The 56,503-nt window shown below is 42.4% G+C and overlaps 1 protein-coding gene and 3 pseudogenes across 2 annotated transcripts; 3 read left to right on the top strand and 1 right to left on the bottom strand.

Annotated features, from left to right (window-relative positions):
- The first annotated feature begins 6,256 nt into the window (after nt 1-6,256).
- LOC138429956 (TAF5-like RNA polymerase II p300/CBP-associated factor-associated factor 65 kDa subunit 5L pseudogene) lies at nt 6,257-8,099 on the top strand (annotated as a pseudogene).
- A 13,104-nt stretch (nt 8,100-21,203) lies between these two features.
- On the top strand, nt 21,204-23,127 carry LOC138437199 (phosphatidylinositol-glycan biosynthesis class W protein-like; annotated as a pseudogene).
- A 5,410-nt stretch (nt 23,128-28,537) lies between these two features.
- Nucleotides 28,538-29,401, top strand: LOC138437147 (deoxycytidylate deaminase pseudogene; annotated as a pseudogene).
- A 15,983-nt stretch (nt 29,402-45,384) lies between these two features.
- On the bottom strand, nt 45,385-50,171 carry CD1D (CD1d molecule). 2 transcript variants are annotated; one of them, XM_069577161.1, is made up of 6 exons: nt 50,108-50,147; nt 49,484-49,750; nt 48,912-49,190; nt 47,918-48,196; nt 47,058-47,157; nt 45,385-46,961 (listed from the first exon to the last, which is right to left on the bottom strand). In XM_069577161.1, the coding sequence occupies exons 2-6, from the start codon at nt 49,668-49,670 to the stop codon at nt 46,940-46,942; spliced, it is 867 nt and encodes a 288-aa protein (XP_069433262.1). In that variant the 5' UTR covers nt 49,671-49,750; nt 50,108-50,147; the 3' UTR covers nt 45,385-46,939. The 2 variants fall into 2 exon arrangements, with proteins under 2 accessions (XP_069433262.1, XP_069433272.1); XM_069577171.1 differs by having other exon boundaries at nt 49,484-50,171.
- Between the last annotated feature and the right edge of the window lie 6,332 nt (nt 50,172-56,503).

Below are 56,503 nucleotides of genomic sequence, written 5' to 3'. Positions count from 1 at the left end.
GCTGTCAAGCCTCAGCCTGCCTGGGGATCTGCACCCTGACCCAGGGACGCCTGGCTCTCAGGTTGAAACAGTTCTGGGTAGGATAAGCTTCAGAAAGACTCACCCCTAAGGAAGTCCACCCATGGAAACAAGGAAGCCTACTGTGGGACTGTGCCCAGTCTCAGCAATAACTCAGGAGCCCAATGAGAACCCCACTGCCTTTCTAGAAAGGCTAAAAGAGGCACTCCAAAAGTTTACCAATCTGGACTTAGACTCTTATGAGGGACAGGTGATTTTAAAGGACAAATTCCTGTCCCAGTGTGCATCAGATATCAGAATTAAGTTACAACAACTACAACAGCAGGACCCTGCTGCCTCTTTAGATGAGATGGTCCAGACAGCCACAAATACCTTTTATAACAGAGAACAGGGGAAGGAGGCCAAGGCCCAGGAGAAGGAGAGAAAGAAAGAGACAAGGCATGCCCAGATGCTGGCCGCCCTCCAGAGTAGCCCTATGGCAAACCCTGAGTCCTTGAAAGACAAGGCATGAGACAAATTCCTAATCTGTAGACAGGCGGGGCATTGGGCCAAAGAGTGTCCAAACCACGACAAGTCTCCTAGAACGGCTTGCCACAAATGCCATCAACTGGGACATTGGGCGACACTCTGCCCTCGGAACCCAAGAGCCTCAAGGTCAAGTGCCAAGCCTACCCTCATGATGGTTCAAGAGGACTGAAGCGGCCCGCTCCAGCCAGCCCGCCTGTCACAGATAACCATCATGGGGCTGGAGCCAAGGGTGCAACTGGATGTGGCAAGTAGGTCTGAAAATTTCTTGGTTGACACGGGGGCTACCTACTCTGTCTTGATCTCCTACTCTGGATGCTTCTCCTCCCAAACCTGTACCATTTTGGGTGCTACAGGAAAAGCAACTACTAAAAGATTCACCTGAGCACTTCTTTGTTGCTGGGATGGACAAATATTTTCCCACCAGATTCTGGTGGTCCCTGAGTGTCCTACTCCCATATTGGGAAGAGATATACTCACTAAACTGGGGACTACCCTTGTGATGGGAAGTTTTTCAGGCCCTAGAGCTCTACAGCTCCTGGTTACTACTGAGCAACCCACGCCTTCAATAGAGAGGGACCAAAAACCATGGGAAGACAAAATTAACCCCCAGGTGTGGGACCAGGGGATTCCTGGATGAGCCTACCAAGCCGAGCTGGTCATCATTGTCCTCCAAGATCCCACTCGGTTTCCTAACTGGAAACAATACCCTCTCAAAAGAGAGGCTCGGGAGGGACTATAGCCTTTAATAAATAAATTCCTTGCTTGTGGGCTATTGGTCCCCACCAGTTCACCATGTAACATCCCAATCCTTTCAGTAAAGAAAAAAGACAGAACCTGGCGAATGGTTCAAGATCTCCAGATCATAAATGAAGCTGTAGTCCCCCTCCATCCCACAATACCCAATCCCTATGTAATCTTGTGAGAAATCCCACCCAGTGCCAAGTGGTTTACAGTCTTGGATCTCAAAGATGCATTTTTTTTTTTTTTTGCATACCCCTGGCTAAAGAATCCCAATATCTTTTTGCCTTTGAGTGGGAGGCCCCAGGAGAAAAACGCCAACAGATGACTTGGACAGTATTACCTCAGGGGTTCAGAGATAGCCCCCACCTGTTTGGACAGGCCCTTAGCCGGGATCTCCTAGATCTGGACCTGGGACCTATTGAAAAAATATTACAATACGTAGATGACCTACTAATCTGCTCTCCAGATAAGAAAAGTGCCCAACAACATGCAATTCAGGTTCTAAACTTTTTGGCAGAAAGGGGATATAAAGTCTCCCGTGCTAAGGCACAGATGGTCGAGACAAAGGTCACTTACCTGGGAGTTCAGATTACACATGGGCCCAGGAGGCTGTCCTCTGATCGTGTACAAGGAATCCTCCAGTTGCCCTCCCCCACGACTCGAAAACAATTGTAAGCTTTCCTGGGACTAACTGGATATTGTAGAATCTGGATACCCAACTTTGGTCAAATTGCCCAGCCCTTAGATGAAAGCTTAAAGGGACGAGATGATTCAATCCCACTGATGTGGGGAACTCCTCAAAAGAAGGCAGAGGCTACACTAAAACAGGCCTTAACTCAGGCACCTGCCTTGAGGTTGCCAGACCCAGAAAAAGCATTCCAACTTTGTGTCCATGAAAGAGAGGGAATAGCTTTGGGAGTGTTAACTCAAAGATTGGGATCTGAGCCCCAGCCTGTAGCTTACTTATCCAAAAAGCTCAATCCAACTACCCGAGGCTGGCCTCCCTGCCTTTGAAGTCTAAAAGCTATTGCAATCATGATAGAAGATGCTTTAAAACTCTCCTTTGGAGGCAAACTAACTATTTTTACCAGCCACCAAGTAAAACAACTCCTAAATGGGAGAGGCCATTTATGGATGTCTGATCAAAGAATCCTGATATCAAGTAATGCTAATGGAAAATCCAGGCCTCACTATATCCCCTTGTGAGGTTCTTAACCCAGCCACCCTCTTGCCTATCCCCGAGGGCTCTCTCCCCTTTCACTCTTGTCTAGAAACCTTGGACCACTGGACAAAACCCCGAGAGGGATGGTCAGAAGATCCTCTGACCAATCCTGGGGAAATCTGGTACACTGATGGAAGCAACTTTGTCTTGGATGGAAAAAGAAGAGTTGGGTATGCAGTAGTCTCCAATTTTGAGACCATAGAGGCTAAGCCTCTGTCACCAGCAGTCAAGGTACCAGGACATGACTCCTGGATTCACTACTCATGAGTCAAGCTGTGGAAGAAAACAGAAGAGGACACTCAATACACCTGTGAGCCCCTGGGAGATCTCAGATACCTATTCAGGACTACCAATGAGTGCCATTCTAATGAACACCCCCAAAATCTGGTTTCTGGGGATAAGATTTCTCAGGATAGCTCTACACAGCCAACATAGCTTGACAGAGATTGTACTCCAAAACAGACAGGAGATAGATCTTCTGATCCCTGAACAAGGAGGGACTTGAGCCATCCTGGTGATATGAATTTAAAATTGACTAATGCCCCTACTAGTCCTTGTTATGCTACATTGATGTTGCTTATGATTATTCCATGTACTGTCAATTGTCTAACCTGTTTTGTCTCTGCCCAGGTCAACAAGCTACAACATGCAGTGCCAGTTCAACAAAGGTATAAAACTAGAGCTGACCATGAAAAATATCACACCCTTAGATGGACACCGCAATAAGGACTCTGAGGCTTGAGACTAGCAAGAGGGGGAGGCCCAATATCCCTCGCCGCCCCAGTTCAGCAGGAAGTAGCCAGAAAGACCTCGACACCCCTATTCCCAAAGAATTGGGCCTCCCATCTCTTGAGGGGGGAATGTTAGGTAGGTAGAATAGGGAAAAGGAGTCCAAAACGGCGGTGGCTAAAAGACAAGAAAGGGAAAACCAGCGAAAATCTAATAAAAGAAGGCCCGAGGACCAGAGTGAAGACTTCAGGTAGAACAAACAGCACTCGAGCTGTAACACTGATTTGCCTAAGAGCTATAATACAGTTTGTCCAAGACCTGAGAGCTGTGACGCGCTGAGGGCTTTAATGTCCGTCGCTCCAAATCTTTGTTGTGATGAGACAAAGAACCGAGAAAGATACACTCGCATGACAGACCTAACAGAAGCAGAAGATATTAAGAAGAGGTGGCAAGAATACACAGAAGAACTGTACAAAAATGATCTTTAAGACCCAGATAGTCATGATGATGTGACCACTAATCTAGAACCAGATATCTTGGAATGTAAAGTCAAGTGGGCCTTAGAAAGCATCACTATGAGCAAAGCTAGTGGAGGTGATGGAATTCCAATTGAGCTGTTTCAAATCCTGAAAGATGATGCTGTGAAAGTGCTGCATTCAATATGCTGGCAAATTTGGAAAACTCAGCAGTGGCCACAGGACTGGAAAAGGTCAGTTTTCATTCCAATTCCAAAGAAAGGAAATGCCAAAGAATGCTCAAACTACCGCACAATTGCATTCATCTCACATACTAGTAAAGTAATGCTTATAATTCTCCAAGCCAGGCTTCAGCAATACATGAACCGTGAACTCCCTGACGTTCAAGCTGGTTTTAGAAAAGGCAGAGGAACCAGAGATCAAATTGCCAACATCCGCTGGATCATGGAAAAAGCAAGAGAGCTCCAGAAAAACTATTTCTGCTTTATTGACTATGCCAAAGCCTTTGACTGTGTGGATCACAATAAAATGTTGAAAATTCTGAAAGAGATGGGAATACCAGACCACCTGACCTGCCTCTTGAGAAATCTGTATGCAGGTCAGGAAGTAACAGTTAGAACTGGACATGGAACAACAGACTGGTTCCAAATAGGAAAAGGAGCACATCAAGGCTGTATATTGTCACCCTGCTTATTTAACTTATATGCAGAGTACATCATGAGAAACGCTGGACTGGAAGAAACACAAGCTGGAATCAAGATGGCCGGGAGAAATATCAATAACCTCAGATACGCAGATGACACCACTCTTATGGCAGAAAGTGAAGAGGAGCTAAAAAGCCTCTTGATGAAAGTGAAAGAGGAGACCAAAAAAGTTGGCCTAAAGCTCAACATTCAGAAAATGAAGATCATGGCATCCGGTCCCATCACTTCATGGGAAATAGATGGGGAAACAGTGGAAACAGTGTCAGACTTTATTTTTTGGGGCTCCAAAATCACTGCAGATGGTGACTGCAGCCATGAAATTCAAAGACCCTTACTCCTTGGAAGAAAAGTTATGACCAACCTAGATAGCATATTCAAAAGCAGATACATTACTTTGCCAACTAAGGTCCATCTAGTCAAGGCTATGGTTTTTCCAGTAGTCATGTATGGATGTGAGAGTTGGACTGTGAAAAAGGCTGAGCGCCAAAGAATTGATGCTTTTGAACAGTGGTGTTGGAGAAGACTCTTGAGAGTCCCTTGGACTGCAAGGAGATCCAACCAGTCCATTCTGAAGATCAGGCCTGGGATTTCTTTGGAAGGAATGATGCTGAAGCTGAAACTCCAGTACTTTGGCCACCTCATGAGAAGAGTTGACTCATTGGAAAAAAACTCTGCTGCTGGGAGGGATTGAGGGCAGGAGGAGAAGGGGACGACAGGGGATGAGATGGCTGGATGGCATCACTGACTCGATGGACGTGAGTCTGAGTGAACTCCGGGAGATGGTGATGAACAGGGAGGCCTGGCATGCTGCAATTCATGGGGTCGCAAGTAGTCGGACACGACTGAGCAACTGAACTGATTACTTCTTTAATTTTCATTTTTATCACCTACTATTACTTTGCAAAAAAAAAAAAAAAAGGAGAGAGAGAGAGAAAGAGATCCTATTTTTTAAAGCAAAAGTGAAAGTGAAGTCGCTCAGTCATGACCGACTCTTTGCGACCCCATGGACTGTAGCCTACCAGGCTTCTCTGTTCATGGGATTTTCCAGGCAAGAATACTGGAAAGGGTTGCCATTTCCTTCTCCAAACTTCATATATATATATATATATATATATATATATATATATATATATATATATATATATATATATATATAAAATATTCATTTTGTGACTTTTTTTCTTTAATATTGTATTTTTAAAAATCCAACCTCTATACCAGGGAAACCTCTATATCTGAGCCAACCAGGGAAACCTCTATATCTGAAACCTCTATATCTGAGCCACCAGGGAAACCCCTAGTTCCCTGACCAGGGATTAAACCTGGGCCCCCTGCATTGGGAGCTCATAGTCTTAACCACTGGACCACTAGGGAAGTCCAATGAGTTTCTGTCCTTCTTGACCATAAATTTAGCAGTCAAGGAAGATAGTCCTTTTGAAGGGGAACTTTCAAACTAGCTTGAATTGCCACCTCAAATTAGTTTGAATATTATCCCTGCATTTCCTCCCTTATAAGAATTCATGAGAGGATTTCACTGGTGGTCCCTGGTGGTCCATTGAGAGTCCACATGCCAGTGCAGGGAATGTGGGTTCAGTCCCTAGTCCAAGAAGTGCCCACGTGTCATGGTGCACCTAAGCCCAAGAGCCACAGCCACTGAAGCCCACGTGCCCTAGAGCTGGTGCTCCAGGACGAGAGAGGCCACTGCCATGAGGACCTGTGCGGTCCAGAGAGTGAGCAGCCCGCTCCTCGCAACTAGAGAAAGTTTACACGAGACCGCGGGGAACCAGCACAGCCAGGAATAAGATTAACAGAATTCCTGAGAAACTTTCTAATAGGTCATGAAACGGGTCCGCACGGAGCAGATCCAGATGGTCGTGTCCTGCTACCTCAAACGCCGGCAGTAGGGGGATGCGGACGGCCCGCTGAAGCAAGGCCTGCGGCTGTCGCAGAGCACCGAGGAGATGGCTCCCAGCCTCACAGTCCAATCCGAATCTGGTTGTACCAACATAGTGTCCGCAGCCCCTTGCCAGGCAGAGCCCCAGCAATATGAAGTACAGTTCGGACGGCTGCGGAATTTTCTCACTGATTCTGACTCCCAGCACAGCCATGAAGTGATGCCTCTCCTCTACCCTCTCTTTGTCTACCTCCACCTCAACCTGATCCAGAATAGTCCGAAGAGCACAGTGGAAAGCTTTTACAGCCGCTTCCATGGAATGTTTCTGCAGAACGCCAGCCAGAAGGATGTCATCGAGCAGCTCCAGACCACTCAGACCATCCAGGACATCCTAACTTCCTGCTGCGAGCCTTCCTGGACAACAAGTACGTGGTTCCTCTGCAGGAAGACAGCTACAACTACCTTCTCCGCTACCTCCAGAGTGACAACAACGCCGCGCTGTGCAGGATCCTCACCTGGCACATCCATCTGGATGTGCAGCCCTCCAAGAGGACGGACTACCAGCTCTACGCCAGTGGTGGCTCCTCCCGCGGCGAGGGTGGTGGCCTGGAGCCCGCCGACATGCCAGCGCCCATCCTGCAGAATGAGGCTGCGCTGGAGCTCCTGCAGGAGAGCATCAAGCGTGTCAAGGACGGTCCCCCTTCCCTCACCACCATCTACTTCTACACCTTCTACAACACAGAGCAGCTGCTGAACACTGCAGAGGTCTCCCCGGATAGCAAGCTGCTCGCAGCAGGCTTTGACAACTCCTGTATAAAACTGTGGAGTTTGCGTTCTAAGAAGTTAAAGTCCGAACCCCATCACGTAAATGTGTCCCGCATCCACTTGGCTTGTGATTTCCTAGAGGAGGAGGATGACGAGGACGACAACACAGGCACGGAGATGAAGGTCCTGCGGGGACACTGCGGGCCAGTGTACAGCACCAGGTTCCTCGCGGACAGCTCGGGGCTACTCTCCTGCTCTGAGGACATGTCCATCAGGTACTGGGACCTGGGCAGCTTCACCAACACCGTGCTGTACCAGGGCCACGCCTACCCCATGTGGGACCTGGACATCAGCCCGCAGAGCCTGTACTTCGCCAGCGGGTCCCACGACCGCACAGCCTGGCTGTGGTCATTTGATCGGACGTACCCACTGCGAATCTACGCCGGGCACCTGGCAGAGGTGGACTGCGTCAAGTTCCACCCCAATTCAAACTACTTAGCCATGGGCTCAACAGACAAGACAGTGCGGCTGTGGAGCACTCAGCAGGGGAACTCAGTGAGACTCTTCACGAGCCACCGCGGCCCTGTGCTCTCCCTGGCTTTTTCCCCCAACGGCAAGTACCTGGCATCAGCGGGTGAGGACCAGAGGCTGAAGTTGTGGGACTTGGCATCCAGGACCCTCTACAAAGAGCTGAGGGGCCACACGGACAACATCACCAGCTTCACCTTCAGCCCAGACAGCAGTCTGTTTGCATCCATGGACAACTCGGTGCTTGTCTGGGACATCTGAAGAGTGCACTGTAGCACACCCACCGACGGCTTGTCCAGCAAGCCCGTGGGCGTCTACACCAGCGAGATGAGTAATGTGCTGAGTGTGCAGTTCATGGCCTGCAACCTCCTGCTGGTGACTGGAATCACACAGGAAAATGAGGAACATTGATTTGGATCTTTGATATGACAGACTGGGGCGTGCGAAGGGCTCCATATGGCAAGTCTTAGGACAGACGGAATCACTGACTGACTGTGAAAGATTCCCCATGCCCCCCCTTGCCCTGCAGATATCCTGAAACCACCACTCTCCACTTAGCCCTGAAGTGTGGAAGGATAGGGGCAGGAAGGGTGGTGATGGGGAGCAAACATGAAATAGGAATCACGGAGATCCCACTGTGTCCTCCTGTGGCCTCTCCCTATCTCTGGTGTCAAGGTGCCCTTGCCTCGCTGGGGCTGCACTTGACCTGAGGATGTTTGCCAGGCACCCTCCCCGGGAGCATTGCCACAGGGTCACTGGGTGGGAGGGACTCTATACAGGTAGGAAAGTGGGAGTGAGAATTAGGAAAGGGGGCAGGATCATTCTGCAAACGTCTTTGCTTTTCTGTGATTACAGAGAACCAGGATTTTTTATTATTGTTATTATAATTATTATTGAGAAGAGGAAACCTAGCACTGGCAGAGGGGGCCTTCTCTGCTCTCATCTTTCAGGTTTTACTCCTGGCACTGGCTGTGATACTTGGAATTTTGAGGTTCAGGGAATTCAGAGAACTTGGTCGCACAGTGTATTGGGAGAAAGGGAAAATTCCTGGGTGACAGTTGGATCACTCCAGCTGTCATGCTTCTAGAAGTGGGTGGGCAGATTTGACTGAGAAAGTCTTGGGCTCTTACAGCAATGGTGGGAAAGAAAGAGTCTTTCTGTGGCTGCACTTCTGTTAACAATTTTCTTCCCCTAAAGGACGGATTGTGGTAAAGAAATGAAAATAATTAGAAGTGAAAAGTCAAAAGAAAGAATTAAAAAATGTTGAATTTCCCAATGATTCCGAGGTGTGGCTTTTCCAGCATCTTTTCCTCCTGAGATCATCCCTCCCACCTGCTTTGCAATAGCAGTTTAATGAACAGTCTGTGAAACAAATCTTAAGTACGAACACACATCGAAAGCTATGCTCTGAGGATGAAGCGACTTCTAATTTGTGGGAAAAGGATTAAATATTTCTGTTTTCTGAAAAATGTTATTTTGTATTTTGTTTTCTATTAAAATGTGTTTAGTTTCCAAAAAAAAAAAAATCCAACCTCTACTCTAGATTTTTAATCTTTACTTTTTGATGTTTGTTATCAATTTTGTACCTTTAAGAACCCAATCTTCAGTACCCATTTTTACTTGGGAGGGACATTACTGGCTTGACTGCTCTCTCCCCCTTTGGACTCTCCTTTTTCTCCACCAGGTCACCTCTATCTCCTCCCTCCCCCTTCTCTTCTCTACCCAACTCTGTGAATCTCTTTGTGTGTTCCTAACAGTGGAGAACACTTAGGGAACTGATTACTGGCTGGATCTGTCTTTCTCCTATTGATTCCCCCCTTTATCCTCCTGGCCACCTCTGTCTCCTTCCTCACTCTTCTCGTCTCTGTGTAACTCCATGAACATCTCTGAACGGTTCAGACTGTGGAATACACATAAGGAAGTGATTACTGGCTAGCTTGCTCTCTACTATTTTGATCCCACCTCATCTCATCCTGGTCACCTCCATCTCCCTCCTCCCTTTTCTCTTCTCCATGTAACTCTTGAACCTCTCTGGGTGTCCCTCACTGTGGAGAAACTTTTCATCTTTAACCTAGATGTTTTATCAATGGCGCTGTATAGATGGAGAAGTCTTGAGGCTACTGTATAAATAAGACTGAAAATGAGAAGAAGAAGGCTTAAGCCCAAATCCTGAGAAAACCAGAGAACTCCTGACTCCAGGGAACATTAATCGACAGGAGCTCATCAAACGCCTCAATAGCTACACTGAAACTAAGCACCACCCAAGGGCCAACAAGTTCCAGAGCAAGACATACCATGCAAATTCTGCCGCAACACAGGAACACAGCCCTGAGCTTCAATTTACAGGCTGCCCAAAGTCACTCCAAACCCACTGACATCTCATAACTCATTACTGGACTCTTCATTGCACTCCAGAGAGAAGAAATCCAGCTCCACCCACCAGAACACCGACACAAGTTTCCCTAACCAGGAAACCTTGACAAGCCACCTGTACAACCCCATCCACAGTGAGGAAACTCCACAATAAAGAGAACTCCACAAACTGCCAGGATACAGAAAGGACACCCCAAACACAGTAATAACAACAAGATGAAGAGACAGAGGAATACCCAGCAGGTAAAGGAACAGGATAAATGCCCACCAAACCAAACAAAAGAGGAAGATATAGGGAATCTACCTGATAAAGAATTCCAAATAATGATAGTGAAAATGATCCAAAATCTTGAAAACAAAATGGAATCACAGATAAATAGCCTGAAGACAAGGATTGAGAAGATGCAAGAAAGGTTTAACAAGGACCTAGAAGAAATAAAAAAGAGTCAATATATAATGAATAATGCAATAAATGAGATCAAAAACACTCTGGAGGGAACAAATAGTAGAATAACAGAGGCAGAAAATAGGATTAGTGAGGTAGAAGATAGAACGGTAGAAATAAAGGAAGCAGAGAGGAAAAAAGAAAAAACGAATTAAAAGAAATGAGGACACTATCTGGAACAATGTTAATCACCCCAACATTCAAATCATGGGAGTCCCAGAAGAAGAAGACAAAAAGAAAGACCATGAGAAAATATTTGAGGAGATAATAGTTGAACACTACCCTAAATGGGGAAGGAAATAATCACCCAAGTCCAAGAAACCCAGAGAGTCCCAAACAGGACAAACCCAAGGTGAAACACCACAGTTCAGTTTAGTTCAGTCACTCAGTCGTGTCCGACTCTTTGCGACCTCATGAATTGCAGCACGCCAGGCCTCCCTATCCATCACCAGCTCCCAGAGTTCACCCAAACTCATGTCCATCGAGTCAGTGATGCCATCCAGCCATCTCATCCTCTGTCGTCCCCTACTCCTGCCCCCAATCCCTCCCAGCATCAGAGTCTTTTCCAATGAGTCAACTCTTCGCATGAGGTGGCCAAAGTATTGGAGTTTCAGCTTTAGCATCAGTCCTTCCAAAAAACACCCAGGACTTATCTCATTTAGAATGGATCTCCTTGCAGTCCAAGGGACTCTCAAGAGTCTTCTCCAACACCCCAGTTCAAAAGCATCAATTCTTCGGCACTCAGCTTTCTTCACAGTCCAACTCTCACAACCATACATGATCAATGGAAAAACCATAGCCTTGACTAGACGGACCTTTGTTGGCAAAGTAATGTCTCTGCTTTTGAATATGCTGTCTAGGTTGGTCATAACTTCCCTTCCAAGGAGTAAGTGTCTTTTAATTTCATGGCTACAATCACCATCTGCAGTGATTGTGGAGCCCAAAAAGAATATTTCCCATGAAGTGATGGGACCGGATGCCATGATCTTCGTTTTCTGAATGTTGAGCTTTAAGCCAACTTTTTCACTCTCCTCTTTCACTTTCATCAAGAGGCTTTTGAGTTCCTCTTCACTTTCTGCCATAAGGGTGGTGTCATCTGCATATCTGAGGTTATTGATACTTCTCCTGGCAATCTTGATTCCAGCTTGTGCTTCTTCCAGCCCAATGTTTCTCATGATGTACTCTGCATATAAGTTAAATAAGCAGGGTGACAATATACAGCCTTGATGTGCTGCTTTTTCTATTTGGAACCAGTCTGTTGTTCCATGTCCAGTTCTAACTGTTGCTTCCTGACCTGCATACAGGTTTCTCAAGAGGCAGGTCAGGTGGTCTGGTATTCCCATCTCTCTCAGAATTTTCCACAGTTTCTTGTGATCCACACAGTTAAAGGCTTTCGCATAGTCAATAAAGCAGAAATAGACGTTTTTCTGGAACTCTCTTGCTTTTTCCGTGATCCAGAGGATGTTGGCAATTTGATCTCTGGTTCCTCTGCCTTTTCTAAAACCAGCTTGATCATCAGGAAGTTCACAGTTCACGTATTGCTGAAGCCTGGCTTGGAGAATTTTGAGCATTACTTTACTAGTGTGTGAGATGAGTGCAATTGTGTGGCAGTTTAAGCATTCTTTGGCATGGCCTTTCTTTGAGATTGGAATGAAAACTGACCTTTTCCAGTCCTGTGGCCACTGCTGAGTTTTCCAAATTTGCTGGCATATTGAGTGCAGCATTTTCACAACATCATCTTCCACGATTTGAAATAGCTCTACTGGGATTCCATCACCTCCACTAGCTTTGCTCGTAGTGATGCTTTCTAAGGCCCACTTGACTTCACATTCCAGTTGTCTGGCTCTAGATGTGTAATCACGCCATCGTGATTATCTGGGTCGTGAAGATCTTTTTTTGTACAGTTCTTCTGTGTATTCTTGCCACCTCTTCTTAATATCTTCTGCTTCTGTTAGGTCCATACCATTTCTGTCCTTTATCGGGCCCATCTTTGAGTGAAATATTCCCTTGGTATCGCTAATTTTCTTGAAGAAATCTCTAGTCTTTCCCATTCTGTTATTTCCCTCTATTTCTTTGCACTGATCTCTGAGGAAGGCTTTCTTATCTCTCCTTGCTATTCTTTGGAACTCTGCATTGGGCCCAAAACACATATTAATCAAATTAACAAAGATCAAATGCAAAGAACAAATATTAAAAGCAGCAACAACAACAAATAACACACAACGGGATTCCCATAAGGATAACAGCTGATCTTCCAATAGAAACTCTTCACGCCAGGAAGGAATGGTAGGACATACTTAAAGTGATGAAAGAAAATAACATACAGCCCAGGTTACTGTACCCAGCAAGGATCTCATTCAAATATGAAGGAGAAATCAAAAGCTTTACAGACAGGCAAAAGCTGAGAGAATTCAGCACCACCAAACCAGCTCTCCAACAAATGCTAAAGGATCTTCTCTAGACAGGAAATACAAAAAGGGTGTATAAACTCAAACCCAAAACAGTAAGGTAAATGGCAATGGGATCATACTTATCAGTAATCACCTTAAACGTAAATGGGTTGAATGCCCCAACCAAAAGACAAAGACTGGCTGAATGGATACAAAACCAAGACCCCTATATATGTTGTCTACAAGACACCCACCTCAAAACAAGGGACACATACAGACTGAAAGTGAAGGGCTGGGAAAAGATATTCCACGCAAATAGAGAGCAAAAGAAAGCAGGAGTAGCAATACTCATATCAGATAAAATAGACTTTAAAACAGTATAATATATAGCAATAAAAAATAGTATTACTGCTGAATGTCACATCATGAATAAACCTCACAAAAAAATTGTTGAATGATAGAAGGCAGACACAAATAGGTCTTACTGTAAGATTCTAGTAACATGAAGTTCAAAAACAGAATCAAAATTAAACTCTGGACATAGAGATCAGCATATTTGTTATTTTGAAAAGATGTTGACTGCAAGTGGAGCCATGAGGGGCTGAAAATATTCTTTATCAGGGCTAAGGGTTGTGTTTAAGTTCCTTCCAGAAAGCAGATCTAAAATAGGAAAGGTGAGAAAATCAAAGGACACTGCAATGACAAAGGAAGTTTTATAGGTAAGACTTTACTTAGGGACATGATACCAGGTATTAGGAGTGGGTGACTTGGCAAGTACAACAGGAGAGAAAGTCCAAACAATGGTGTATTATCAGAGTGGTCACCACTCTGGAAAACTAGGATCTGATCCCACTGGAAGCCTCTGAGGAATTCCATAGACTGTGGCTCAGTGCTGTAAGCCTGAGGGCTACAAGGGTAGCACATATCCATGACCTGGCTCATGTCCCCGAAGAGCCATGTTCCCCTGTGCACCAAGGAGTTTTCATTCCCCCACACTTGCAGTTTTGAGCATCCAAACATGATAAGCAGCTGCTCACAGATGTCCCAACCACATCATAAGAAAAGCCTTAGTGTAAAAATGCAGAAGATAGATAGTGCAGATGATGTTAGGTTCTCTAACCAGTTGTCATCTTAGCAATGGCTGGGGGAAAAATACTGGGCTGAGAAGATGTGAAGCATAAGAAGTGTCTGACACTATTTGATTTTTCCGAGCAAATAAAAAATATATTCACAAGATCAATCACTTTTTTTCATAGGAAAACTTACAATACACCAGTCTGGTCAGTAACTGTTTATCTCCCAGTGACATCTAGTGGTGAAATATGAACATTCACAAGATTCAGTTTACAGTTTTAAGGGTGTCTAAAAAGAAATTCCTCAGTAAATTCTATGTAGCCTAGTTTCACTCCATTCTGAATCAAAAGCTCAGTACCTGATGTATACAGGCACATGCAGTGACAGCTATTCATCTGTTGAGACCCTTATTTTAACCCACCACTTCAAGAAGAGCAGGCAAACTCACTTTAGTACCGTGTAAGTAATTATCAGTACATTAATGTGGGGAGCTTTATAATAAGACTTGGCTGTAAGTGGAGACTTTTATCTGACTTTGGGCTAATTCCCCCATATTTTTCCCATGGTTGCAATCAGCCTTAAATGTGATCTCTACATTGCATTTGTGATCTAAAAAATCCTAATTTCTCCAGCTTTTGGGAGTCACTCTAGTTAAACCTTCAAATTAAAATATCTATGAGAAAGTATACCAAGTAAATTCCTTTAATCCAATTTAATTCCATTATTCTAAAATCACAGTTAAATAGTTTTCCGATTTTATTTATATATTTATTAGAAGCATATTCATTGGGATCAATTTTTCATATGAAAAAATTACACATGGTAAAAACTATAAAGTCATGTAAAAAATTGTAGTCAAATGTTAAATATTACCTGTAAAAGTATTGCTTTTATCAGATTTTCTTCTTTTGTAGCCATTATTTCTACCGAAGGGATAGTTACTAGAGCCAGATATGAGAAAAAATCATACAGAGTTGGCCAATTTGAGAGGAGCAATGATCTTTATTTGAGGAACAGAGCCAGCCCCAGCTAGGGCCACAAGTCAAATATACTTATAATATTAGTTTTAAGCTTCTCTGTTAATTACAATATCTGCGTTTCTATGAATATGTTTATTTGGTTTATTTTTGTGTCCCATTTTTATCACATATCTCACAATGCTTTGTGATATACTAGACATTGTTTATAAATAGCAGTGGAGATATAATTACACAACTCTGCTTTATATTTATTTCCAGGAATGTGAAATCTCTTTCCAACATATGACTATTGAAGAGGTGATTATTCATATAATCACTATGTGAATCATGTTCATATATCACTATGTAGCAAGTTAATTTTAGCCTAAGGAAGCAATTTTTAATATTGACTTCATCTCTGATTAGCCTTCCTCCCAGTGCCACAGCTGTTCCTGTCCAAGTCTAATCTCTTTGATCTTATCAATACACCAATACTGAACTCACATGTTACAACTACTGAAGCCCTCATGCTCTGGAGTCCTGGAGCCTGGTGGAAGTCAGAGTTCAGTTTCATCATTTTGAATCCATGGTAGACAGCCCTTTTTTCTAGGCACCTAGTATATCCTCTAGTCTCATGTATTCTCTAGACTAGGTCCACAATCACTGTCCTTTACCCAGCAAAACAGGAAGGGTAAACCAGGGAGGACTGTTAGTCCAAGTGAATTATCACTACATTTGACAATCTTCAAGACTGCAGTCTCTCCAACATGTTCCCACTATTGTTAATCTTTCATCTGTCTCGGTCTTGGCAGGCTTTCTTCTCCAATGCTGCCTCCAGAAACTGCCATTTCTTGATAGTCATGTATAAAGAGCTCTTCTCTCTAAAAACCAGTCCACCTGGGGTTTTAATACACCCACCTCTTTTCAATAGTTTCATAAATAAGTACAAGTTCTATAATATCTAATTTTTTGGTGTTACCGTGTGGACAAAGATCTTCTACATCCTCTCATATCCTAGTCAGAAAATTGTTTATTGTATTTAAATTGTAGCCAAATAGTGAAGGAAATTATAGTTTCTTTATCTATAACTTGTCTGGTTCTTTCCATAATTATCTCCTCCTTGGTAAAAGGAAAAGAAAGAAGAAAAGAATGTAGTTCTCTTAAAACTTAGTGTGGAATCAAAAATTTCTTTTTTCTGCCATGAGCCTAAGAGAGCTTATGATAAAAATATAAACCAGATGGGATATATCCTTTGGGTCTATGATTCACAAAAGTTAAAATATGTCTAACTGCTCTCCTTCAAATGGAAAAAAACAAAATGTGTAGAAAATTTAAAAAAAAAAAAAAAAGCAAAAGACCACCAAAATTTTTAAAACAAATATTAACAGGGCTGAAGGGAAAATAGACAGTAATACAATAGTAGTATGGAAAATTAAAGGTCAGGAAGGGCGGTGGTGTGGAGATACCCCTCATCCAAGGTAAGGAGCAGCAGCTGTGCTTTGCTGGAGCAGCCATGAAGAGATACCCCACATCCAAGGTAAGAGAAACCCAAGGAAGACGGTAGGTGTTGCAAGAGGGCATCAGAAGGCAGAGACACTGAAACCATACTCACAGAAAACTAGTCAATCTAATCACACTAGGACCACAGCCTTGTCTAGCTCAATGAACTAAGCCACGCCCCTGGGGCAACCCAAGACGGGCGGGTCATGGTGGAGAGGTCTGACAGAATGTGGCCCACTGGAGAAGGGAATGACAAACCACTTCAGTATTCTTGCCTTGAGAACCCCATGAACAGTATGAAAAGGCAAAATGATAGGATACTGAAAGAGGAACTCCCCAGGTCAGTAGGTGCCCAATATGCTACTGGAGATCAGTGGAGAAATAACTCCAGAAAGAATGAAAGGATGGAGCCAAAGCAAAAACAATACCCAGTTGTGGATGTCACTGGTGATCGAAGCAAGGTCCGATGCTGTAAAGAGCAATATTGCATAGGAACTTGGAATGTCAGGTCCATGAATCAAGGCAAATTGAAGTGGTCAAACAAGAGATGGCAAAAGTGAACGTCGACATTCTAGGAATCAGTGAACGAAAATGGACTGGAATGGGTGAATTTAACTCAGATGACCATTATATCTACTACTGCGGGCAGGAATCTCTTCAGAAGAAATGGAGTAGCCATCATAGTCAACAAAAGAGTCCGAAATCCAGTACTTGGATGCAATCTCGAAAATGATAGAATGATCTCTGTTCGTTTCCAAGGCAAACCATTCAATATTATGGTAATCCAAGTCTATGCCTCAACCAATAATGCTGAAGAAGCTGAAGTTGAACAGTTCTATTAAGACCTATAAGACCTTTCAGAACTAACACCCAAAAAAGATGTTCTTTTCATTATAGGGGACTGGAATGCAAAAGTAGGAAGTTAAGAAACACCTGGAGTAACAGGCAAATTTAGCCTTGGAATGTGGAATGAAGCAGGGCAAAGACTAATAGAGTTTTGCCAAGAAAATGCACTGGTCATAGCAAACACCCTCTTCCAACAACACAAGAGAAGACTCTACACATGGACATGCCCAGATGGTCAACACCGAAACCAGTTTGATTATATTCTCTGCAGCCAAAGATGGAGAAGCTCTATACAGTCAACAAAAACAAGACCAGGAGCTGACTGTGGCTCAGATCATGAACTGCTTATTGCCAAATTCAGACTTAAATTGAAGAAAGTAAGGAAAACTGCTAGACCATTCAGGTACGACCTAAATCAAATCTTTTATGATTATACAGTGGAAGTGAGAAATAGATTGAAGGGCCTAGATCTGATAGATTAGAGTGCCTGATGAACTATGGAATGAGGTTCGTGACATTGTACAGGAGACAGGGATCAAGACCATCCCCATGGAAAAGAAATGCAAAAAAGCAAAATGGCTGTCTGGGGAGGGCTTACAAATAGCTGTGAAAAGAAGAGAAGCAAAAAGCAAAGGAGAAAAGGAAAGATATAAGCATCTGAATGCAGAGTTCCAAAGAATAGCAAGAATAGATAAGAAAGCCTTCTTCAGCAATCAATGCAAAGAAATAAAGGAAAAGAACAGAATGGGAAAGACTAGAGATCTCTTCAAGAAATTTAGAGATACCAAGGGAACATTTCATGCAAAGATGGGCTCGATAAAGGACAGAAATGGTATGGACCTAACAGAAGCAGAAGATATTAAGAAGAGGTGGCAAGAATACACAGAAGAACTGTACAAAAAAGATCTTCACGACCTGGATAATCACAATGGTATAATCACTCATCTAGAGCCAGACAACTGGAATGTGAAGTCAAGTGGGCCTTAGAAAGCATCACTATGAACAAAGCTAGTGGAGGTGATGGAATTCCAGTTGAACATTTTCAAATCCTGAAAGATGATGCTGTGAAAGTGCTGCACTCAATACGCCAGCAAATTTGGAAAACTCAGCAGTGGCCACAGGACTGGAAAAAGTCAGTCTTCATTCCAATCCCAAAGAAAGGAAATGCCAAAGAATGCTCAAACTACTGCACAATTGCACTCATCTCACACGCTATTAAAGTAATGCTCAAAATTCTCCAAGCCAGGCTTCAGCAATACATGAACCGTGAACTCCCTGACGTTCAAGCTGGTTTTAGAAAAGGCAGAGGAACCAGAGATCAAATTGCCAACATCCTCTGGATCACGGAAAAAACAAGAAAGTTCCAGAAAAACGTCTATTTCTGCTTTATTGACTATGCGAAAGCCTTGAACTGTGTGGATCACAAGAAACTGTGGAAAATTCTGAGAGAGATGGGAATACCAGACCACCTGACCTGCCTCTTGAGTAACCTATACGGAGGTCAGGAAGCAACAGTTAGAACTGGACATGGAACAGACTGGTTCCAAATAGGAAAAGGAGTATGTCAACGCTGTATATTGTCACCCTGCTTATTTAACTTATATGCAGAGTACATCATGAGAAACACTGGACTGGAAGAAGCACAAGCTGGAATCAAGATTGCTGGGAGAAATATCAATAACCTCAGATATGCAGATGACACCACCCTTATGGCAGAAAGTGAAGAGGAACTCAAAAGCCTCTTGATGAAAGTGAAAGAGGAGAGTGAAAAAGTTGGCTTAAAGCTCAACATTCAGAAAACGAAGATCATGGCATCTGGTCCCATCACTTCATGGGAAATAGATGGGGAAACAGTGGAGACAGTGTCAGACTTTATTTTGGGGGACTCCAAAATCACTGCAGATAGTGATTGCAGCCATGAAATTAATACACTTACTCCTTGGGAGGAAAGTTATGATCAACCTAGATAGCATGTTCAAAAGCAGAGACATTACTTTACCAACAAAGGTCCGTCTAGTCAAGGCTATGGTTTTTCCAGTAGTCATGTATGGATGTGAGTTGGACTGTGAAGAAAGCTGAGTGCCAAAGAATTGATGCTTTGAACTGCGGTGTTGCAGACTCTTGGGAGTCCCTTGGACTGCAAGGAGATCCAACAAGGCCATCCTATAAGTCCTGGGTGTTCTTTGGAAGGACTGATGCTAAAGCTGAAACTCCAATACTTTGGCCACCTCATGTGAAGAGTTGACTCATTGGAAAAGACTCTGATGCTGGGAGGGATTGGGGGCAGGAGGAGAAGGGGATGACAGAGGATGAGATGGCTGGATGACATCACCAACTCGATAGATGCGAGTCTGAGTGAACTCCGGGAGTTGGTGATGGACAGGGAGGCCTGACATGCTGCGATTCATGGGGTCACAAAGAGTCAGACAATACTGAGCGACTGAACTGAACTGAACTACTGCTGCTAGGTCGCTTCAGTCGTGTCCGACTTTGTGTGACCCCATAGACGGCAGCCAACCAGACTCCTCCATCCATGGGATTTTTCAGTCAAGAGTACTGGAATGGGTTGCCATTGTCTTCTCTGAGATACTAGAAAGTAGCAAATAAATTTCTAGAAACATCCAACCAACCAAGACTGAATCATAAAAAAAAAAAAAAAATACTAAATCTGAACAGACCAATAACAACTGAGACTGAATCAGCAATCAAGAACCTCCACAAAAATAAAAAGAAACCTCTGATAAATTCTACCAAAAATTTATAAAATAATTAACACTAACTTTCTCCAACTCTTCTCAATAATTGAAGAGGGACCACTTCCAAGCTCATCTTATGAAGACAACATTACTCTGACACAAAAGGCAGACAAGGACACTACAAGAAAAGAAAACCACAGGCCAATATCTCTTATGAACATGAATATAAAATTCCTCAACAAAATAAGAACAAACAAAATTCAATACTGTGTTAAAATAGTACTACACAGGGCTTCCCTGGTGACTCAATGGCAAAGAATCTGCCTGCCAGTGCAGGAGACATGGGCTTGATCCCTGGTCCCAGAAGATCCCACATGTAGGCCCGTGCACCACAACTATTGAGCCTGTGTTTTAAGACCAGCAAGCTGCAACTACTGCGCTCATGTGCTGCAACTACTGAAACCCTCACACTCTGGAGCCCATGCCCCACAACAAGAGAAGGCATTGCAATAAAAGGCTGGGGCACCAAAATGAAGAGTGACCCTCACTAGCCACTACTAGAGAAAAGCCCAAACAGCATCAAAGACCCAACACAGCCAAAAATACATAAATAAAATTATTTTTAAAAAAGGAATATTGCATCATGATCAAGTGGGATTTACTCCTGGAACGCAAAGATGGTTCAACATACACAAATCAATAAATGTGATACACAACATTAACAAAATACAAATTGAAAATTGTATGATTATCTTAATAGATTCAGAAAAGGCCTTTGACAAAATTCAGCAACCTTTCATGATAAGGAAAATAACTCTCAATAAATTAGATACAGATGGAATATACCTCAACATAGTAAAGGCAGTATATTACAAATCAACAGCTAAAATCATGCTCAGTGTTGAAAACCTGAAAGCTTTTCCTCTTTGATTAGGTACAAAACAAAGATACACACTCTAGCCATTTTAAGTCAACATAGTACCTGAAGTTTTCTGGCCAGAGCACTTAGATAAGGAAAAATTTTAAGGCATCTAAATTAGAAAAAAAGTAAAACTGTTTCTATTTGCAGATGACAATCTTTTATATAGAAAACCCTAAAAACTCAACCAAAAAACTGAAACTAATAAACAAATTTAGTAAAATTGAAAGGTGCAAAAATCAATATACAAAATATCAGTTGCATTTCCAAATATTAACAATGAACTCCTGGAAAAAGAAATTAAGAAAACAATCCCCTTTACAATAAAATTAAAAAGAATAAAATTCTTGCAAATAAAGTTAACCAAGGAGGTAAAAGGTCAGTATATTCAGGTCCATGAGACACTTGAGCCATGAACTGACACTCTGGATAAGTGGCCAGAACCCACAGCTCCTCCCCTGGGGCAGAGCACACATTCAGCGCAGGGCATCCCTGACTCATCAGGGACATGAGAATCCAGAATTGGGGGCTCTCTGGTGGACAAAATATTTTGAAACCCTGGATAAGAAGAAAAATTCTCAACAGCAGATGAAGGAAACTTTTGTCAGTGACCACAATGGAACAAGCATTCTGGAAATCACTGAGGGCTTGGGCTTGCCTACACTTCTCATCCTGTGCAGAGGGCTTGGGATCATTTTCTCACAGCACTTATCTTTTTCTTCACACACTTGGAGAACATGATTCTTCATTGACTTTGCTTTCTTAATAGTTCCCCTGGTAACAATTTTGACCATTTTCTCTACATTTGTTCTCCTTGAGCATCTTGTAATTATCTTCGGGGCCGGGCTGTTCTATAAAATATGCTGCAAGAAAACTTGATATGTCAGAATGCTTGCCTGGAAAATTCTTGAAAGTCAGTCTGGATTCAGAATACATTCCAGGCATCTCTTGTTTTCATGTAATTGACAGTGCATTTACTGCTGTTGCCATTTTGGCTATAAACTTCCCATGTTTTCCTAGCTGCTGCTAATTAGTCACGTGAGTCATGTCCGACTCTGTGCGACCCCAGAGACGGCAGCCCACCAAGCTCCCCTGTCCCTAGGATTCTCCAGGCAAGAACACTGGAGTGGGTTGCCATTTCCTTCTCCAATGCTTGAAAGTGAAAAGTGAAAGTGAAGTCGCTCAGTCGTGTTCAACTTCTAGCGACCCCATGAACTGCAGCCTACCAGGCTCCTCTGTCCATGGGATTTTCCAGGCAAGAGTACTGGAGTGGGGTGCCATCTCCTTCTCTGTTTTCCTAGAAGACTTCCTAAAACCGGGCTGTATGGGATAGGAGCAATGGATTTTGAAATAGGAGGATTTCTTTTGAGGACTGCAATGATTTCTCCAAAGATTAGAAGAAAATATACAAAGGGTCCAGATTTTATTTTACAAAGTCACTGTACTCTGGCCATTAGTCTTCCTAGGGATGGTATGATTAATTATTATAAGACCTGTAGGATCTCAGAAACATTTAACTGAGTATCGAGTTCAATGGAACATTTCCTTTACCTTAATAGTTGTGAAATTGATAGCATCACAGGTTTTGATTACTTTTCCCCTAAATAAACCCTTGATTGTGGCCATCAGCATTATTGTATTATACCAACTAGCCTTGATTTTACCCATTGAAAAGATTAATTTTGTATGGCACAGGGGTTGGTTTACTAAATACCAACAGTGAAAAAATAACCTCTACCTTGTGGTATATCACAGTACTCATGGCTAGTGTTCAAACAGGGTCATATGAACTTAAAAAAAGAAATCATTTATCAAAGACTGGATAAAAGTAACATATAATCTGCTGACATCTATTGGCCTCTTCATATCACTTAACATAGTTCAGGTAAATGTAGAAGTAGCATCTTAAAGAATGGACAGCTTAGCCTTTTATATTTGGGTAATTGCTTCTTACCTGATCCTCCTTAGTAGTTTAATACTGGGTGATATAATTTTGAGTTTTGCCAAATTTCTAATTAAGGGTACAGTATTACCATGTTCTTGAAAATTTATTCCATCACATGCCGCAAATAAAAAGCATTCAGAATATCTACTCTCTGAAGCTGAAAGAAAACCCACTCTTTGTTTAATCACAGCAATGAACAGAACAAATTAATTTTTTCTTGCTGTCAAATGTAACGAAGACAAAATCAACCTGTTAGTACATACATTACACAGAAGTACATTGTGGGCTTTATTTGTGCTCAACCTCTGTATGTTTATCAACTGTTTAATTATATAGGTACTGCATTTGCAAGACAAGACTATAAAATCTTGGTGATCAATAGGGGTAGGATATGTTTTGAACAATATTATTTTAATGAGGAAGAGAAAACATAAAATGTGAAGAAAATAGGACTTTTGAAACCCAACGTTAACTATAATTTATTATAAAATTTTTTCATTACTACTCTAACAGTAATGATGCTTAATATTTCAAATGTATCTCAACACTACGTAAAACAAACCAACACAGAAGAAACAAAGCATTGTGACTTGTTAGGATATATAAATTCCAATATTTTAAAGAAACTGTTGTGTTTATAGTTGTGACACTAGAAGATTAAAGGAATGAGAAGGAGGAGTTTTACTTTCCATCTTATGTTACCTATTATGAGTCTGTACTTTTACAGTATGAATCACTTTTATAATATTTACATTTTAAAATCTCAATTGTGAAATTGTAAAAAAAATTTTAAGACATTGGTAAAAGGAATTGAAGACAAAAATAAATGGGATGATAATCCATATTCATAGGTTGGAAGAATTAATAATGTTAAAATATCCATGCTACCCAAAATAATCATTCAGTTCAGTTCAGTTCAGTCGCTCAGTCGTGTCCGACTCTTTGCAACCCCATGAATCGCAGCACACCAGGCCTCTCTGTCCATCACCAACTCCCGAGTTCACTCAGACTCACGTCCATCAAGTCTGTGATGCCATCCAGCCATCTCATGCTCAGTCATCCCCTTCTCCTCCTGCCCTCAATCCCTCCCAGCATCAAAGTCTTTTCCAGTGAGTCAACTCTTCACATGAGGTGGCCAAAGTATTGGAGTTTCAGCTTTAGCGTCATTCCTTCCAAAGAAATCCCAGGCCTGATCTCCTTCAGAATGGTCTGGTTGGATCTCCTTGCAGTCCAAGGGACTCTCAAGAGTCTTCTCCAACACCACAGTTCAAAAGCATAAATTCTTCAGCGCTCAGCCTTCTTCACAGTCCAACTCTCACATCCATACATGACCACAGGAAAAACCATAGCCTTGACTAGAAGGACCTTAGTCAGCAAAGTAATGTCTCTGCTTTGGAATATGCTATCTAGGTTGGTCATAACTTTTCTTCCAAGGAGTAAGCGTCTTTTAATTTCATGGCTGCAATCACCATCTGCAGTGATTTTGGAGCCCCCCAAAATAAAGTCTGACACTGTCTCCACTGTTTCTCCATCTATTTCCCATGGAGTGATGGGACCAAATGCCATGATCTTCATTTTCTGAATGTTGAGCTTTAAGCCAACTTTTTCACTCTCCTCTTTCACTTTCATCAAGAGGTTTTTGAGTTCCTCTTCACTTTCTGCCATAAGGGTGGTGTCATCTGCATATCTCAGGTTATTGATATTTCTCCCAGCAATCTTGATTCCAGCTTGTGCTTCTTCCAGTCCAGCATTTCTCATGATGTACTCTGCATATAAGTTAAATAAGCAGGATGACAATATACAGCCTTGACATACTCCTTTTCCTATTTGGAACCAGTCTGTTGTTCCCTGTCCTGTTCTAACTGTTACTTCCTGACCTGCATACAGGTTTCTCAAGAGGCAGGTTAGGTGGTCTGGTATTAGATCTTGTAAAATCGCTATCAAAATTTCATTGGAATTTTCATAGGAATACAACAAACAATCCTAAAATTTATATAAAGCCACAAAACACTTTGAGTAGTTAAAGCAAACTTGAGAAAGAACAAAGCTGGAGTCATCACACTTCCTGATTTCAAATTACATTACAAAGTTTTAGTAATCAAAACAGTGTGGCACTGGCATAAAAATAGACACATGGATCAGTGGAATAGAATAGAAATCCCAGTAGTAATCTCATGCATTTATGGTTAATTAATTTTTTATGAAGGCACCAATAATATACAATGGGGAAAGGATAGTCTCTTCAATAAATGGTGCTGGGATATCTACATGCAAAAGAGTGAAACTAGATTTTTATATTACACTGCCCATAAAAATCAACTCAAAATTGATTAAAGATTTTGATGTAAGACCTAAAACTGTTAAAACCACAGAATAAAACAGGGATAAGCACCTTAACATTGGTATTGGCAATAATTTATTTTAATATATTATTGCTGATAAAAATATCAATAACTTCAGATATGTGGATGATATCACTCTAATGATTGAAAGCAAGGAGGAAATAAAGAATCTCTTGATGAGAGTGAAAGAAGAGAGTGAAAAAACTGGCTAAAAACTCAACATTTGAAAAACAAAGATCATGCCATCTGGTGCCATCACTTCAAGTCAGATAGATTGTAGAAAAAGTGGAAACAGTGACAGATTTTATTTTTTTGGGCTCCAAATCAATGAGGACAGTGACTACAGCCATGAATTTAAAAGACTCTTTCTCCTTGAAAGGAATACTATGGCAAATCTAGACAGTGTATTAAAAAGCAGAGAGATCACTTTGCCAACAAAGGCCCATATTGTCAAAGCTATGGTTTTTCCAGTAGTCATGTATGCATGTGAGAGTTGGACCATTAAAGAAGGCTGAGCACTGAAGAATTGATGTCTTTGAATTGTGGTAGAGAAGACTCTTGAGAGTCACTTGGACACCAAGAAGATCAAACCAGTCAATTATAAAGGAAATTCATCTGGTATATTCATTGGAAGGACTGATGCTGAAGTTAAACCTCCAATACTTTGGCCACCTAATGTGAAGAGCTAACTCACTGAAAAAAAAATCTGATGCTGGGAAAGATTGAAAACAAAAGAAGAGGGCGGCAGAGGATGAGATAGCATCACCAACTCAATGGACATGAGCTGAGCAAACTCTGAGAGATAGTGAAGGACAGGGAAACCTGGTATGCTGCAGCTCATGGGGTTGCAAAGAGTTGGACACAGCCTAGTCACTTAACAACACCAATGGTACCAAAAGCAAAGGCAACAAAAGCAAAAATAACAACTGGGACTACACCAACTAAAAAGCTGCTAAGTAGCAAATGAAGCCATCAAACTAAATGAACATACAGCCTATGGAATGGGAGAAAATATTTACAAAGGATATATTTAATAAGAAGTTATTATCCAAAATATACAAAGAACTCATACAACTCATAAGCAAAAATAATAATCAATTTAAAATAGGCAAAGAACCTGAATATACATTTTTCCAAAGAAAACAGGTATTTTAAAAGTTCCTCAACTTGACTTATCATCAAGAAAATGAAAATCTAAATTTTGTTTAACCACAGGACCTGCGATAACCTTTAACCCATGAAAGAACATGTCCTGATTTGCAGCCCATAGAGTCACATGTAAATTCCTGACATGACTTCTCCAGCAATGCCTGGGATCAGCAGTTCTCTTTGCTTGCTTCCCGGTGCCTTCCTCTTTGTTGTTGTTCAGTCACTCAGTCATGTCCGACTCTTTGCCACCCGGTGGACTACAGCATGCCAGGCTTCCCTATCCTTCACTATCTCCTGGAATTTGCTCAAGCTCCTGTCCATTGAGTCGGTGATGCCATTCAACCATCTCATCCTCTGTCACCTGCTTCTCCTACTGCCTTCAATCTTTCCCAGCATCAGGGTCGTTTCCAGTGAGTCAGCTCTTTGCTTCAGGTGACCAAAATATTTGAGATTCAACTTCAGCATCCAATGAATATTCAAGGTTTATTTCCTTTAAGATTGACTGGTTTGATCTCTGCAATCCAAGAGACTCTCAAGAGTCTTCTCCAACATCACAGTTCGAAAGTATCAATTCTTCGGCATTCAGCCTTTTTTATCACCCAGCTTTCACATCCGTACATGACTACTGGAAAAACCTTCCTCTAGTTTTCCCCTCAATGTGACCCTGGAGGGGCTTTCCAGACTCCCGCTTTTTTGGTTCTAATTGACCAGTCAGCCTTAACCTGGGAACCCCAAAGCATGCCACCCAAAGACCCTAATGAAGGCACGTACCCCACATCTGGCTCTCTGTATGCACCCTACCTTGACCTCCTGATGTGGTCCCTCTGCTGCTGCTGCTGCTGCTGCTGCTGCTGCTGCTGCTGCTGCTGCTGCTGCTGCTGCTGCTGCTAAGTTGCTTCAGTCCTGTCTGACTCTGTGCGACCCCATAGATGGCAGTCCACCAGGCTCCCCCGTCCCTGGGATTCTCCAGGCAAGAACGCTGGAGTGGATTGCCACTTTCTTCTCCGATGCATGAAAGTGGAAAGTGAAAATTGAAAGGGAAGTCACTCAGTCGTGTCCGACTCTTCGACCCCGAGAACTGCAGCCTACCAGGCTCCTCCATCCATGGGATTTTCCAGGCAAGAATACTGGAGTGGGTTGCCATTACCTTCTCTGTGTTCCCTCCAGGCTTGCCAAATACCTCCAGGACCTGTGAGTAGTAAACCTCTATTTCAATTCCTCTCCTGGTCTGTTGTTGAACATCAGCTCACCTTATGCTCCACTTAACAAGGGCAACCTTAAAAAAAAATCATAACAAAATACATATAGTGGAACATATTCAGCCTTTAAAAAGAAAGAAATCCTTCCATTTGTGACAGCATAGGTAAGCACAGAGAGCATTATGCTAAATCAGCCAGACAAAAACAAGACAAGTACTGAATGGTATCATTCATATGTGGAATATTTTTTTTAAGTCAAGTTCATAGTAAAAGTTATTAGCAACAGAGTATAAAATGGTGGTTACCAGTAACTATGGGATGGGGGAATGAGAAGTTGGTAAAAGGGTACAACCTTTGAATTATAAGATAAATAAATTCTAAGGATCTAAGGCAGTGTATGATGACTAGAGTTGATAATACTGTATTGTATAATTGAAATTCACTAAGACAGTAGAACTTGGCTCTCTTACATAAAAAGATCAAAATGTGACGTGATATGCGTGTTAATCAACTCAGTTGTGGGAAGACTTTCACAATATGTATGTACATCAAATCATCATGTTTTGCACTTTAAATATATTATAATTTTGTCAAGCAAAGCTCAATGAACCTGAAAGAAGTTATTTGGGTCTGTATAAAATTCTACATCTAAAAATTAGGAAGTGCATGAGCTCCTCAAGCATACAACAGGACGGGAGGAGGGAGGGGGGTTCAGGATGGGGAACACGTGTATACCTGTGGTGGATTCATGTTGATATATGGCAAAACCAATAGAATATTGTAAAGTAATTAACCTCCAATTAAAATAAATAAATTTATATTAAAAAATCAAATATATAAATGGCTATGTTCTAAGTCATAAAGTTGCAATACTTTTCAATGAACAGGTAGCTTATAAACTCTGTTCACATTCTCTGATCATAGCATCACTAACCTAAAATTAATAACAAAAAAGTAAGTGCTTAAATTTCCATATACTTGGTTTACAAACCTACTTCTGGGGAATTTATTAGTCAAAAGAGAAAATATGCTGAAAATTTCTTAAAAACTTAAGACCAAAGAACAATAAAAATATTGCACATCAAAACTTGTGAGATGTACAGTTTTACTGTCCGGTTTCTGAAGGTAGATTCTATGTAAATTAGATTAATATTTTTGTTTTGTTGCTCAAATCTTTTATATCTATGCTGATTTTTTTGGCTACTGTACTTACTAATAATTGTGAGAGATGTATTGAAAGCTCCCTTGAAAGTCCATCAATTTTTGACTAAAGTGGTATTTCAAGAGAAATCTGTAGACTTTAAAATGTTTGTATTGGAACAAGGAAACACTGAAATTTTGTGAGCTAGATGACCTGTTTAAGACATTGCCAATTGCCTGGGCATGCTTTGGTTGTGGTAACAGGAACTTGCATGTTTGCAGATCCTGGACAGCAGGTTGACTGGGGGTCAGCCATGAGAACCCAGCTTGAGTGAAATTTCCTGAAAAAAAGGAATGACTATATGTAATGGTCTGAATTTTGGATGACAATGGCCTTCTTATTGTCAGCACGGAAAAGCAAAGATCCGAATTCCCAAGTCAGAGCCTGAATCCCAAAGGCAGAAAACAAGATAGTAGGGATTAGATACAATAGCAATGACCTGCTACCTTGGAGAGTAATCTGGGAACCAAATATCTTTACATGTGCCATTATGAGCTCAATGTCATCACAAACAAACATTTGGCTGATATGAAAGGCTATACTGTGTGTTGCCTTGTTCCCGTGTAATGAATGCATAGAATGTCATCCAGGACAATATAAAAGAAGCTATTTCCATGTCTGATAAATACCATGATAGTGATAAGACAACAGCTGTGAGGCTCATATTTAACATGACTAGGTTCACATTCAGGAAATTCACACTGAAGCACAACAAGAGTGTTACTGACTTTTCAATTAACAGCAGATGGAGCCAGTAATTTCTGTGAGCCACATCTCATTAAATCTCTAGTAAACTGGGATTACTATCTGCTAAGAAACTCCTAATGCCTTTCTTCTTGAATTTACACATGACTTTTTAACAGTCAGCACAGCAAAAGTGCACATCTGAAAAATGTAAAGCCTCAAATCTTGCTCTCTCTCCTGTCACATGAAATCTACATCTATTTAAACTATTGATTTAGGGTTTAAAATAAAGGTCTGTCATCTATGGATTGAATGAGGGTAACCCCCTCTTTTGTATCCTTGTTTCCTGGGATGCTGGTGGTTCTGCAGAAGGGCATCAGTTATCTGTCATTCGCTACACATCAGCAATTGCTCTTCTGGAAGGACAATTAAATGATTGTTGTGTTCTTAGTGGGATGAGCAGATACACCTATGTGAACATCTGGCCCAAATGAAGATCATATGTAGTGTCCTTGGGGGAAAAAATAGGGCCCAAATGATAGCAGCATTGAAGAATTTGCTTTAGAGGGTTTAGGAAAACACACCTGCCCACACGAAAACCTAGATTAAAAACACATCTGTCCTGATAAGTGCTATGTCGTGGACGTACATCTTACTAGGCAGCAATTAGAAACAACAAATTAGATATGCATGTAGCAGTAGACGGAGAAGGTAATGGCAACCCACTCCAGTACTCTTGCCTGGAAAATCCCATGAACGGAGGGGCCTGGTAGGCTGCAGTCCATGGGGTCATGAAGAGTCGGACACTTACTGAGTGACTTCACTTTCACTTTTCACTTTCATGCATCGGAGAAGGAAATGGCAACCCACTCCAGTGTTCTTGCCTGGAGAATCCCAGGGATGGCAGAGCTTGGTGGGCTGCTGTCTGTGGGGTCGCACAGAGTCGGACATGACTGAAGTGACTTAGGAGTAGCAGTAGAGACAAATATTAAAACAATGTTTAGGGAAAAAAAAGGTAAGAAAGGTAAGAGATAGATAAATAGAAATGACAGACATATCAAACACCATTTGTGAAATTTTTTATTTTTGTTTATTTATTTTAATTGGAGGCTAATTACATTACAATATTGTAGTAGGTTTTGTGCCATACATTGACATACATGTGTCCCCCATCCTGAGTCCCCCTCCCAGCTCCCTCCCCATCGCATCCCTCAGGGTTGTCCCAGTGCACCGGCTTTGAGTGCCCTGTTTCATGCACTGCACTTGGACTACTGATCTATTTCACATATGGCAATATACATATTTCAATGCTATTCTCGCAAATCATCCCACCCTCGCCATCTCTAAAACACATGCACACAGAACAATTAAGGACATAAATAAAAAGTTACCTATGAAACATTTGAAAATAGTTACCCATGAATGAAACTGGGAATGGAGTTGGCTAATGAGATTAAAGGCAATAAATCAGTTAAACAAAAAAAATTCTTTCCCAGACTAAGCATGCTAATATGCCATCGACTAAGAAATATAACTAACTCGACCATCTGTAACTGAAGTCCAACAGACAAATACAAATCCATAATAAAATATTTGCAAGGTGTCACAGAAACCATGAATGAGAATTGCTATGTATACAGGATCTAGAATTTCTATGCTATGTGTGGTATGCAATAAATATGTGGAACCGTGAAGGAAGTGCAAGCTGAGTGCAGATTCATAGTTTCATACTTCAAAGAGGTATGAACAGAGAAACATTAAAATTAGATTTAAGGACTTTCAACTCAACTAGCTTAATTAAATTTTTAAAAATAGACTTCACTGTAATAACACTAGCAGCTGTGTCCTAAATAAATGGTTTTATTTTTTCAATTATATTCTTCTATAAAGTGTGATTTATCTTTTCAATACTATTCTGAAAATTTTCTAAATCTGCTAATTTGGTTGAGTTTTCTTTCTTGGTAAAAATAAGACAAATATGAATTCTGATTATATCATAAATTTACCATCAGAATAGGTAAGAAAGGTTCACAAGTCCATCTATATCACCACCTAAGACTACCATTCAATCACTTATAGCCCAAATTAATTGTAAACGATGAATAATTTTTACCAAAAACAGATATAATAAGGAATGTTCTTTATTCTCTTCATACTTTGGATCATCTGTGCACTGGAGAGCTACAATTAACAAAAGTTACCTTATTCCAGGGGTCAGCAAATTATAGCCCATGGTCTTATTCCAGCCTGTCACCTCTTTTTGAATGGCCCATAGACTAAGAATGGTTTTATGGCCTCTTGGCCAGCAGTGTCACCCAGATATTCTATTTTATGCTCCTTGGCCAGCCCAAGATGAAAGACAATGGTATCCAGGCCAGGGTAGGGGGACCATGACTTGCCTGCAGAGCACTCCACGGTCTTGAGTCCACAGCTTTCCAACCTTTCTTGGGTTAAATGATACTCCTGGGAGATGACAGCTTGAAAAAGTTGAAGTCACTTGGCAGAATATTGCTGCTCCCCCATTTTTTAAGCGTTCTTATGGAGAATTGAGCATATACAAAAAAGACAGAATGGCATGACCCACCCCTCTCCTCCCTTGGACTTGGCCTGCTCCTCTACATACTCACTCATGTTCTGAACCAAATCCAGGCATCTTATTCTTTTATCTACAGGCATTTTGAAGTGTATCACAATAACACAACCACACCTAAAACAATAATTATCTGCTTCCATTACACATCCAGTGTGTTAAAGAAAATGATCTTTACACTTTTAGATGATTGGGGGGAAAAGAATAATATTTCATGATTCATAAAAGTATACAAAATGCATATTTTAATATTATAAATAAAGTTTTATTAGGACACAGATGAACTCTCATTTCTTTCCTATGGCTGCTTTTGTGCCACAGAAGCAGGACCGAGCTATTACAACTGAGACAATACAGCCCAAAAAGCCTGAAACATTTACTAGCTGGCCCCCTACAGAAAAAAAAAAAAAAAAAAAAAAATTGACAGTCTCTGGCCTATTCTATAATCTCAATCACTCCTAGCCTTGCAAGGAACTCTGCTTATGCTGCAGCCCTTCCTAGAATTACATGACCTTGTTTAGAGTAGGAGCAAACTAATATCCGTGGTCACAAGCCACCTCCAAGATGGAAGCCCTTGCTGATAAGGACCTTCATAGTGATGTCAGCTAAAAGGTTGTGCAGCCACTGGAGGGAACAGCTGTCCAGGACACACTGTACTCATTATTGGAAATGCTTTTTTTTTTTTTTTTTAATTTTTGACTCAAGACAGTCAAGACTCTAGTCCACCCTTCTCACACACATCCTGAGTCCAAAGATGGGCCAGGGCCATTTTGGCTACTAATGGTATTATGTTAACAATCTCTTCAATCTTCACATAATATTACAGCAGTATCTATATTTCTAGAATTTTTGAATACCATATAGAAGTGATGAATCTGTCTGAATATCCATATGGTAGATTCTATAATATCAAAAACTTTTGAGATTCAACAATTTTACACACTTCACTGGCCCAGTCCCCTGTCTTGCTAAACACTAGAAAGCTCTGTTATTCCAGAAAGCACTTTAAAAGACTTCAGAGAGAATTAGTGGTCTCTTGGCTAATCCTGGAAAATGAAGCATGATCTTAGCTGAAGCCCTTGGACGTGAGCTCACGTCATGTCAGCACTGTTCTTAATATTCTGAGACGACGTAAGCTTTGTTGACTGAAAAAAATGCAGAGTGTGAGAGTGCATTGTGAGTTAAGTTTTATTTGTGGCAAAATGAGGCCTATAGCCCAAGAGGCAGCATTTCAGATAGCTTTGACTGCTTCAAAGAGTCAAGGAGTAAGGAAGAATTATTATACACGTGATTTTGGTGAAGGGTGAATGCATGCAATCAAGCACATGTTTTAGCAGAAAGTTGCTGCTAGCCACAAGTAGCAGTATCACCATGAAAGATTTTAGTACTTTTCTAGCTATGAGGAGATGTAAGAATTGGGCTCATGAAATCTTCTCCTGAAAATATCTATCTGAAGGCCTACTATGCCAGTTTTTCCCAGGACACCGAGTGCTTCTTTCCTGATCCCTGAACTCCTTTCAGAGTGTGTTAAAGCTCAGCAGCTTGTGCTATACTTGTAAAGGCAGAGGGAAAGGGCCAATTTGTAGTTGATGCTTTCCACCAATGAGCTATTTTATGCCCTTTCATGCTCTCCATTCTACCATCCCCTTCACTTATTTAGTCTTTTTTTAAATATAAATTTATTTATTTTAATTGGAGGTTAATTAGTCTTTTTTAAAAATATTTATTTATTTGGCTTTCTGGAGGTGAATGGGCTTCTCCAGTTGTGGCACACAGGCTCCAGATTGCAGGCTCAGTAATTGCAGCTTAGTTGCCCATCAGCATGTGAGATCTCAGTTCCCCAACCAGGACCTGAACCCTTATTCTCTGCATCATTGCAAGGCAGATTATTAACCACTGGACCACCAGGGAGGTCACCACTCATTTAGTCTTAAGCATGTGACTTTTAATATTACCATGGGATATAGCTTTTAATAGCAAGAATATTTTTCTTATAGCATCTCCTTCATGTGGCTGCATGATGAAGTCAGTGATGAATGAGATGAATAAGTGTTTTAGGCAATAAGAGATTTCATTACAAGCAATGGAGTGTTACAAAACTGTTGGAAGGTGGAGAGAACAGTCCAGGCTGAGAATTGCAGAAATGACTCCCAGGATGTTTTAACTTGGACCAAGATTTCATTTAATCAAGTATAATAATGTGACAGACACAGAGACAATTGCCTCTGCTGGAAGAAATTATTACTTACAATTCTCAAGAGAAGGGGGCATACCACATCATTCAAGTCCACATCGATAAAATCAAGAGCAGTCATGAGAGAGAAGAAATAAGGGGACAGCATGGGCATAAGACTCTATTGTGATTTCCACAGGAAAGGCAAGGCAGCGCAAAGTAAATAGTTTATAATTGGGTTATTGAATAATTTCAGCGAGTTATGAGTTATAAATGGGCTTCCCTGGTGGCTCAGTGGTAACAAACTCTCTTGCCAATGCAAGAGACACAGGTTCAATCACTGGGTTGTGAAGATCCCCTGCAGAAGGAAAAGGCAACCTCCTCCAGTATTCTTGCCTGGGAAGTCCCATGGACAGAGGATCTTGGCAGGCTATAGTCTGTGGGGGTCACAAAAAAATCAGATATGACTTAGCTACTAACAACAACAAAAACAAAATGAGTTATAAGGGCAGTCTTCAGTTATTTGGTGAGAGTTGGATCATAAAGAAAGGTGAGAGCCAAATAATTGATGCTTTCAAATTATGGTGCTAGAGAAGTCTCTGGAGAGCCCCTTGGAGAGCAAGAAGATCAAACCAGTCAATCCTAAAGGAACTCAACCCTAAATATTCATTGGAAGGATTGAAGCTGAAGCTCCAATATTTTGGTCACCTGTTGCAAAGGGCTGACTGGTTGGAAAAGACCCTGATACTGAGAAAGATTGAAGGCAAAAGGAGAAGGGGGCAGCAGAGGATGAGATGGTCAGATAGCATCGCCGACTCAATGGACATGAATTTAAGCAAAGTCTGGGAGACAGTGAAGGACAGGGAAGCCTGGCACGCTGCATTCCATGGGGTTCCAAAGAGCTGGACACAACTTAGTGACTGAACAACAGCTAGTTGTTTGGTACCTGGTCTTGGGGTGATTAAGGGTAGGGAAATATTGACTTGGTATGTGAGAGTTAGTAATGGAGGTGGTTGGAATATGCGATTTGGATTTGTTGGGTGGCATCACTGACTCAATGGACGTGAGTCTGAGTGAACTCCGGGAGTTGGTGATGCACAGGGAGGCCTGGCGTGCTGTGATTCATGGGGTCGCAGAGTCAGACACAACTGAGCGACTGAACTGAACTGAACTGAATCTGCATATGAAAGGTTTGTTTAAAGGAGAGTTTACTATCTCATGGAATTAGTTATCCCTGGAAGGGGCAGTCTCTCCTTGGCAGGTAAGGACCTCAAGATGCCAAAGCATTATAAAATATAGAAAATTTTTTAAACATGATTAGCACACAGGACACTTTACAACTGAGTCATGGTGGTGATTAAGGGAAGGAGGGATCTTTAATCTACTGAATTCAAATCCAAGTTCCATACAGTGGTTGTAATCCAGGGAAGCTGGAGTGAGAGAGATTCTTCTATCACTGCTAACCACAGCTACTATGAACACAAAGGTTTGGAGAATGGAAACTGGAATACAGAAAAACCTTACTTCTCCACAACTCTATTTGCCAGTGAACAGAAATGAAGTAGGAAAACCTCTTTATTTATTTGACTTCCAAAGGTCACATAAGTGGAACTCTTCTTCCAACAAGATGGAAAAACAAGAACCATATTTATTCTGGCCTGACACGGCTAAAAAAGTGGACAGGGGAGGGAGGTGGAAGGAGGGTATAAGAGGAAGAGGACATATGTATACCTATGGTTGTTTCATGTTGCTGCTGCTGCTAAGTCGCTTCAGTCGTGTCCGACTCTGTGAGACCCCAGAGACAACGGCCCACCAGGCTCCCCCAATCATAATATTGTAAAGTGATAATCATACAATTAAAAACAAAATATAAAAAAGTAGGAAATCTATATGAAACAACGTTTGGACATTGACCATCAAGCAGCACAGGGCAGCGATCTCTGAGAGAGAGGAATAAGCAAGGTGAGTCAATTACTCCCAGTTCATTTCTTGAAGAGAGCTTTTAAGCTGCATCCAGGGAAAGGGTTACATGTAGAGCCTGGCACTCTCCCTGAGTTGAGGATGCAGAGTTAGGAATTCAGAAAGGCCAAGGGCTCCCCTTGTGCTTCAGCTGGTGACGAAACTGCCTGCAATGCAGGAGACCTGGGTTTGATCCCTGGGTTGGGAAGATCCCCTGGAGAAGGAAAAGGTACCCACTCCAGTATTCTGGCCTAAAGAACTCCATGGACTCTATAGTCCATGTGGTTGCAGCAAGGTGGTCATATTTCACAGGGCAGAGTTGCAGATGGGAAAAAGCTGCACAGAGAAGTCCACAGATTTGGAACCTCTCTAGTACTTCAGTACTTCTGCAGAAGGAAATGGCAACCCACTCCAGTATTCTTGCTTAGAAAATTACAAGGACAGAAGAACCTTGGCAGGTTATCATCCATGGGGTTGCAAAGAGTTGGACACAACTTAGCAAATGAACAACAGTACTTTGGTAAAGTGTTAAGACGGTATTATTTAAAGCAGTGAGTCAAAATTAACCCCAAAGTTTGCACTGATTGTACCTAACAAGACTTAAAATCAAACCTCTAACGGATCAGAAAAATTTCCAAGTAACTTAGTTTTAACCCAAAACAAAGTTCAAATGAAGTCAATAGGAAAAGGACATTAATGAATAGATCAATAAAACTGATAAAACTCTAGCCTGACTAGTCAGTAAAAAAAAGAAAAAAAAAGAGGAAAGAAACAAATTAATAATAACAGAAAGGAAAAAGATGACATAACTACAGACCTTATAGATGTTAAAAGATCAATAATGGAATGTTACAAATTACTTTATGTCATAAAGTTTAACAACTCTGAAGAAATGAATAGATTCCTTGAAAAACATAGACCACCAAAATTCACTTAAAATGAAAGAGATCAGCTGAATAAGTTTATTTCTATCAAAGAAAGTTTAGCTACAAATATAGGTTAAAAAAACCTTCCCATAAGTGTCACATGAGTACATCTAATTGGTGAAACCTAATTTACAAACTCACCTAGAGCCAGACATCTTAGAATGTGAAGTCAAGTGGGCCTTAGAAAGCATCACTACAAACAAAGCTAGAGGAGGTGATGGAATTCCAGTTGAGCTCTTTCAAATCCTAAAAGATGATGCTGTGAAAGTGCTGCACTCAATACGCCAGCAAATTTGGAAAACTCAGCAGTGGCCCCAGGACTGGAAAAGGTCAATTTTCATTCCAGTCCCAAACAAAGGCAATGCCAAAGAATGCTCAAACTACTGCACAGTTGCACTCATCTCACACGCTAGTAAATTAATGCTCAAAATTCTCCCAGCCAGGCTTCAGCAATACGTGAACCATGAACTTCCAGATGTTCAAGCTGGTTTTAGAAAAGACAGAGGAACCAGAGAGCAAATTGCCAACATCTGCTGAATCATCAAAAAAGCAAGAGAGTTCCAGAAATATATCTATTTCTGCTTTATTGACTATGCCAAAGCCTTTGACAGTTTGGATCACAATAAACTGTGGAAAACTCTTCAAAAGATGAGAATACCAGATCACCTGACCTTCCTCTTGAGAAATCTATATGCAGGTCAGGAAGCAACAGTTAGAACTGGACATGGAACAACAGACTGCTTCCAAATAGGAAAAGGAGTACGTCAACGCCGTATATTGTCACTCTGCTTATTTAACTTCAATGCAGAGTACGTCATGAGAAACCCTGGGCTGGAAGAAGCACAAGCTGGAATTAAGATTGCTGGGAGAAATATCAATAACCTCAGATATACAGATGACACCACCTTTATGTCAGAAAGTGAAGAGAAACTCAAAAGCCTCTTGACGAAAGTGAAAGAGGAGAGTGAAAAAGTTGGCTTAAAGCTCAACATTCAGAAAACGAAGATCATGGCATCTGGTCCCATCACTTCATGGGAAATAGATGGGGAAATAGTGGAAGCAGTGTCAGACTTTATATTTTGGGGCTCCAAAATCATTGCAGATGGTGATTGCAGCCATGAAATTAAAAGACACTTACTCCTTGGAAGAAAAGTTATGACCAACCTAATAGCATATTCCAAATCAGAGACATTACTTTGCCAACAAAGGTCCATCTAGTCAAGGCTATGGTTTTTCCAGTGATCATGTATGGATGTGAGAGTTGGACTGTGAAGAAGGCTGAGCACCGAAGAATTGATGCTTTTGAACTGTGGTATTGGAGAAGACTCCTGAGAGTCCCTTGGACTGCAAGGAAATCCAACCAGTCCATCCTAAAGGAGATCAGTCCTGGGTGTTCTTTGGAAGGACTGATGCTAAAGCTGAAACTCCAATACTTTGGCCACCTCATGCGAAGAGTTGACTTTTTGGAAAAGACTCTGATGCTGGGAGGGATTGGGGGCAGGAGGAGAAGGGGCAACAGAGGATGAGATGGCTGGATGGCATCACTGACTCGATGGACGTGAGTCTGAGTGAACTCCGGCAGTTGGTGATGGACAGGGAGGCCTGGCATGCTGCAATTCATGGGGTCGCAAAGAGTCAGACACAACTGAGCAACTGAACTGAACTGAATTTGCAAAGTCTAGCTGCAAAAAAATTTAAGAAATCTAGTTTTTGCCTTTCTAGACTTTGCCATATAAGATGGTATCAAAGAAAAATTTAGCAAGCCACTCTGCATTTTGGATAAAGTGGGGTTTTTTTCCGCTGGATTCCAATGATAGGGAAAACAAAAGAAAAAATAACATTTCTACCCCTCCCCCAAATATATATGTATTTTTCTAACACTTCCCTGCTGGCTCAAGTGATACAGCATCTGATTACAGTGCAGGAGACCTGGGTTCAATCCCTGGGTCTGGAAGTTATCCTGGATAAAGGAATGGCTACTCACTCCAGTATTCCTGCCTGAAGAATTCCATGAACAGGCTACAGTCCAAGGAGTTGCAAAGAGTCAGACATGAATGAGCATCTTTCACTTTCACACTTTGAAAAACTCTAGAGTGAACTGCAATTGATCATTAGATTTTGGAGCAAGGAAGCCAACACACACACACACACACCAGGAAAGCTAACGATGGGTCAGTGGGTTCCAGGAGGCTGAGAAATGGAGCTGCCCAAATAGTCCAGAGAGTTAGATACCAGGAGTAAGAAAGATGTGCTGTGATAGCAAGGGACAGCCATGTATTAAGATTTAAGTTGTTTAGGATAATGACCAAGAGCAAAATTATGCAAAATTTTGGGTGCAGTTATTATCAGATTTCGGAAAAGGCAATGGCACCCCACTCCAGTACTCTAGCCTGGAAAATCCCATGGACGGAGGAGCCTGGTAGGCTGCAGTCCATGGGGTCGCTAAGAGTCGGACACGACTGAGTGACTTCACTTTCACTTTTCACTTTCATGCACTGGAGAAGGAAATGGCAGCCCACTCCAGGGTTCTTGCCTGGAGAATCCCAGGGACGAGGGAGCATTGTGGGCTGCCGTCTGTGGGGTCACACAGAGTCGGACACGACTAAGAGACTTAGCAGCAGCAGCAGCATTATCAGATTTATATTCTGTTGCCTTATTTTATATAATACTATTTCGTATTAACTTGTTATTGTTATCATAGTTCATCATACTATGTTACAAAAGATGTCATCAATTTAAGTACACCATTATTTTAGGTACCACTAGGAAAGGAAAAACACTGCCAAATGAACACAGTATTTTTATCATTTCATATTCTAACTTGTATTTTTTATTTCTTTTAAATCTCTCTACACATAGATATTATTTATTCTTGTCAATAAACAAAAAAAAATTAAGATAAAGGATTCTTAAAGCTTTAATAAAGTTGTTTTAGCTCTTCCTAGTCACCTTTAATGGACTTCCCTGGTGGCTCAAACGGTAAAGTGTCTGTCTACAATGCTGGAGACCTGGGTTCGATCCCTATGTCGGGAAGATTCCCTAGAGAAGGAAATGGCCACCCACTCCAGTATTCTTGCCTAGAAAATCCCATGAACAGAGGAGCCTGGTGTCCATGGGGTCGCAAATATCTGATTTATTTTATTCATTAACTCCTTGTTGTTCTGTGAAAGTAAAAGTCGCTCAGTCGTGTCTGACTCTTTTCAACCCTGTGGACTATACAGTAGCCTATATAGCTACATGAACTTAACAGAGACTCAGGTTTCTTCCACCTCATTGCTCTGTTACTTACTGTCAGCTTCAACAGGAAATGCTACACTGGAGTGGGTAGACTATCCCTTCTACAGCAGATCTTCCCAACCAGGGTCTCTTGCTTTACAGGCAGATTCTTTACCAGCTGAGCTATCAGGGAAGCCGTATGTTGTTCTATGGTTTGCCCTTAACAAAGGCTTCTAGGTGCCTCCCTAAATTCATTAATAACAAAATCGGATATTTAGCTAAGCACATTATCACCAAACTAAATACATGCCCCAGCTTTGCTTGTACATTTGGTTGGTGTGTTTCTGTGGCTACTTACTAAGAAGCAGCAAAAAGGTAGTGGATGTTTCTTACTTCTGAGAATTCACCTTAAAATGGGGAGAAGGGAAGAGGTCTTCCCCTTCCTCCAGGAGGCTACCCAGAAATGTATCATGATAAAACAGTAGCATTTCACATTGAAGCCTGACAGTAAGTAGAGCAATGAGGTGGAAGAAGCCTGAGTTTCTGTTAACTTCATGTTAACCTTGAGTGCCTACTTCTGGACTTCTATTATGTGAAAGAGAAATAAACTTTTCCTTTGTTTCAGTCCCCAGTATTTGAGCTGTTTATGCTTTAAGCAACTGTGAAGTGAAGTGAAATCGCTCAGTCGTGTCCAACTCTTTGCAACCCCATGGACGACTGTAGCCTACAGGCTCCTCCATCCATGGGATTTTCCAGGCAAGAATACTGGAGTGGGTTGCCATTTTCTTCTCCAGGAGATATTCCCAACCCAGGGAATGAACCTGGGTCGCCCACACTGTAGGCAAATGCTTTACCATCTGAGCCGCCAGGGAAATCCAAATCCTAATTCATGCTTGCTTCAGGTTTTTACCACAACAAAATACATATAAAGAGATATAAACGTTTACTTTGTTTCAGCTCCCTTTATTTGAGTTGTTTATGCTTTAACCAAGTACACCTAATCCTAATTAACGTTTGCTTCTGTTTTTTTGCTGAAACAAAATGCGTATACGCCTACATGCCTATGAAAGAGCTGCAACAATCATTATTAAACATACAGCCTCACATTCAGATGCTCTTATTTTAATAAAATACAGTCTCAAGAGTAGAATTTCTGAATTGAAAAGTCTGCAAATTTTTTATGTGAAGAGATTTTATCAAATAGCTTCCCAAAAGGCTGCTTTTAAAAGCATATATGTGGTACTCTCCCTCATTGTTGTCAGTCTGCTATGATAGAATGGATATTTCATTTTTAGTTTAATTTACTTTTCTGTGACTATTAATAAAGATGATTATCTTTTCTTATGTTTATTAGCCATTTTAGATTTGTTCTTTATGATTTATCTATTCAGTCTTTGCCAATTTATTGTTTGAGTGTTAAACATTTTCTCATAAACTTGTACTTTTCTCAGTATTTATGTTAGCTAATGTTACTTGTATTTTGCAGTTTAGATATTCCCCCAACCAAAATTGATTCATGTCATCTACTGCCATACAAACTTTTTATTTTTTAACATGTGTATATTTTATAGTTTCTGAATTCATATTTTGGTTTTAAAAAATCTTCAAAACCTCAGTCTTTACTACATCTGGAATTTATTTATATTTATTTTATGAGAGAGAGTTCCAATATTATTTTTTGTAGATGAGAAGCCAGCCTGCTCATTATTTTTTCCAGTGATATAAAATAATAGCTCATATATTCCCATATAAACTGAGATCTATTTCTTACCTTCCTATTCTACTCCTCTATTCAACTGTTTGTTGATTTTATTACCTTAATATAATGCTGACAGAGAAGATGCAGTTTAGACCCTTGGGTAACAAAAGAGCTCACAGGTTTGTTCAGGGCATAGCTGGTCTGCAGTCACCGGACAAGCTGAAAGCCTTTCTCCAGACCACAGGTGAAGGCAGGCAGAGAGAGTTAGACTCAGCAGAAAGCTCTAGTCATAAGATGAACCTAACAGCATAGGCCATGTGAGTATCCGAAGAGAGGATGGGGCACTGGGAGGGGCAGGAAGCCTTCAGAGTGCGGGTTTCCATGGGAAGGTAATTCCTAGGCTGAAGCTGCAAGGTTACCGAGTGTCCATGAGCTCTGGGCACATGGCTGGGGCAGCAGCCCACAGGGTGCCTTCTCACCCACTCCGCTGACTTGACCTGCAGAAGTTGGAATCTACAGGAGACCAGCTCCCTCCAACACCACCTCTCCAGAGTGCTCTACTGAAAAAGTGTTTAACATGTGCTAACTCTGAAGAAGAAATGATTAGAGGAATTTCACCGATTATCAGAGTATAAAATGAAGCATGACTTAAGGGTCAATAAATTGACTTTCAGCACAGCACTCAATAAGGAACACAATATCCATAAAGAGAATAAATATTCTGAAATGAATTCGAAGGATTTTCTGAGATATTTTGAGCTGAGTATTTAAAGGAAGGAGACAAAATTTCCTGGAGAATAAACATTTACTTCCAAAACAAACCAAAGCTGCTTAGAAATGAACCAAAGCTATGGTAAACTCATGCTGAAGCATTCCGAAAAAGATTTCAGAGAGGACATTAAACACATGCGTGAAAACTGTAGAAGACCAATGGGACTGTTCAGAAGCTAGACACTGCTCGAGGAAGCTAAGCTGAAGAGCGTCCCCTGAGGTCAGTATGATACCAAAAACTGTGAACAGGTGCTACATTTTTAAAAGCATTGTGGATTGCCACACATTTGTACACATTGCTTCTCACAGCATTTATAAGAATATCTATCTTTGTCCACTTGGCTACCATAACAAAATACCATAAACTGGGTGGCTTAAAAACAATAGAAATGTTTTTCTCACAATTCTGGAGGCTGAGAACTACCAATCAACTGAGTCCACTTCCTGGTTCATAGACCGCATATTCTTGGCTGTGTCTTGCTTCTCAAGTGGTTACAAAGGAGACAAAGACCTTTTTAATTATTTATACTGGAGTATAGCTGATTTGGGCTTTCCTGGTGGCTTAGAGGGTAAAGCGTCCGCCTGCAATGTGGGAGACCCAGGTTCAATCCCCGAGTCAGGAAGATCCCCTGGAGAAGGAAATGGCAACCCCCTCCAGTACTCCTGCCTGTAAAATCCCATGGACAGAGGAGTCTGGGAGGCTGTAGTCCTTGGGGTCGCAAAGAGTCGGACATGACTGAGCGACTTCACATTTATAGCTGATTTACAATGTTGCATTAGTTTCAGGTGTACAGCAAAATGATTTAGTTATACATATACATATTATTCTTTTTGAGATCTTTCCCATATAGATTACAACAGTATATTGAGTAGAGTTCCCTATATATATAGGGAAGTATATATATGTGCTATATATAGATAAGGACCCTTTTTATAAGGTCACTAATCCCATTCATGAGAGCTCAGACCTCATGGTTTAATCTCCTCCCAAAGAACTCACCGTCTAAAACCATCACCTTGGGTATTCAGTTTTCAACAGAGGACACAGGACATAGACATTCAATCTGTAGCATGATCAAAACAGACATTAGTATCTCCTTTTGGCACAGGAATAAAGTGAGTGAATAAAGAGGAGATCCTTGTCTCCTGATCCAGTGCACTTGTTGGTTCGCCTCAGTGGATCTCTACTTCCTGCTTCAATTTCCCCTCTCTCTAGGGGGCTTTCCCTAACTAACCTCAAGCCAACATTTCATTTAGCATTCTGAGGAATCTGTTGCATAGCAATGTACAGTACTTACAAACAGTGATTCTCTAGCTTTACCTGAACATCAGAATTAACTCGTGTGTGTGTGTGTGTGTGTGTGTGCACGCGCATGCGCATGCCAAGTCTTTCCGTCACGTATGACTGCTTGTGACCCCATGGACTGTAGCCCACCAGGATCTTCTGTCCAGTGAATTTTCTAGGCAAGCATACTGGAGCAGGTTGCCATTCCCTATTCCAGGGGATCTTCCCAACCCAGGGATCGAACCGACGTCTCTTGCACCTCCTGCATTGGCAGGCAGATTCTTTACCACTGACCACCTGTGAAGCCCCCAGAATCACCTGAGGGCTTTATAAAACAAGGATGACTGGGCCCCACCCCTATGATTTCTCATTTAGTAGAGCTCATTGGCAGGGGGTGGCCCAACATAATTTGCAACTTTCCAGGTGATGAGGCTACAGGTTAGGAAACCAGTTTGAAAACCATGGATTTAGAAACTAGCTGCATTTCCACACATATCCTAGGTTTTATCTGCAAGTCCAACACAGAAGATGTCAAATCTTAATTTTCTCAAGCAAAGACTTCACAAGCTTAGTCTTTTTTCTGGATGTTCAAGGGACTTGAGTGCCAAGCGACTACTTCCCTGGTAGCTACAGATGATTTTATCTTGACCTTCAAATTTCTTCGCATTGGGAAAGGCTGCTGTTCCTCTACGTTTCCTGCTTCTTTTATCTAGGCTAAGAATAGAGCAGACAGCTGGGCCAACCACTAGTGCTCATGCCTGTCCAAATCGGTTCAGCCCAGCTCATGTATAGTCTCATTTAATAGCTATAAGTGGGAGAATCTGTCTCCTCCCACTCTGAAAAAAACAACTGGCCACGTGAGAGAAATATCACTACCAAAAGTAGCTTTTTCTACATTATATACCCACACTATGATCTCCTCTTTTAATCAAGTTACATGAAGTAAAAACTTGAGACACCTCTGTTTCCTACAACCTAACTTTTTTTGAAAATGTCTTTCTTTGTAAATTCAGGTTCAAAATAGAAGGTAGGTTCTGAAAGTGAAAGTGATAGTATTAGTCACTCAGTCATGACCAACTCTATGTGATTCCATGGATTGTCTCCTCCGTCCAAGGGATTCTCCAGGCAAGAATACTGGAGTGGGTTGCCATCCCCTTTAGGGGATCTTCCTGACCCAGGGATCAAACCCAGATCTCCTGCATTGTAGGAAGACTCCTTACCATCTGAACTACCAGAGAAGGTTCTGAAATTCTCAATGTATCATTCAGGACAAACTTTTTATATCACAGACACAAACTGGGAGGCCTAGTGTCATCCAGCAGAGGCGTATTTGGAGTATCCCACATCCCAGAAAAAGCTGACTTAAAACTCAACATTCAAAAAACTAAGATCATGGCATCTGGTCCCATTATTTCATGGCAAATAGATGAGGAAACAGTGGAAACAGCAACAGACTTTATTTTCTTGGGCTCCAAACTGTGGTGGTTTCACACTGAATAATATTCAAACACACAGTATTATGACAGACAGCACAGGGACGGCATTCAGAGAAGCAACTCCCCAAGAACTTACTGAGCACATATTTTATTGGTAACTTATCTTGTAATCTTTAAGTGCAGGAAAGCAAGACAGAGACTAGAATTCAGGGACTAGAATTCAGGGACTAGAATTCAGGGATCAAGGAGGCTTCCTCCTGGAGGTCTGGAGGTAATCATATAAGAGTCGTAAGGAAAGGTCTTTGAAGATAAGGGGGTTTGTTCTGTGTACAGAACAGCATCTAGCTAATGCTGACATGTCAGTCCGAATGTCTGAATTAAGGGTGGGGGAACAGCAAGCGAGGAAGAGGGAATGAGTACTAAATTCCAGGAGATATTTCTGAGAAGTCAGTAAAACATGTTTCCCACACAGAATCACTGCAGATCGTGACTGCAACCATGAAATCAAAAGATGCATGCTCTTTGGAAGAAAAGCTATGACAAACCTAGACAACGTATTAAAAAGTAAAGACATTACTTTGCCAACAGAGGTCTGTCTAGTCAAAGCTATGATTTTACCAGTAGTCATGTATGGATGTGAGAGTTGGACCATAAAGAAGGGTAAGTGCCAAAGAATTGATGTTTTTGAACTGTGGTGTTGGAAAAGACTCTTGAGAGTCCCTTGGACTGCAAAGAGATCAAGCCAGTCAATCCTAAAGGAAATCAACCCGAAATATTCATTAGAAGGACTGATGCTGAAACTGAAGCTCCAATATTTTGGCTGACTCGTTAGAAAAAAACCCTGATGCTAGGAAAGATTGAAGGCGGGAGGAGAAAGGGACAATAGAGGATGATATGGTTGGATGGCATCACTGACTCAATGGACATGAGTTTGAGTAAGCTCCAGAAGATGGCGAAGGACAGGGAAGCCTGGTATGCTGAGCAACTGAACAACATCCCACATATTGTACTGATAGGGTCGCAAACAACTGAACTGATAGGGTCGCAAAGAGTCAGACACGACTGAGCAACTGAACAACACCCCACATATTGTAAAGGTTTCTGTCAACACACTAATATAGGCTTGTTCACATATAATGCTAGACCTCTGTTTTTCTTGAAAAAAGGTGGGTTACAGCCAAGCCAGGGTCTTACTTTATACTTCACAAGGAACAGTTGCACTTGCTTCCTTGGAACAGGAAAAGTATCTTCCAGTTGACTGCATATTCCATCATTCAAATAATGACCACACACAGTTACACTGCAACCTTTATCTGCTTGTCCCTGAGACATATCTGAGTTTGCACTTCTTTTTTTTACAGAACTGCTTGGACATATACACTTGTAGTATACTAAAAGAAAAAAATAAACTTAAATCCTCTTAGATAAAATGTTCAAAGTGTGTGAGAAGAGCTCCCTCTTCTCTGCTTCTTCAAGGTAGCTCTCTTTCACCCTCAAATTCTGAGGGCTAAAGGCCTGAGATCCTGAAGTCCAGACAGATAGATGTGGGCAGGAGAGTCACGAGATATCTTGATAGCGGCTGTGAGAGAAAAGAGAGACTATTAAGGAAAAGGGAAGAGGAGAAAACGTAGGCAGAAGGGTTGAGGCAGGGAGGAGATGGAAAGGAGAGACTTACCGGTGCTTCCTAAACCAGAAGACTAAGCCTCCAACAAACAGAAGGACAAACACCAGTATTACCAGGACGACAATCAAGCCCCTGGAGACACGTTTCCCGTCTGTGTGGGGGAATGCAGGATATGTCTCAGTCCGGGAATCTGTATCAGGTCCCCTACTATAAGTACATGTGAGCATGCCAGATGCTTATATCTTGTCCTGTTTAATGTGCCCACTTGTATTCCTCTGAAGTTTTCAGATGCCCCATCTTTTTTGGGGGTCTGGGCATCTATAATTCGGTTCACTTCAGCATATGCTAGTACTCATTTGGAGGAAGGCACTAGTTTCACAGCTAGTCCAAACCTGAGTCTAAATCCAGTTCTTCCACTTTCTAATGATGAGACTCAGGGCAATTAGACCTAGCTTAGCCTCAATTTCTCATCTGTAACATGAAAACAATAGTATCTGCTCAAAGGAGAGTTGGGATGATTGTTCATACATACTCTGCTGTATGCAGAGTGTTCAGCTCACACCAAGAAAGCACTCAATACACCACAGCTATCTTTGTCACCCTGCTTTTCAAAGTCCCCAGTTCCCTCTTTCGGGGAGCAAATCTTCCTGGGATTCTGTACTTGCCACCTATTTCTGGATCTGTGGGGATTTTAGTCTGTTCTTGCTTGTATATGGAACACCTTGTCTCAATCCTTTTTGAGTACAGATCTTTATTCCTCCCCTTTGAGAATCCCTTCCTTCTATCACTCTTGGCTGGGGCTTCATTTCCTCCATCCTAGGTGTGTCATTTCCCTCCCCTTCCCTAGGCCCTCCCTCTGTGCTTGAGGACTATCACCTCCCATCCAGAGCTGGGCCCCAGTTCCTTCTCACCCCAGTACAGGATGATGTCCTGGTCTCCTAGACTGCTGTGCTTCACTCGGCAACTCAAGCCAGCCGCCTCCCCAGCCGCCACATCCAGGGTTACTCGCAGATACCAAGTCGAGTCGGCATTGGGCATGACGTCTCCTTGTTGAGTGCCAGGCTCCTCCTGCTCACCCCTCATCCACATCACCCACACAGGTTTTGGGTAGAATCCTGAGACGTGGCACACCAGCAGCAGACGGTCAGGCCCAGGACTGGGGCCACTGGAAAGCCAAGCCTCTGGCTTCACTGTATTCGACAGGAGAATGAGACATCTTAAAGTGAAGACTCCGCATCAGAGGCTCTGGACTTCGCAGCAGGCTCATCAGTCCTACATGTCTACCTCTGGAGATGAACTCCCACCATTTCAATCTGTTTGTATTAGCTTCTCAGGGAAAGTCTTCCCCGATCCCCATTCCCTTCCCTGATCCAGTCTCCAGTAAATGCCCCTACTCTGTACTCCCAGAGCACCCTGTGTTCAGCTGTAACATACATAGCATGTTTCTAAGTGTTAGTCACTCAGTCATGTCTGACTCTTTGCAACCCCACGGACTATATCCCACCGGGCTCCTTTGTCCACGGAATTTTTCAGGCAAGAATACTGGAGGGGGTTGCTATTTCCTTCTCCAGGGCATCTTCACAACCCAGAGGTGAAACCCGGGTCTCCTGCGTTGTGGGCAGACTCTTTACCATCTGAGCCACCAGGACACTGCTTTAACTATTCATCTGCCTTCTCCTCTCCCTCCTCAAGTACAGATCCTGACTGACCCCCAGGGTTTATCTAATTCAATTCATGGAACCCAAAAGGTACCTAATTAATGTTTGTGGAATGCAAAAATACCCTCACAGCTTATCCATCCCCTCCTCTTCCCGTGATGCTTAAAGGGATGCGACCCCTGGAATGAAACCCAAGATGGAGCCCCAGAGTGGAATGGAGGGCAGGGGGTGACAAAGGCAGGCTGACCTTGCTTCTCCAGCTCGGACTTCCCGGTCTGCATGAGGCCTTTGACCAATTCGGGGCAGATGTCATGGAGGAGCCAGTGCACCGTTTCCTTGGTCCCTTGGTCCTCATTGAGCACCTTGCAGACCACCTGGCTCCAAGGGGGTGCATCTGGGGCTGACACCCAAGACATTCCTTGGAAACTCAGGACATCCTTTTCTTGAAGTGCTGCACGTAAGAAGCTTTCTGAGATGTTCCTTGGGAGTAACTCACATCCTCCAGATATCTGGATCTCAAAAGGATCTGAGGAGAGGAATGGAAAGAGATCTATGAAGAGCTTAGAAGACTGAAAGGAGTTGAAGAAATTGGTGTGAGGGTTATGCAGGGGACCCCAAAGTTGATGTAAATGAGAATGGGTGACCTGCAGCGGAATGAACAAGCGGTATTTTGAGGACTCAAGCTGGGACCTCTCAGGCAGAAGTGGGACTCAAAAGGAAGAGAGGAGACAATCACGCAGGGCCAGAACCTCCCGGTTGGGCTTCACCATCCACTGTCTCCCCCTGGGCAGCTGTCCACGATCCCATCCCTCAGCTCACAGTCTCCAGGCAGCATTTTCACGAATTCCCGGATGTCCCTGGTGAAGCTGCTGCGATAAACCTGAAATGTATGCTGCAGCTGCTCCCACTGCTGGTCGCTGAATGTGCCCTGAGACCAATGCTTCAGGAAGCGGATGGTGCTCGACTCATTGCGCCAAGTATAGGGCTGCAGCTCCCCCAGCCACATGAGGCCGTCCGTGCGCGTCCAGCTGCTGTTGGCGAAGGAGGAGATCTGGAGGAAGCGGAAGGGGAAAGACGTTTGCGGGGCTGGAGAGAATACAGATCGGAGGAGCCGGGGAAACGGGAGGGAGAGCACAGAAGGGAGAAGCAAGAAAAAAAGAAAGAAAGAAACAGTTAGGTTTGGGAAGAAAGGGTGATGTCTGCTGGCTCTGAATCGATCTCGGTCTCCAGGGGCCAAGCAGCTGGAGGCAGGGAGTAACAGGTTCCCGGGCTGGTGGATCAAGCTCCCGACTTCTCGAGGTGCATCAGTCTCCGCCCGCCCGCCGCGATCGTCGGCCCGTTTCCCTGCTCGGCTCCCTCTCTCCGCCCTCCGCCCGGTTCCACTCATTCTCAAAACTCCCGCAAATCTTTGGAAGCCTCCAGAAGAACAGAAACAGCAAGCACCCCACGTCCTAGCTCTGCTCTCGGACGAATCTCCGCCCCCGCCCCCAACGCCCGCCCTCCGTCCTTCCCCAACGCCCGCCCACACACCCGGGTTTCCCGGACTGCCAAAAGCCTGAGCTTGAGCCTGTTGCAGGTCAATTCTTAAGCCTAGAGGCAGGCAGGACTCCCATTCTGGCTATCCCTGGACTTGCTTCCAACCCCTTCAGTCGAGGGATCACTTTTTCATCTGCCAGGCGGTCCCTCTTGTTAGGTATCTGAGCTGCAAAGAGCTGTGGTCCCAGCCACTACTTAAGTACTGTTTCTCACAACCGGCTTGTCTAAATCTCTTTTTCCAACGTAGAGTACAGACAGTATGTGGAAAAACACTTTACAACTACTATTTAAGTTTTAAAAACAGCACATAAAGTTGTATCTATGGTATAACGTCTACCATGTTTTTCAAAACAAAGTTTTGAGTGGGAGGCAAGCAATGGATGTCTCTAGGCAAAGAGATTATGGAAGATTTTTAATCTGTTTTACATTTGTTGTTTTCCAAAATGTCTAGGAGTGCAAACATCATGTTAATGATAAAATAATAAGAGACTTCTCTGGTGGTCCAGTGGTTAAGAATACACCTTGCAATGCAGGGGGTGTTGGTTGGATCCCCGATCAGGGTGATCTAGAGTGATCTCAGCCTGCAACAGCTCCCAAAAGGGCTTGGATTCCCAACTAGAGATTGAGGTTGGATTCCAACCGTGAGAACACCAGAGCCTAGCCAGTAGACTAGTGGTCAGTGACAAGGGCCCCGGCCTTCAGCTTTGCAGAGAAAATTTCCCGCAAAGGAAGAAAGTAGTGAAGCAAGTTACCGTATTTACTGAGAGGAAAAAAGCACAGTACAATAGGGAGAATACGACCCAAGGAGAGAAAGTCACTGAGTTGCAGCCTCCTGGCAATTTCAATTACTTTTATAGGGCATTTCTTCCAGTTTTCCTTTGGCCAATCATTTTAATTTGTCTGTTTCACAGTCCATATTTGGTATACTTCAAGATCCTCCCATATGTGCACACACATCTCTTAGCCAAGATGGATTTTACTGAAAAGGCATCTGGGTAGAACATCCCTTAACATAACTCTCCTTTGGCCTCTAAGGAGAGGGAAATTAAATAGTCTTACTTAGGCAGTATATTGTCACCTGGGTTATTTAACTCATACGCAGAGTACATCATGAGAAATGCTGGACTGGATGGAGCACAAGCTGGAATCAAGATTGCCGGAAGAAGTACGAACAACCTCAGATTTGCAGATGACACCACACTTATGACAGAAAGTGAAGAAAAATTGAGCCTCTTGATGAAAGTGAAAGAGGAGAGTGAAAAGCTGGCTTCAACATTCAGAAAACTAAGACCATGGCATCTGGTCCCATCACTTCATGGGAAATAGATGGGGCAACAATGGAAACAGTGACAGACTTTATTTTGGGGGGCTCCAAAATCATTGAAGATGGTGACTGCAGCCATGAAATTAATTTTTCCTTGGACGAAAAGCTATGACCAACCTAGACAGCATATTAAAAAGCAGAGACATTACTTTGCCAACAAGGGTCTGTGTAGTCAAAACTATGGTTTTTCCTGTAGTCGTGTATGGATGTGAGAGTTGGACTATAAAGAAAACTGAGCACCGAAGAATTGATGCTTTTGCTCTGTGGTGTTGGAGAAGACTCTTGAGAGTCCCTTGGACTGCAGGGAGATCCAACCAGTCCACCCTAAAGGAAATCAGTCCTGAATATTCATTGGAGGGACTGATGCTGAAGCTGAAACTCCAATACTTTGGTCACCTGATGTGAAGAACTGATTCATTGGAAAAGACCCTGATGGTGGGAAAGATTGAGGGCAGGAGGAGAAGGAGACGACAGAGGATGAGATGGTTGGATGGCATCACCGACTCAATGGACATGAGTTTGAGTAAACTCTGGGAGCTGGTGATGGACAGGGAGGCCTGGCATGACACAGTCCATGAGGTTGCAAAGAGTCAGACATGACTGAGCAGCTGAACTGAACTGAACTGAACTGAACTGAACTGAACTGAGAGGCTTCAGAGACAAAGCAGCGCAGGCCTCTGACCTTGCTTCTAACCTGCCTGGACACTGCCCTAAATAGGTGTGTCTGGAAGTGACTGGAAGTGACTGTCTCCTGTGAGTGCAAGTCTTACAGCACTGTAGATAAGATGGGGGAGTAATCTTGAGATTGTTGAGCCCCCAGAGGGGGCCTGGCCAATCAAGCCCCCAGCTTAACAACAATTCCAAGTTTTACATGACAAAACAAACAGCATTAACATGAAACCAGAGCTATAGATTGATGATGATATCAGTTTGCATCCTGGGATTATAAGCAGGGACCCCGAACTGCAATCTTTGAAGTCTTACCCATGGAGGGGACTCTTTGCCTGGGACCTTTTCCCAGATGGGACTTCAGATGTGCTGTGTCATGGGACTTCCCAGCGCTATTTGAGTCTGGATGTTGGTCAAAATCCAGTTTGGTGATGTATCCTCTACTGTTTCTATTTCTCTTTTCTCTTAATTTTAGTATATTGAAAGTAAGCTAGATAATTCTCTGATAAATATTTGTATTACTTATTTGTATATAAAGAGTGGATGATTTTGTTAACAAATTCTTTGAACCTGAGACGAAAGTGAAAATTTTTGGCAAAACACCTGCTATTCTTGTCTTGGAGTTTCAGTTCACAAGGAATGAATCTCTAATCGCTTTACCCTGGCAGGCAGGGAGAGGTCATGTACCCCCTACCTCAGGGGGACAAGCCCTCATGCCGCAACTGCTGAATGAATCACACGAGCTCTGGAGCCCACAAGATACAACTAGAGAATCCTTGCACTGCAATGAAAGATCCCACATCACAACAAAGACCCAATGTGCTGCAAGTAGGATCCGATGCACATGGCCAAATAAATAAATAAAATATTAACATAAGCCCTGATTTTCTCAGCTCTACATTGACAGGATTGGACTGGGTTGGCTAAATATTTTCAAGCTTTAATATCCCAAGATCCTTCCATCTCACTGTCCCCATCCCCAATCTCTCTTTCCTCCTGCCATCGTCCCTGAATCCACTCCTCCAATCTCTCTGTCTTCACTCCCTCCTTCTGGGAGACTCTCTTCCTCCCATTCCATCTCCCACCAGGCCTCTGCCTGCTCATTTTCTCCTCTGCCTCTTCACTCTCCAAATATGAGCTTCTGTTTTAAAGAACAGAGACAAGAATATGATGTGTTCCTGAGCAGCCAGCTCTCCAGTTATCACGTTGAAAATAAGAGCAATGAAGCCTAGTGGTTCAGAACTTCAGATCACAGTGAGAAAGAAATTCCCCTCTTTGGTGAGTCAGAACCAGGGCAGCACCTGGCACCTCCTGCCACCTTCTTTTATCCAGTCCATCACAACTCTCCTCTATTTTACCTCTTTTGAAATATCTCTTGCATGTGCCCACTTGTCTACATTTCCACCTCTACCACCATCCATTCTTTTGCCTCATCTTCTGAAATAGCTTTCTCAGGATACAAGATTGTGTGCAGCCTGACCTTGGTCTGCCTTTCAGCATTGTCTCTCACTCAAATCTCACTAATTTTGACCTTAGCCCAGAGGACATGCTTTCAGTTCCTCTAATATGCAAAGCCACTTCCTGCCCAAGGTCTTTGCACAAATAGTTCTCTCTGCTTGGCCAAATCTTTTGGCCCCCTCTTCCCCACAGCCCCTTACAACGCCTAGTTTTTTCCTTCCTCCTCACATCTCAGCTCGAAACTTCTTTTCTCAGAGGAGTTCTCCAGGCCTCCCATGCTGTGTGAACAAAGGCAGAACTAGGTCAGCCCCACCTCCACTCCTTGTACATCAGCTAGCTTTGTAAACCTTTCCTCCCAGTACATACCAGAGCTTGTAATTATAGAAGTGTTCACACATCTGTCTCTCTATCTTTTCCTTAATCCACTAGAGAATGGCCAGAATTCAAAGATCATGTTTTCTTCCTGTCAGGCGTGTGTATGCTCCTCGGCTCTGTCTCGTCACAACAAAGATTTGAAGTGATGGACATTAAAGCCCCCGATGCATCACAGCTGTCGGGTCTTGGACAAACCGTGTTATAGCTCTTAGACAAATCAGTGTTACAGCTCTATTTTATTTAGAAGATAACAGGAGAATCCATCCTTGAAGCGTGAGGGCATGCCAACCCAAAGATGCGAAGAGAAGAGAATGGAGAATTGCACCAGTGTGCAGCAGAGAGAGAAAGAGAAATAGCACAGGCATGCACGGGAGAGAAAGAGAGAGAAAGCGTTTTGGCTCCTCCTTTTAAATGTTTTTTCCTCCCCCTGGGCGTGCCCTATTCAAATTGGGCTTAGCCAGGAGTGCTGTTTGTTTTACCTGAGGTCTTCACTCTGGTCCTCGGACCTTGCTTTGACCTTCCTTTGTTCTATTTTCATGGGCTTTTCCTGTCCGTGTCTTTTAGCCACCGCCATTTTGGACTCCTGTTTCCTATTCTAACTACCTAACATTCCCCCCTCAAGAGATGGAAGGCCCAATTCCTTGGCGATAGGGGCATTGAGGTCTTTCTGGCTACTTCCTGCTGAGTTGGGATGGTGAGGGGTATTGGGCCTCCCCCTCTTACTAGTCTCAAGCCTTGGAGTGCTTATAGTGTGACCATCTAAGGGTGAGTGATATTTTCCATGGTCAGCTGTAGTTTTGTATCTTTGTTGAACTGGCATTGCATGTTTTAGCTTGTTGACCTGAGCAGAGACAAAACAGGTTAGACAATTGATAATACATGGAACAATCATAAACAGCATCAATATGGCATAACAAGGACTAGTAGGTGCATTAGCCAATACTAAATTCCCATCGCTAGGATGGCTCAAGTCACTCCTTATTCAGGGCTCAGAAGATTTGTCTCCTGCCTGTTTTAGAGTACAGTCTCCACCAAGCTGTGTTGGCTCTTTAGAGCTATCCTGAGAAATCTTGTCTCCAGAAACCAGATTTGGGGGTGTTCATTAGAATGGCACTCATTTGTAGTTCTGAATAGGTATATGAGATCTCCCAGGGGCTCACAGGTATATTGAGTGTCCTTTTCTGTTTTCTTCCATGGCTTGACTCATGAGTAGTGAATCGAGGAATCATGTCCTGGTACCTTGACTGCTGTAGGGGTAGATAGTATTACAGGGTAGGGGCCCTTCCCTGTGGGCTGGAATTGAGCCTTCAGGGACCCATATTTCTAGACTTTAATTAGGACTTGAGTCCCTGGAGCATATGGTGGTGACTCCTTAGAAACTTTTGGGTCCTGGTTCATACCCCACAGCGGTGTATCCTGTTGGAATTGCGCAGTGGCCATGGTATAAGACTGGAGGGTCTGAACCTCTGGATCTAGGAAGAGGTCATTGACATAAACAAAAGGTCTCCCATATAGCATCTCATAAGGACTAAGACCAACCTGTTCCTTAGGGGCAATATGGGTGTGGGGGAGAGCTATTGGTAAAGCCTCCTTTCATCCCAGGGAGGTCTCCTGGGTTATCTTTTTATCGCTGATTTTAAGAATTGATTGGCTCTTTCTACTTTTCCTGAAGACTGAGGCCTCCGGGCACAATGGAGATAATAAGTAATGCCCAATGCTTTAGAGACCCTTGGGTGACCTTAAAAGTAAATGGTGTCCCATTGTCACTTTGTAATGACCTGGGCAGACCAAATCTTGGACTGATTTTATGGAGCAGTTTTTTTGTTTGTTTTTTTTTTTACCATCTCCTCAGCCTTCTCAGTCCGTGTGGGAAAGCCTTCAATCCATCCTGTGAAAATTTCTATCATGACTAATAGGTATTTATACCCTTGAGAAACTGGCATCTGGGTGAAGTCCATTTGCCAGTCCTCTCCTGGGTAGGTCCTGCGTCATTGGATGGGCTGAGCCAGCTGGGGTCTTTGAGCTCCTTGTGGGTTGTTTAACTGGCAAGTGGGACAAAAGGAGACCACTTGCCTTATGGTTGTTTGGAGGCCTGTTCCTCTGAAGGACCTTTCTAGTAATCTTTCAAGGGCCTTTTCTCCTAAATGAATGGTGGCATGTAAGGAGTTAACCAACTTCCATTTGAGGTTCCCAGGCAGAGAAAGGAGTTCCTCCTTTTGCAACCACCCCATATGATCTTCTTGAAAGCCCTCACTCTTCGCTTTAAGAGTCTCACCTTCAGTATATGGAGTTTCTGGCAAATTAGTCTGGAACTAGGGTGGCAACCCCTATTAGGTCGTTGTTCTGTAATGCTGCTCTCTTAGCTGTCTGATCAGCTGCTTGGTTCCCTCGTGCCACTTCTGTGCTCCCTTTTTGGTGTCCTTTACAGTGGGAGACTGAAACCTCAGTGGGTAGATGGACTGCCTCCAAGAGTCTAA

The sequence above is a fragment of the Ovis canadensis genome, chromosome 1 (assembly GCF_042477335.2).
Source record: "Ovis canadensis isolate MfBH-ARS-UI-01 breed Bighorn chromosome 1, ARS-UI_OviCan_v2, whole genome shotgun sequence".
In the NCBI taxonomy this organism is placed as follows: domain Eukaryota; kingdom Metazoa; phylum Chordata; class Mammalia; order Artiodactyla; family Bovidae; genus Ovis; species Ovis canadensis.
The sequence above is the reverse complement of the archived record's forward strand: the minus strand, read 5'-3'. Positions and strand labels throughout refer to the sequence as shown.

Bases quoted from the DNA above. Each gene is read 5' to 3' on its own strand.
- CD1D (XM_069577171.1), bottom strand. From the start codon at position 50,051: ATGAGTGGAACCGGGCGGAGGGCGGAGAGAGGGAGCCGAGCAGGGAAA. The intron at 49,191-49,483 runs GTGAGCTGAGGG...TCCTCTCCTCAG, and splicing joins GAAAATGCTGCCTGGAGACT to ATCCTTTTGAGATCCAGATA. The intron at 48,197-48,911 runs GTCAGCCTGCCT...TGTCGAATACAG, and splicing joins GTCCGAGCTGGAGAAGCAAG to TGAAGCCAGAGGCTTGGCTT.